Raw genomic sequence first — 63,597 nt, forward strand, 5'->3', positions numbered from 1 at the left:
AGTTTGGAGAGTTTTGTACTCACTTTATGACTTGCTCTGGTCCAGTATAACATCCCGGGCAGACCAAAACAACATTTGGGCCGACTATGCAGGACCTGGTGGATGGAATGGTAACGACCTTTCTTGCTACTAAAATTTACTGTGCGATGTCTTTGAAATTTAGGTCTTTGTTTTTCTTTTTTATTTTGGGCTTTTGTTTATATTGGGTAAGATATGCTCCAATCAAATGTTTACCATCGTTTGGTCATGACTTTAGTTGCTGTTATTTCATCATGAATCAAGATAAATGCATATCAAGAAGACGCAATCACACAAATTCCCTCTCCCTACAGAGACCTAGCATGTTATGCTTTTGCCATATAGGCTCAACAACATCTAGATCAGAGAATTATTAGTAGCTTTATCTTTTTATCATACACTTCTTACTTCAACAACCGCTATAAATACCATCAACCGATTCCAGATCATTACAAGCATTATTTGAAACGTTGTATCTGAATAAAGGAAATGAAACGATTTATAAATGTTGTCCTCTGTTAATTTCTTTGGACACCTTGTATGTTTTCCCATATCTTCAGATCCGGACATGTTAGAGGTTGGGAATGGCAACATGACTGCAGATGAGGACCGCTCACATTTCAGCATTTGGGCTCTTATGAAGGTATTCAACATGCCAATGTCTTAGGTGATCATTACTGATAATTAGGAAGGCATGAACATATATTATCATCGCTTGTTTTCAAGCAGGGCTGCAAATCGACATTCAAGGGAAGCTGAAAGAGCTTATTTGCGAGGCGATCACAGCACTGCTAGGAATATTTCTCTAAAATCAAAAGAGGAACATTTGGCTGCAGATAAACTAAATGCTAAGGCAGCTGCAGAAATTCTTCAACTTAGAAATGAAAAACATAAGGACATTTGGAATTTAGATCTACATGGGCTTCATGCAGCAGAAGCTTGGAAATGATTGAATACCATACTTCTGTCCCAGTTTAAGCTTTTCACAGATGACAAGCTGGAACTAGAGAATCGACATCTCACTTTTCATATACGTTGTTCAGGTATGTTCAATCGTACTTGCCAAAACTATTATACAATTTGGAATACGGTTTTAAATTGGTTCTTCAGATTAGGTTTCAATTTAGTCTCTGAAGAATTGTTGTGGTGCTGTATTTAAAATTGCAGAGGAAGAGGCTTTCATGAATGTATTGAGGTTTATGCATCAGGGAACACTTCAACTGCCTTGTACTGCTGAGGTGTTGGATGTGTTGATTCTTGCGCTCAAGATGGATGTCACAAGATGTGTTGATTATTGCCTCAGGGAGTTGCAGTCATCAATGACAACAGACTCTGCATTGCATTATTTACAGCTCCCACAAAATATGCTTACAAATCACAGAGTGCAGTCACTAAAAGAGTCTGCAGAGAAGTTTCTTGTCGAACATTTAGGTTATATTGAAAAGTAAGTTTCTTATTACAATGTTTTTTAATTTTTTTTTTTCTAAGAAGTATCATCAGGATTAGGTTATATGAAAATTAAGTTGCCTTTGACTTTCTAATTTCTCCTAACTTCTAGATTTTGCATTTTTTATTTTATATGATTTTTAAAAACTGGGACTCTTTTCTGTTTGTAATTTTATACCTACTGTCATTTGAAGAATTAACTATTTTGTTTTTCTTATTACATAACACAATTTGTTAATAGAATTAGAGAGAAGCTATAAAATTTTTGATATAGTTTATTTATAAATTTTTTGATACAGTTTATTAATATTGTTTTATAGAATAGAATAGATGATTTAATTGGTTATTTAAGTTTTTCAGAAAATATCAATTTAACTTTTGTTAAAAAGAAAGTATTTTTTGTCACTAGATTTTTTCTAGAAAAAACTTTTATGCACAAATTCCGTGCAAATAATAGTGAATTTATTATATAACTTTTAAAAAATAAATACTATAAAATAAGATTAATTTCAAATTATTTATCCAAATTTGACAGAATTCTGAAAATTCTGAAGAGAATATATATATATATATATATATATATATATATATATGAAACAAAATTTGCATTGCTGATATGACTCTCTCGTGGAAGATTTCTCATTCATCCCTGATGTACTTCAAACTAATCAATCTGTTATGTCCTGATCATGATTTTCAGGCATTCTGAAGAGCTTTTGGATCTTCCTTTGGCCGGCATCGAGGTTGTGCTGTCAAGTGATGAATTGAGAGTTCAATCAGAAGATGCACTGTATGATTTTGTCATAAGTTGGGCCAGAAAACATTATCCAAGTCCTGAACAAAGGAGAGAAATCTTGGGCAGTAACCTTTGCAAACTGATACGTTTTCCAAACATGACCACTCCCAAACTGAAAGATGTTCTTTCTTGCGATGACTTGGATAATGTGTGTGCATCAAAGGTAGTGTCAGAAGCACTTCTTTTGAAGGCAGATGCACCCCACAAAATATTGAATGAAAGGGTGTACCAGCATTTCCCTGTTACAGTGGTGGAGTTTGATGACCCTATCAAGGAATGCATGGTGTTTTGGTACATAACCAAAGATTCCTGTTCTCGGTTCTCTCCTGATGATGAGCGGCTGTATTCTCTACCTTTCTTGTTCTGTGGCGCAAATACAATCTGCAAAACTGTAGGAGGTAGCGTTCTGATAATGTCTCAGAATCTCAATTGTATCTGAGACCAATGCATTACAAGAAATACTTAAAACGTTTAATTGAAATCATTCCATAATTTACTGAAAATTTATGTGCTGTCCTTCAGACTAGTGCATGGTTACTTGCAGTTTGTACAAGTTGTCATTTTTTCAACAACACAAGATAAATTTCATTCATTTATGGGTTTCTGTTGGTGATATGCCATGCCGGAGTTCGCAGCTGGATGATGTATGTGATGGTTAACCCATTTGGGAATTAGGTTTCTGCATATCTTTATGGGTAAACTATCTTTTTAATTTATTCTTTTCATCATATATATGACTCACATGAAAATTAAATGGCATCTACTTGGCTTGGCAGTTACAAGTGAGAGCCTTCCAGTCCTCTTGTAATTCTGCATGCATGAGGTCTCATTGTATTACTATTTACCATGTTTGTTCTGTTGTATCAGTTTATTTAGTGGGACGTATCTCCTTTTTTTCATGTTGAGCTTCACGCTGTAACTAATTTCAATGAAACTGGCATGACACTGATCATGCGAATCAAGCAAAAAGCTACAACTATGAAAAATGATCCCATTTAAATTAGCTGGTGGTTGGAAATTCTTTGAACTCGAGGAGTGATGTACAAGAATCCACAGTAAGTCAGAAGAAAATGCTCTCTAAGAAAGTGCAAACGCAACTCTTAGAAAATGCCAAAGTTCAATCTAAGATAACATGAAATGAAGTAAAAAATGATACATAATAGGATAGCCACAGTGAAGTTTAGTATTGTTATCCACATGGACATTAACTAAGGGAAAAAAGGCTGACCATACTTATTGAAAAACAGAATAATACATAATATCAAGTCTTTCTCATCATCTCTTCTCTATTTCAGTGAAAGTAATATGTGAAAACCCATCAATCTCTGATGTAATTTTCATGTCTGTTAAGCAAGTCACATGATGGTTGTTTTGTAGTTTTTCTCTATGTTAGGACAGCTTGATCATTTTCATGAGAAATGCAAGGGTGTCACTCTTCTTAGACACTGGTACCACTATCCAATTAGGAGAACTTTAGAGGTTGTAGACAATTATACGAGAGACTGTGTACAATTGGATGATCTTTGGGCGCTCAATTACTTCTTAACCAAAATTGGCACTAAAGGTCAAGTGAACTCATAAGTTATTTTGTTTTCTCTATTCTGAAATTTGAAACTGAATTCAAAACCTTCACTATTTTCCTGACACATTTGTTCTTCTGGGTACTGTTTTGTATGGAGGGTTCTTGCTTGAATCCCCTTTGTTATTTTATTTTTGGATGAACCTAAATAAAATCTTTCCCCATTTCTACTTTACTTTTGAGTGTGTAGAAAAAGGTGAATTGATATCCTTCAGTATCTTTCCACACACCCTAGATTCCTCAGCAGCTGCTAAAAGGTCCCTACTAATAATGTGCCACAGTTTTTGGTAGAAATCAATAGGGAAACCAACAGGCCCTATTTCCTTTGAGTACACAACTGATCTTAGTTCTTCCTGGACGAAGACCCATGTTTAGTCTGCTATCGGGATTTGAGATATCAAAAGGCTCTGTTACCAGGTTTTGGTAGTAAGATTTTGCCGCTGTCTTAATACACAGAGCTGATCTGAGTTCTTCTTTCCAGCCTTATTCTAGATGTTTTGTTTGCTTCTCTTCTCCCTTCGGTAGTTGTGTGAAAGAAAGCAGTTGTCACGGACCAGAGCTTTCCCCCTTCACGGTTCATTCATCAGACAGCACCAGTAGGCTATGATATCCTCATGGTTGTGGCTTTATGGTCCTCAGATCTTTCTATTCTTTTTCCTCATGGCTAAGATCTTGTTTTTAGATATAGAGGTCCATTTTTATAGGAGATTGCTTTTGCACTCCCGCACGGCAGAACTGCATTGGGCTTGAACTTTTCTAAAAAATTAAGTTGTATTTAAAGGAATATGGTGTCCAAAAAGCATAGAACTCCAAACATCAAATCTCTTTGCTCCTTGTAGACTTGAACCAACATCTCTTCTAGAGAAATTCAACAATTCTAATTTAATAATCCTATCGGCCTCTCTTTGTACCTTTTGGGACAATTGCTAGTTATAATAGGCCAAAGATGTGCCCATGCGGGATTTCAAACCAAATAGAAAGGGTAACATCCCATTGTGCCAACTAATCCATCTTAAGAGGAGATGAATGGAGTAAAATTAATAGTGAAGTTGTTATTTGTTTTGGGGAATGCTGAAATTGTTATTTGTTTTGGGGTCACTAAAATCAATTATTGTTTGATCCATGAGGTGTTGACAAATTATTTTGTGTTAGATTTAAAGATCATAGATTCAAATCTATCAATACATAAATACAATTTATATTAATAATATCCAATATAAAACCAAAACAATCAATGTCTTTCTTTTCTAGATCAAAATTATAATAAACACGATACATTTATGGCATAAACATAACCACAAATATATATGCATATGATATTATAATAAACACATAATACACCTCTTGCATAGACATAACCACAAGCATATATGCATGTGATAGGGCAATGTAGTATGCCCTCAAACTTTTAACTTGGCAGAGTATTTACTATTAACATTAAGAAATAGATTCTTACTATCTTAGTTGTGAAAGAGTCATTATACATTTTATGTTATTATAATAAAAATATATATATAAATTAATTAAATTATAATTTTATAAAATATTATTAATTATAAAAATAATTAATATATAAGTTAAACATATATACATTTTAAAAGCATAGAACAAGTTACTCATATTTTATTATAGAGATTATTAATTTGTAAATAAATTTTGTTACAATACCATGGGCCAATACCATACTTTATCGATACCCCATGCCCAATTCTCTTATATCATATGACCTTGTTCATATGACAATTTTTTTAATTAATCAATTTAACTAAAAGAGTAAAAAGGGCATCTTTCAGAATTCTACAAAAGATTTCTATATGGTATTTGAAAGAACTTTAACAAATCTTTCCATGCTCATTTCTCATGACTCATGCTCCAAAAACTCTCAAATCCAGCAGATGGGAATACTGATGGAATATCCAATGGGTTTTTTTTATGGTGTTGCACAAAGGAATACCTGTCGCTGTGGATTTTGGATTGCCATTTCATACGAATTGGCATACATGATTCACTGGAATGGGGGAAGTGGCACTAATACCAGGGTAGAAGCAATGGCCTTATGGGGCCTTTTATGGTTCACCAATTTCCTTGGTATCGCTGATATTCATATCTATGGGGATTCCAAGATTATCATAGATTAGGTTAAGGGCAGTGTTAACATCAGCAATCCTTTGCTACTTGGATGGCTGGGGAGAATTGGTTTTCTATGGAATCAACTCAACAATTCTACAATTATGCACATTGGCAAAGAAAAGAACAAGGAAGCTGATGAACTTTCAAAGAGGGGACTACTAGGTAATTTTGGTAATAAGCACTTGGAAATAACTTTGGGTCACAATGTTTTTGATGTTGGAGAATTCCCTTTCCCTGGGTAATTTCTATATCCCCTCTTTCTTTTGTATATTTTTGTATCTCTACTAGTATAATATTTGTCAGCTCTCTCACGAGGATGGATGGACAAGTTGCTTGATCACTTGCTTGGATAGATGGAATGGAGGAGTATCTGATAATCCATGTACATACCTTTTTTTGTCAAATGTTTTGTTGTAATCATCTATGTCTATTTTTTAATTCTGGAACAACACAGGGCATATGAATTGTTCTTTCTGTATTATGTATGTTGTGATATATTTGGATGGGAAGCATGATATGCTCACCCAGATGGACTTTATGATGTAATGGATTTGGTAGATGATGTTTATATCTTGCATACTGATCATATAATATAATATATTGTGCTTTTTTCATACTTAAAAAAATGTCAATTTAACATTTAATCAAAAAGACAAATGCAGATGTAATTATGTGTCATCTAAGCGACTATAAAATATCACAACCAATTGTTCGATAAATATTTTAATGTCTTTTCACTATGATCCCATCTATAAGAACACGTGTAAACTTGAAAACCATGGACTAGGTATATCATGAAGTCACACTAAATAGGTGCAGTCTTTGATGTTATTGTTGTTGTTGTTGTTTTTTTTTTTTTTTTATAGATATAATTGTAATTTTTAATTATTTGAAAATAAATTTTAAAAATCATTACATAATAAATGTTATAGATATGTTATAGCCCATAGGGCTTTGGATTAAGGGTGAATGGGCGCACTGTTAAGGCACTCCTTGCGATACGTCACTAGTTCAAATCCCCCGTGGGTGCTTGTAGGTTTTAACCCTGTACAGAAATTACCTGCATACGAATTCTTAAACAAAGAAAATAAACAATGCAAGAGCATAACCCATAAAACACATATGCACAGAGATTTTTCCCTGGATCCCAAAACCGGGACTACCAGCTTGATTTTTCATTATGTTCCTTTCAATGTTACAATACATATTTATACATGCTGAAGCATCCAATACCATGGACCGAAAACCATCGCGTCCAATACCATGGTCCGAAAACCATCGCGTCCAATACCATGGTCTGAAAACCATCGCGTCCAAAAAACATGTGCGAAAATCATGAACAAAACCATAGGTGGGTCCGCCCAACCTAACATATGGTCCAAAACCAAAATTTTCCGGGGCGCTGCCCCGGACCCCATAAAGTGGGGTTACGGGTGCCCTTCAAACCCCCTATTAACTACATGGAAAGAATATAACACAACCCAACAATCTCCCACTTGTTGTTTTCTTTCCACAGGGGGCCACAGGAGAGCTTAGTCATTTTTTCAGCCCTGAGATTCCCATTGCTTCTCTACACTAAGAGAACTTCTCAGAGCTCACAGATTTTGTCAATGCATCTGCAGTATTCTTCAAAGTGTCCACCTTTACCAGCAACACCTTTCTGTCTTCTATCATATCCCTCACAAAGTGATACTGAACATCAATGTGCTTTGTCTTTGAATGATAAGCAGGGTTCTTTGCCAAGAAAATTGAACTTTGGCTGTCACAGTCTATTCTTATAGCTCCCTATACTAACCCCATACTTGAACACAATCTCTACAACCAAAATGCTTCCTTGCTTGCATGAGTGGCTGCCATGTATTCTGCCTCTGTAGTTGATAGTGCCACTACAGATTGTTTCTTACTCATCCAACTGACTGCACCTCCAAATAGGTTAAACACATACCCACTTGTAGATCTTCTCTGATCCAGATCTCCAGCCCAGTTTGCATCAACAAAGCCATGAATATCCAACACTCTGTCCAATCCTGGTCTTCCTTGGTAGCACAAACCATAATCACTAGTGCCACGCAAATACCTGAAAACCCGCTTCACTGTTGTCCAGTGCTCCTTCCCAGGTTTTGACATAAACCTGCTCAATACTCCCACTGCATGTGCAATGTCTGGTCTAGTACAGACCATTGCATACATCAGGCTACCCACTGCACTTGCATATGGAACACGAGACATGTCCTCTTCCTCTTCTTGTGTCTTGGGACACTGTTCAGCAGATAACCTCACACCTACAGGAATAGGAACCTTCACCGATTTACTATCCTGCATATTAAACCTCTGCAGTATTGTCTTGACATACTTCCTCTGGTTTAACCAAAGCTTCCTCTTTGACCGATCTCTTTTAATTTCCATGCCCAAAATATAGTTTGCAGCACCAAGATCTTTCATGTCGAATTTGGAGGACAATTGGGTCTTCAAATCCTGGATAATTTCTTTGTCATTTCCAACCAGCAACATATCATCCACATACAAGACCAGATAAATAACACGGTCACCAATTAATTTAAAATACACACAATGATCTGCTTTGCTTCTGGTGAAGCCAAGTCCCCGTATAAATGTATCAAATTTCTGATACCACATTCTTGGTGACTGTTTTAACCCATACAGAGACTTCTTTAACTTGCATACCAGTTCTTTCTTACCCTTCACCGCAAAGCCTTTAGGTTGCTTCATGTAGATTTCCTCTTCCAAATCCCCGTGAAGAAATGTTGTCTTCACATCCATCTGTTCTACCTCAAAATCAAAAGCAGCAGCAACAGATAAAAGTAATCTAATAGAAGTTACCTTAGCAACAGGAGAAAAAATATCACCAAAATCAATTCCCGGCACCTGGGAATAACCTTTTGCTACCAACCGAGCTTTGTATTTCTCCACCTTTCCTTCTGCATTTGTCTTCTTCTTGAACACCCATTTGCTGCCAATGGGTTTCCTTCCAGCCGGAAACTCCACCAGATCCCAAGCCTCACTTTTATGCAAAGATGCCATTTCATCGACCATGGCCTCTTTCCAGAGTTTTGTTGGAAATAATACTGAGAGGGGGGGTGAATCAGTATTATCAAGCAATTTACCAAATCTTCCTTATTTGATCTTTTGAATTATTCTTGCATATCAGTACCATAAAACAATGAGCATGAATAAAGAAAATAGACAGTCACACCAAAGAACACAAGATGTAAGGTGGAAACCCAATGCGGGAGAAAACCACCTGCTGCAATATGTCTCTATCTTCTTTCAAGAAATTCTTTTTACAATGATTTTGTACTGGTGCAGTCCTTTACCAGCACGCAGGCTGCAACCTGCAGAGAGCTACAACTCTCTCTCGTTTTCCAGTTTCTCCTGGAAGGGAGCTACAACCCCCTACTTCTTTTCATGAAGAATCAAATGATCAACAAGTATATAACAGATACAGTCCACTACAGATATCAGATCAGTAATTACAGAAATAACCCAGAACACCTTATGAACAGAAATATACAGTCAACAGATCATCTTAAAACAGGGACGCATATTTTCTTTCTGTGACCTGCGACTGGACGCAGTCTATCTTCCACTGTTCTGCGTGCCGACGCACTGTTCCTCTATGCTTTGCTGCGACCGGCGCACTCAGAAACACTATCGCGCCGCGGCTTTTGCTTCAGAGACGCACCCAATAACACAGTCGCACCGCGTCCTTTGCCTCAGAGACGCACCCAATAACACAGTCGCGCCGCGTCCTTTGCCTCAGAGACGCACCTGAGCCTTTACTGTACTGCGTCCCGGCGCACTTTCCCTTCACTGAACCTGCGTCCCTTCAGATATAAAAGATATGAGGACTTCAGAACCAACCCAAACACTCAGATCCACAGATCTGATCATGCGCCATAGAGATCACAGTCCATTAGAAGATTCGCCTTCATAGATCTGGACTAGGTCTCACCAAAAGATATTCAACCAAGATGATGCCTAATCCAAATGAACTCCTTTGCTTTATATAGGCAAGCTTCTCCCCAAAACATGGAACAAAACCACGAGCCGACACCATAGAAACACAAAACCGTCGGCTAGATACCACACAAGAAACCCCCACGTGCTTTTCTCTGCCTTGAAATGTGTGCACTGGGCGGACGCACCTCCTGAACGGTTGGCCTGCGTCCCTGGACGCGGGTTCTGTATGGTATACCTGCGGGGACGCACTTGCTGAACATATTTCCTGCGTCCTTCTTGATTTATCACCTCAATGGGTTTGCCATCAAGGACAACACCTGAATCATAATGCCAACAATCTCCCCCTTTGGACTTGATGGCAACCACACAACAATCTCCCCCTTTGGACTTGATGGCAACCACATAATCTTCAGCTTCATTCTCCCCCTTTGACATCAAGGGCAAAGGGTATGCTCCCCCTATGCTCATGCATCTCCAGATCTGTAACCAGAAATCCATCATGAAGGAGATAGAGACATATTGCAGCTATTTCCAAGATCTCCTTTTCCATAATGCCAACAATGCATTATGTGCTCCCCCTGAGCCTATACCACCAATAGGAAGATGATCAACAGTAAGATGATGCATCAACAACCCCCAGCTTTTGCCTGAGGTATTCAAAAGTGTCCCTGGGCAACGGTTTGGTGAAAATATCAGCAACTTGTTCCTTAGAAGGAACATACTCCAACTTGACCTTCTGTTCAAGTACTTGTTCCCGGAGAAAATGGTACTTGATTGGTATGTGCTTGGTTTTTGAATGCATAACTGGATTCTTTGAGATGCTGATTGCACTTGTGTTGTCACATAAGATAGGAATAGGAGGTGTACAAGTGATTTGATAATCCTGCAAAGTCTGCATCATCCAAAGAAGTTGGGTGCAACAAGATGCAGCAGCAACATATTCCGCTTCAGCTGTAGACAAGGCAATTGAACTCTGTTTCTTGCTGAACCAAGAGACCAGTCTGGGACCCATAAAGAACGCACCACCACTTGTGCTTTTCCTGTCATCCACGCTTCCGGCCCAATCTGCATCTGTATAGGCATGAAGAGTAAGATCTGTATCTCTAGGATACCATAAGCCATAATTTTGAGTCCCTTGAAGATATTTGAAAATTCTCTTTACTGCTTGAAGATGAGTCTCCTTCGGATTTGCCTGAAATCTTCCAACTATTCCAACTGCATGCATGATGTCTGGTCGGGTACCTGTCAAATATAGTAAACTTCCAATCATAGATCTGTAGGTTGGTTGATGTACTGCTGCAGATTCATCATTTGCACTGAGACTACATCCTGTGACCATGGGTGTACATACTGGTTTTGCATCTTCCATGCCATATTTCTTCAAAATCTGCTTGAGATACTTGGTTTGAGATAAAAAGATTCCTCCTTCCTTCTGTTGGATTTGCAAACCAAGGAAATATGTCAGTTCTCCTAGCAAGGACATTTCAAATTCTTTCTGCATGACTGAGGCAAAGCTTTGACTCATAGCTTCTTCATTGCTGCCAAAAATAATGTCATCTACATACACAACAAGTATTAGCAATTTGTCATTTTCAACTTTTATATACAGATTGCTATCTGCTGAACCTTTTAAGAAACCTTGTTGATGAAGATATTTGTCCAACCGGTAGTACCAAGCCCTTGGAGCTTGTTTGAGACCATAGAGAGCCTTTTTCAATCGGCATACAAGATTTGGATCATTTCCAAGAATGAACCCATCTGGCTGTTCAATGTATACTTCTTCTTCCAGGTCTCCATTCAAAAAGGCTGATTTCACATCCATTTGAAATACTTTGAAGTTCTGAAAACTTGAGAGAGCAAGGAACATTCGGATGGCCTCAAGTCTTGCAACAGGAGCAAAAGTTTCTTCAAAGTCTATTCCTTCTTGCTGCGCATACCCTTTACAGACGAGTCTGGCTTTGTTTCTAATTACTTCTCCATTTTCATTCAATTTATTTTTGAAGACCCATTTTGTTCCAATAACATTCTTATCTTTTGGTCTAGGAACCAGCTCCCAAGTGTTGTTCTTTTCGATTTGCTCAAGTTCTTCATCCATTGCTTTCACCCAACATTCATCTTTGCATGCCTCTTTCACATTTTGTGGTTCGGTGGAGGAAAGTAATGCCAAATAGCTTGAAGCTTCTGCAACTGTTCTTCTAGTTTGTATACCTGCTTCTTTTTGTCCCATGATCTGAGATTCTGGATGGTTCTTCTGAACATATCTGGATGGAGTCTTTTCTTCTATTCTTGTCCGTTCTTCTGCTTCTTCGTGAGGTTCTTCTTGAGATTCTTCTTGAGGTTCTTCTTCTTCATCATTCTGTCTTTGAGGGTAGCTCTCATCTTCTTCGATGTCTTCACGATGTATTTGCCTAGGAATATATCCCTTTTCATCAACCACTACATCAATGCTGTCAACAATTCTGCCAAGTCTTTTATTGTAGCATTTGTATGCTTTGCTATGTGGAGAATAGCCAAGAAGAATGCCTTCATCTGCTCTAGGATCAAGTTTGCCAAGCTGCTCCTCAGTATTCTTGATATAGCATTTGCTCCCAAATATTTTGAAGTGCTTTACCGAAGGAGTTTTACCACTCCAGAGCTCATGAGGGGTTTGAGTGCTGTTCACCCGGACATTTGTCTTGTTGAGAATAATAACTGCAGTATGTGCAGCCTCACCCCAGAAGGTTGCGGGGGTTCCTGATTCATCAAGCATAGCACGAGCCATTTGTTGGATTGTTCTGTTCATTCTTTCAACAACTCCATTTTGCTGAGGCGTTCTAGCTGTAGAGAATTCTCTCCTTATCCCATGTTCATCACAGAAATCGAAAAATTCATTTGAAGTAAATTCCCCACCTCTGTCAGATCTGAGGCACTTAATTTTGTGACCTGATTCATTTTCAGCCAAGGCTTTGAAGGTTTTGAATTTTTCGAATGCTTCATCTTTGTGCTTCATAAGACCTAACCAAACAAACCTGGAGAAATCGTCAATAAATAATATCAAGTATTCCTCTCCTCTAGGTGTTCTTTTTCTGAATGGTCCACATACATCTGTATGTACTAGCTCAAGAGGCATGCTGGCTGATCCTTCTTTCTCTGGAAAGTTAGTTCTGGTTTGTTTTCCAAACTGACATGATCTGCATATGGTGTTGTCAGGAATTTTGATATCTGGAAGATCGCGAACTGCCTGATATTTGCAAGCTTTCCTTATTTGTGAGAAGCTTAGATGTCCCAACCTTCGATGCCATAACCAGTGCTCTTCATTCTTGCTTAGATAGCATTGTTGTTGTCCTTCATCAAATATGTATAGATTATTTGGAGTTCTCTTTCCTTTGAGAACTGTTTTCCCTGTATCAAGATCACGAACAAGGCATCCATTTGATCTGAATATAACCTCGGTTCTTTGATCACACATCTGGCTGACACTTAGTAGATTATGCTTCAATCCATCAACAAACAAAACATTTCCAGCCTTAACATCTTCTTTTAAAGGAGCAATACCTTTTCCTTTTATAGTTGCAGGAGTATCATTTCCAAAAGAGACTTTCTTTCCCTTTTCTAAATTAGAATAAGACTCAAGTTTTTCTTTATCACCTGTCATATGCTTCGAACATCCACTGTCAATGTACCATAGATTTTCTTGTCCTTCTGCATAAAATGCTATCCCACATCTTTCTGTTTGAGGTTCCTTTATTCTCCATGTTTTGGCGCCTGAGGCTTGTTCCTTTTTCTGCTCCTGTACCTTTCTTTCCGGAAACCTGCTTCTGCATTCAAAGTCTTTATGTCCAAAATTATTGCAAATAGAACATTCAACTTCATTTTCAAGAGCTGAAAAGTTGTTATAGGTCCTTTTTGTAATCCCTGTCATACTTCTTTGTTTTTGAGCTTCCCTAGTCATGATTGTTTTATACGCAACACATTGAGCTGCTTTGTGACCAAAGTTATGGCAAGAAAAGCATTGTCCATTGAAGAAGCTTCTGCGATTATTGGATCTACCAGCCAACTGATTGTAATTTCTATTTTCATCTATTCTTGAACCAAATTGAGAAGATTTTACATGTGGCTGGTTGTGGCTTTTGTTCACCCTTAAGCTGGATTGCCCCTGATAGTTTCTGCTTGACATTTGTCCCTGCTTTACCTGATGATCTTCCTTATGCTCTTGCTCATTTCTTCTTGCTGCATCAAGATAACTTTTTGAAGTGGATGCTTGAGAAGTTTCTCCATTATAGCCCAAACCTGTCTTATTTAGAGGAGACCGCTGCACACTGATAATCTCATCCAAAGTTTCAGATCCTTTGACAAACTTGAGATTAATAGTTTTTGTTTTCTCAATTTCTTTTCTAAGACCAACAATTTCACCTTCTAATTTTTCAAGATGTTTTTCCTTTTCATCAATTTGGAATTGTAGAGTATCAATAATCATGTTCTTTTCTTCTATGCATCTCTTGAGTCTAGTAATTTCATCATAAAGGTTATCCACATCTACAGCATCCTCATAATCATCATCTTCAAATGCCATTAACAACCTATATTTATTACCTTGTTCATCTTCATCACTGTTTGATAAGCCATCACTATCTTCATGGGTGTAGTAGCTTTTCTTGCTTTGTTTCTTGTTCCATCTAACTGGTTCCTTTCCTTTATCTTTATAGGAGCATTTTGCAGCATAATGACCTACTCTTCCACAAGCAAAGCATTTGAAAGGTAGCTTACCTCTGAACCTTCCAGAACCTCTTTGAAGATTTCTGACAAAATTTGATTCTTCTTCCTCTTCTTCTGGATCATGGCTTGCTTCATAGTAATCTTCTTTGCCTGATGCTTTAAAAACAGCCTCCCTTCTGTCTGATGGTCCTCCCTTTCTCATTTCATAAGCAGTTAGAATTCCATGTAGCTGAGACATAGTAAGAACACGGAGATTTTCTTTTTCTTCTATTGCAGATACTTTGGATTCAAACTTGGGGGATAATGATCTTAGAATCTTTTGAACTACTAGAGACTCCTTTACTTCTTCACCCAAATTTTTCATACAATTTACAATCTCATCTACCCGAAGAAAATAATTAGCCACACTTTCATCATTATACATCTTGAGAGTCTCATATTGAATTCTGAGAGTTTGAAGTTTGGCTTGTTTTACCTGTTCATCTCCTTCATAGCTTGTGATCATTTTGTCCCATATTTCTTTTGCTGATTTGAAGTGCATTACCTTCATGAATTCTGTTTGGGATATACTTCCTAATAGAGTACTGACTGCTTTTGCATTTGTTTCATACTTCTTTTTCTCAGCTGGATCTGTAGGAGTAGCTGAAGGAAAAGCATAGCCTGTTTCTACAATGTCCCAAACTTCAGTACCAAGAGATTGAAGATATGCAGTAACTCTTACCTTCCAATAATTGAAGTTTGTCCCATCAAAAACTGGTGGCCTGATTGATGCTTCTCTCTCGTAGTTGCTCATGATGAACGATCTACCTTCAAGCGATCAAGCTTTTCTGAAGGACCTGCTCTGATACCAATTGTTGGAAATAATACTGAGAGGGGGGGTGAATCAGTATTATCAAGCAATTTACCAAATCTTCCTTATTTGATCTTTTGAATTATTCTTGCATATCAGTACCATAAAACAATGAGCATGAATAAAGAAAATAGACAGTCACACCAAAGAACACAAGATGTAAGGTGGAAACCCAATGCGGGAGAAAACCACCTGCTGCAATATGTCTCTATCTTCTTTCAAGAAATTCTTTTTACAATGATTTTGTACTGGTGCAGTCCTTTACCAGCACGCAGGCTGCAACCTGCAGAGAGCTACAACTCTCTCTCGTTTTCCAGTTTCTCCTGGAAGGGAGCTACAACCCCCTACTTCTTTTCATGAAGAATCAAATGATCAACAAGTATATAACAGATACAGTCCACTACAGATATCAGATCAGTAATTACAGAAATAACCCAGAACACCTTATGAACAGAAATATACAGTCAACAGATCATCTTAAAACAGGGACGCATATTTTCTTTCTGTGACCTGCGACTGGACGCAGTCTATCTTCCACTGTTCTGCGTGCCGACGCACTGTTCCTCTATGCTTTGCTGCGACCGGCGCACTCAGAAACACTATCGCGCCGCAGCTTTTGCTTCAGAGACGCACCCAATAACACAGTCGCACCGCGTCCTTTGCCTCAGAGACGCACCCAATAACACAGTCGCGCCGCGTCCTTTGCCTCAGAGACGCACCTGAGCCTTTACTGTACTGCGTCCCGGCGCACTTTCCCTTCACTGAACCTGCGTCCCTTCAGATATAAAAGATATGAGGACTTCAGAACCAACCCAAACACTCAGATCCACAGATCTGATCATGCGCCATAGAGATCACAGTCCATTAGAAGATTCGCCTTCATAGATCTGGAATAGGTCTCACCAAAAGATATTCAACCAAGATGATGCCTAATCCAAATGAACTCCTTTGCTTTATATAGGCAAGCTTCTCCCCAAAACATGGAACAAAACCACGAGCCGACACCATAGAAACACAAAACCGTCGGCTAGATACCACACAAGAAACCCCCACGTGCTTTTCTCTGCCTTGAAATGTGAGCACTGGGCGGACGCACCTCCTGAACGGTTGGCCTGCGTCCCTGGACGCGGGTTCTGTATGGTATACCTGCGGGGACGCACTTGCTGAACATATTTCCTGCGTCCTTCTTGATTTATCACCTCAATGGGTTTGCCATCAAGGACAACACCTGAATCATAATGCCAACAAGTTTTCCATCCTCTGAATCCACTGCTTCCTTCACAGTTCTGGGATCATCATCAGTAACAGACAAAGAAAAATTTGAACTGAAAGCAGATGGACTATACCTTTCTGGCTGCCTTCTTTCTCGAACTGACCTTCTCACAGCTGGAGTTTGTGGCTCTTCATCTTCTGATTCCTCCTCTGCTGCAGAGTTTGATTCTTCCTCCTTTGGCTCAAACTCTATCTTCTCAGGTTCCTTTGGTTGGACTTCATGTTGAATAACATCTTTTACCTCTCTGAACAACACATCTCGGCTGTACACAACCTTCCGTGTGACTGGGTTCCAAAGCTTATAACCCTTTAAACCATCCTTATACCCAATAAAGATGCACTTTTCAGATTTACTATCCAACTTGGTTCGTTTCTCCTTTGGAACATGTACATATGCATCATATCCAAATACCCTTAGATGTGAAAGTGAGGGTTTCTTACCAGTCCATACTTCTTGTGGAGTCTTATCCTCCAACGCTGATGAAGGTGATCTGTTGATCAGGTAACATGCAGTATCCACCGCCTCTGCCCAGAATTCTTGTCCTAACCCGGCACCACTGAGCATGCTTCTTGCCCTTTCCATCAACGTCTTGTTCATTCTTTCTGCAACTCCATTTTTCTGAGGTGTATATGGAGTAGTCTTCTGTCGTGCTATACCACACTTCTTACAAAATTCTTCAAATTCCTTGCTGCAAAATTCTCCACCATTATCTGTCCTCAGCACCTTTATCTTCTTCTCTGTCTGATTTTCCACCAGAGCCTTAAATTCTTTAAACCTGTCAAAGACTTCAGATTTCTTCTTAAGGAAATATATCCATGTATTCCTTGAGAAGTCATCTATGAATAATACATAGTACACAAAATTACCCAGTGATGGAACCTTCACAGGTCCAAACACATCACTGTGCACAAGCTCTAATATTTGTTTCGTCCTCTTACCACCAGAGGGGAAACTCACCCAATTCTGCTTCCCATACACACAATTTTCACAGAAATCAAAATCCAGAGAGCTATCATTCATACCTTCTACCATACCTTTACCATGAAGTATTCGAAGGCCCTTCTCTCCAATATGTCCAAGCCTTTGATGCCACAACATGGTCTTCTCTCCAGAGACCACTAGATTTTCTACTCCATTTTCAGGAACCATAGAACTATTGCACCCATCAACAACAGTGCTACCTTGCAGCTTGTACAGAGTTCCAATCCGAACTCCCCGCATCAATATTAGTGCTCCTCGAACCATCTTGCAGGTATCTTTATCGAACACCGTCTTTACACCTGCATCATCCAACTTGCTTACAGAAATCAGATTTCTGGCCAATGCAGGAATATGTAGAACACCCGGAAGTGTTCTAACCCTTCCACCTTGCAACTTCAACTTTACTTTTCCCCGACCAATGATTCTAGCCTTCCTATCATCTCCTAAGAAGACATCACCACCATCATATTTCTCATACTCGCAGAACCATTCTCTATGGGGAGTGAAGTGAAAGGATGCACCTGAGTCAATCAACCATGCCTCATGATCTACAGGTGTACTTGAAGAAGCCAAGTACACATCCCCACCTTCATCTGAGGTGGTTTTCGCCTCTGCAGAAGGAGCATTATCAGATCCCTTTCCTTTATCAGGAGCTTTAGATTTACAATCCCTTCTGAAGTGCCCTTCCTTTCCGCATTTCCAGCACACCACCTTTGTAGGTTTTCCTGGAGATTTAGATCTCCCTCTAGATTTAGATCTCCCACTCGATGACTTATTTTTGTTTCTGTTCTGGGACCGTCCTCGTACAGACAAGGCATCACCATTCTGGTTGTCCATATTTTTCCGTCTCATCTCCTCCGTCAGCAAGGCTGAGACTATTTCATCAAACTGCAAAGCAGTTGCATTGCTACCTATTGCAATAACCAGACTATCCCACGAATCTGGTAGAGAACACAACAGACTGATGCACTTATCTTCATCTGAAATTTTAATATCAACAGATAATAACTGACTTACCACAATATTAAACGCATTCAGATGCTCTGTCACTGAGTCTCCATCTTTCATCCTCAGGTTATACAACTTTTTCCGCAGGAACAGTTTATTCACCAGAGACTTAGATTGGTACAAAGTCCCTAACTTGACCCACAAAGCCTTTGCCGTAGCTTCCCCTGATACATTCAGCAATACTGAATCTGAGACACACAATCGTATTGTGCTCTTTGCCTTTCGATCCAACTTCTTCCATTCTTCATCGGTCACTCTCGATGGTTTAGTACCCAGATCTACCGTGATCCACTGATCTTTATCCACCAACAGATCCTCCATCTTGAGTTTCTACAACTCAAAATTCTGACCATTGAACTTCTCAATCTCTATCTTTCCACTGCTCGCCATCTTCTTTCACCACCAGAATCGATCTCGCAGATCTCCCACTGAACAGGGTCTACCACAGGCCCGAGCGAAACCCCTCAGCAACAAAGGCGTCCCCTTGAAGCCAAAACAGCTCTGATACCAAATGTAGGTTTTAACCCTGTACAGAAATTACCTGCATACGAATTCTTAAACAAAGAAAATAAACAATGCGAGAGCAAAACCCATAAAACACATATGCACAGAGATTTTTCCCTGGATCCCAAAACCGGGACTATCAGCTTGATTTTTCATTATGTTCCTTTCAATGTTACAATACATATTTATACATGCCGAAGCATCCAATACCATGGACCGAAAACCATCGCGTCCAATACCATGGTTCGAAAACCATCGCGTCCAAAAAACATGTGCGAAAATCATGCACAAAACTATAGGTGGGTCTGCCCAACCTAACATATGGTCCAAAACCAAAATTTTCCGGGGCGCTGCCCCATACCCCATAAAGTGGGGTTACGGGTGCCCTTCAAACCCCCTATTAACTACGTGGAAAGAATATAACACAACCCAACAGTGCTTACCTAACGAAAAAATGTTATAGATACGTTCAAGTGTTATAGAGTCTTTAATACTAGTTTAAATATACCAATGAGAAAAACAATTGTTAATTTATAGTTAATTTCCATAAGATTTTGGTTTAAAATATTAATATTATTGATCATCTATTAAACTTATGACAAATTTTTTGAAAATATCAACCAACTAATGTGGTTCATCTTCAAGGCCAACTAATTCCAGATGCATTATTAATGCATTGCACGACAATATATGCATCTTTAGTGGACAATTTAAATGCATTGCACAATAATATTCTATCAAATTGCAATATTTAAACTAAGTGGAAAGTACTAACTACAATGTAACACTTGTTTGTTTTGGGTTAGTGACAATTGTAGACTAAAAAATTATTGATATTTGTTTAGGTTTGGTGAAATTAATATAATTTTAAATTGTTTAATTTTTTAAATTATTATTATGATTATAAAATAATTTTTATTATTAAAAAAATAATTTTATATTTTATATTTTCTAATAAATAAGTGTTTTGTAATGGTATATAATTTTATATTTTATATTTTCTAATAAATAAGTGTTTTGTAATAGTATATAATTTCTAAGTGGTTGATTTTGGATATTAACAGAAGTATAGATAAAAATATGGATATTTTTCCATATTCGTTATAATTTGTAATTTTATATTTTCTAATAAATAAGTGTTGTGTAATAGTATATAATTTCTAACTGGTTGATTTTGGATATTAACAAAAGTAAAAAATAAAAATGGATATTTTTCTATATTCCTTTTATTTATATTTTTTGGGGTTTTTTATATATAGAATTTTTAATTAGTTTTTAAAGAGTTTGCTCAAATTTTAAATTGTTTCATTTAAGATTTATATGATAGTTTTTTTTTCTTAGTTGAAGATTATTTTATTGCATTAATTAATGGTATGTTTGTAAAATTTATTTATTTAAAAAAAGTTCGAAAATAAATATATTATATAGAAGTGTATATTATTAGTTTAAAATTATAATTGAAGAATTTTTTAAAAGGAATAACATAATATAACATTTTTTTTAGAATGGGAAAATGTATCATAATTAAGTTGTCAAATTAATAATGAGGATAATTATCACTGGCTGTAATTTGCCAATGCAGATTGATTTACTCAAAGAAAATCATGTGACCTGGAATTACCACTTTGGCCAAATACCTCTAAATCTTCCACTGTTAACCAGTTTTCTTGACAGCCTTTCAAAATCATTGGTAGACTTTCATTTCAATCAAATACTATCTTGAAACCTTAACTAATTTCTTAAATCTGAATAAAACAAACTCTTAACTAAATAAAATAATTTTAAAATATTTTATAAAATAAAATAACTATTATTATCAATTTCTTTTTTCCTAATAAAAAACATAATATAATTTAAATTCTTAACTTATAAATATAATAATAATAATAACTTATTACAATGAAATATAACCTCGCCCTTGAAATTTGATATATCAACCTCTAATACTCAAGATAACTGTTCATGCCTTAATTTGATAACTGTTCATGCCTTAATTTTAATGTAAGCATGGAATTTAGCCGCCACATACTTTTTTATTTTTCAATTAGTTTTGAAGCGAGCACATGACTTTTTGTTTGTTGTTGTGGTATAGCGTTGAGTATTTCCACCTGTCACGCGGATGACCCTTGTTCGATCTTAAGCAGGTTGATTTGGATTCCATCCTTGCGGTGGGTTTAATTATTTTAAGATCGATGGGTGTTAATTATTTTAAGATCCATGGGCGAGGTTTTAGATGGGTTTAATTATTTTAAGATCGACATGTGAGCTGCGAGGTGTTACTGCTGCTGCATTTATGTTGGAGGAGTAATTTTTTATTTTATTTTATTTTTAAATTTATGGTGAATTTATAATAGGTTGGAGTAATTTAAAGGACACTTATGATTAATATAGAAGTTGTTACTTTAATAATACGAGTATATCTAATAACCCAAGATGTCTTATAATGGTTAAAGATGTTTTCATGTGGGAATTCAAACTATATGGAGGATTAACATTTTATTGTGCCAACTAATCTATCTTAAAAGGAGATGATTTGAGTAAAATTAGTAGTAAAGTTGTTATTTGTTTTGGAGCCACTAAAATCGATTATTGTTTGATCCATGACGTGCAGATCAATTATTTCCTGTGGAATTTAATTCCCACTAAATTAGAGATTCAAATCTCTCAATATACGAATACAATTTATATTAATAATATCCAGTGTAAAATCAAGGTAGTTAATGTCTTTCCTCTTTATATCAAAATTATAAAAAACACAAAACATTTCTTGCATAAACATAACCACAAACATATATGCATATGATATAACAATGTAGTATGGCCTCGACTTTTACTTTCAACTTAGCCATATATTTAATTAACATTAAGAACTAGATTCTTAGTATCTTAGTTGTGAAAGAGTCATTAATTAATATAGTCATATAAATTAAATCATTGTCCATAGATATCAATTTATAATAAACATCAAAAGGTGTACATATTTTATGATACATTTTATGTTATTATTAAAAAAAAATTTATAAAAACTAATTAAATTATTAATTATAAAAATAATATATATATATATATATTAAAAGCATCGAACAAGTTACTCATATTTTATTATAGAGATTTTTAATTTGTAAATAAGCTTTGTTACAATATCATGGGCCAGTGCCATACTTTATCAATATTATATGACACTTGTTTATATGACAATTTTTTTTAATTAATGAGTTTAACTAAAAGAGTAAAAAGAGCACAACTACTCTGGAAATAAATTTCAACCAATGATTTGTTTATCTTCCAATGCATTTTCTAAAATATTCTATGGAGATTAAATCCCTACCATTCATCTAATTATTACTAATAGATAGATTAAAATTTTGAAAAACCTACTAAAAAAACATGTTATTAACGTAATGAAATAGATACAATTCATCATCTATATGAATAAAAAAATTAACATAATTAGCTCCACATAAATAACATGTCAGAAATTAGTTGTTAATAGTTAAATTGATTAAATATTAATGAGTATAAAACATTGATTTAAAAATGTTAATACAATATAATATGATAATACTCACTATTAATATTATTTATAATATAATAATGCTCACTATTAATATTATTCTTTATTTTCTTATATATTTTAGATTGTTAATATGGATTACATTGATAATAACTCATCAAAATAAAATATGGGAACTGTATCCTAATATGTAAAAGTACAAGGATTGATACTCTCTCCATTTGATACTGATTCAAAATGCTTATTTTAATTCACAAGAAGTCATATTCTTTTAATTTATAAATTATTTTAATTTATATTGTAAAATTATATTAATAAAGGTAAAATTATTTTTAATACTAATGGAATTATTGTGCAATATTTAGTTGAACTTATATGCTTCTTGGAATATAGTTTAATTCTTCCAAAACAGTTTCTATTTTCAATTTTACCCATAATATTTGTACTTAAAACTTGATAGAGATTAAATCTCACTCAAACCTTCTAATCTACACCTAATGGTCACCATATAAATTAAAATAATAATTCATATTAATAACCATTATATTTAAATTTAATTAATAAACAAATAAAAAATAATATTATATATAAATCACATTTAAAAAAAATAAATTATAAATTATAAATTCATAAAAACAAATACCTAACCCATACACATATTCTAAAATCTAAAAAATGCACGCCTGTCACGCTGGTGATCCGGCTTTGATCCCGGAAACGACGATGTCTGAAAACTTGGTCATAATTTGTCAAAGAATTGCAACGTAGAGGATGGAGTAAAAACTAATAGTGAAGTTGCTATTTGCTTTTGGGTCAGTGACCAGTGTGACTAAAAATTTATTGATTTTTTTGACCAGTGTGAGTAAAAATTTATGAATATTTGCCACAGGTGTTCGGTGAAATTATAATTTTTAAGATATTATTATGATTATAATATATTTTGTTACCATTAAAAAAATAATTTTATATTTTTAATATATATAATTTTTTAATTTTATATTTTTTAATAAATAAATGTTACACTATTGTATAATAGTATATAATTTTTATGTGATTGATTTTGGATATTAATAAAAGTATAAATAAAAATAAAAATATATATTTTTTCATATTTATTTTAGTTATAATTTTTAGTATATAGAATTGTTTATTGGTTTTTAATTATTTTTTTTTTATTTTTTATTTTTTAATAAGTTTGGGCAGGATTTTTTTCATTATTTTTTTAAAGGCAGGCTACATACAAGTATCATATCGCTAGGTGGCCTCAACTTGCCCAATGGAAAACTAGATCTGTTGGCCACTTCACTGCATTATATGCCAACTAAAATTGAAAGAGTTTAATATTGTTAAATAAAGCTATATAAGTTTGAATGTCATGATTCCTACTATAAGTTAAATAGCTAAAGTCTGAAACTATAAACTCTAAACAATGCATAAAGCAAAATGTAAATCAAAATTGAAACCTTTAAACCACTATTCTTCTAAAGAATCCACTGGGGTTGGATCCTTCACACTGCAACTTGGAAGTTATGACTGGGGGATGCAAGGAATGTGACTCTCAATACAGCTGAGTTTATCATTTTGTTGCTGCAGTTGGAATTGGATCTGCTACAAGTATTTTTTAATTTCCGCATGACCATATTCAGATTGAAAACATTCACCTGGAGTGACAGTCAAGACTTTAGCTATTAGGTTCTTCATTATCCAATAGAGATAAATAATTTATTTATATTGGGTGGATCTGCCGCGTGAATGGCTCGGGTTTGGACCCAAATCATGCCAATCACCCAAATCTACATCTATTTCTGCCGCCTATTGGTTCGGTTTTTCACCCCACCCCAATATTAGTTGACGAACCTACTCAATGGTGCCTATTTCAAAAACCTAGGTTGCATTGTGAATAGGGTGGGAGGTGGCATTGTGAATAAGGCTGGAGGTGTTGCGACGACCACATTTTCTTAAGGGTCGATACTAGGTCTGACTAGCCCTGCGGGGCTTCCCATTTCTCCTATCGTGACCACGACCTCCTTTGGTCGATGATCCAATGGCAGACAAAGGGAAAGCCATAGCTATAACAATAACACAAATAAACAATTGATTGTTGTGGAAGTTAAACCCACAACAGGGTGTACCAAAGGCCGACGCACAGGTGGTGCCCAGGTTAACTATCCACAGTGAATTCCACACTACACTAAATGTATAAATGTTTAGGAAAACAAACAGAGAGCTATGAGATAAAGTAACACCAACCCACCCATTGACAGGATTATAGCAAGGGAGTAGTAGTGAGAGTAGACATAAATCATCCCAACCGCTTTAGGGTCGCAATAACCGAAATAATTAAACACTGAGAGGAGGCTTGTGTTCGAATTCCATAACATATACAATAAAAACCTCAAACTTATAACATGAGCATGGCTATAACACCCTCCTCCCACATCTACCCAAACAACCGGCCAACCAGGGTAAACATGTGACAAGAGGCCACTATGATATGATTTGACCTCCTAAGTTACATACAGAAGCCTCAAAAGAAAATTCAGCCACTCAGACAACCTGTCCTTGGGTCCCACTGTTGTTTTAGGTCTCTTGGGCCATAGTCGCTCTCATGCTATGGGCAAGGGAGCGACCAGCAACCTGAAGTCGCTCTCATAGGTCTGCCTACCAGCAAATGTGGACAAAAATTTTTAGTGTTGTGCTAGCGGCTCCCAGATTTGAGCCACTTTTTTCAGGCCCAGAGCCCAGGTCACTACCCAAAACTGATCCATCTCTTTAAATCATTAAAGTAACATGGAAATGAGAGTATTAAAAAAAATACTTGTTCAAGACCTTGACTAGACCCCTAATAGTCATGATAGGGATTTCGTCAAACATATCACCGACATGTAATCTACAGATGTAAATAACATAGTTAAGTGTGAGGATCTCATACTTATCTAAGAATCACTATGAACCATTGTTCCCTTATTCCATTTGTTGCATTATCATCTATTAGGTCATAGACACATTATCCATTCACATACAAGTAAAAACATGCTGAGAGACATACATAGTTGTTGTCATAAAATGTACATATAACCAGTATAACAAACAAAAATATTAATAAAATCTCAGCCATATGCACCGCATATAATCCATCGAAATACTCATAGAAATACTAGGAGATATCACCTTTCATTAACGATACAAAATCCTCACCCGGGATGGGACTTCCATGTTCCACCCAACCGTAGAATGGCTGAGCCAAATCTATCTTTAGTGATGCACCCATGTGCCATATTCCAAGCATGAATGTGGGATCTCATAGAACACATCAATCAAAACTCGTAAAGGGCCTCCATAGGCCATCCACCTCAACCCATCAAATAGTGATTCCACCTCACAATCGGACATCACAACACCAACATCATATTGGTCTCTATCCCAGCCTTCCAGGGCTCTAGAGTGTTTGTTCCAACACAACTTCCAAGATTAGTAACTCAACTCGTGGCTATTTTCGAGCTTCAGAGTGTTTGTCCAACCAAGGCTCCAGGACTTGTAACTCAACCCACATCTTTTAGCGGGCTCTAGAGCGTTTGTCCAACCAAGGCTCTAGGACTTGTAACTCAACCCACATCTTTTAGCGGGCTCTAGAGCGTTTGTCCAGCCAAGGCTCCAAGACTTGTAACTCAACCCACATCTATTAGCAGGCTCTAGAGCGTTTGTCCAACCAAGGCTCCAGGACTAGTAACTCAACCCACCAAGGGCTCTAGAGTGTTTGTCCAACCAAGGCTCCAGGACTAGTAACTCAACCCAAGTTGTTTCAGAGCTTTAGAGTGTTTGTCCAACCAGGGCTCCAGGACTAATAACTCAACCCAAACCGTTATAGGGTTCCAGAGTGTTTGTCCAACCGAGCCTCTATGAACTAATAACTCAACCCAAGCTAAGGAATCATGAGAACCAACCAAAAACGCAACAATGAAAATAAACCCACAATCACCCTGACTATCCAGGAAATGGCAAGACAAGACAATCCATTGTCAATCTAGGCAATCCTCCATGCCAATGATAGATCATAACCAAGAAACCACATGCATGTGTGATGCATGTCGAAACTAGTGAGGAAAACATACATGCAACCTGGTACCTGCAAGAAAATCTAATGTAGTTGTTGATCCCAATGCCTTCTCTTGTGATTTCCTGCTCTTCCTTTGCCTTCTTTCTCCAAGAATCCAAGTATGCCACGCCCTCGAAGAAGGCTTCGAGAAAACTCCGTCTCGAAGAATATGAAAGAGGGAGAGAATGATGAGAGAGCTCCAAAACTAAAGTGATCAAGTTTTGCTCACTGATCCCCGGAAGCCTTTTTATTAATGAGGCCTCTATTTTCTTCATTTTCCTCCTCACATGCAACTTGTGACCTTTCACCTTCCTTTTCTCATAATTTCCATTATTTTCATAAATAAAATGTCAATTAATGTTTCATGCATTTCCAAAGCCTTATCCATTGTCTTTGCCAATTTCCTTATCCATAATAACCGAATCAACACTCATTAGGATGTTTCCCCCACCATTCCGCTTGAAATATGTGTCCCATCATCGTGACCTTATATATTTTTACATGGAATTTTCACCAGGGCTGTTACAACGGCCCCTCATAGACCTATAAAGAAATCTGTAGTTATTCCATCCCAATGTCTCTATATACATTCCCATACAGAGAAGTAGGATTCCAAAATAAATAGAAACAACACATGGGTCCACAGACAATTCACGACTTTTAATTAGTTTTTAAACAATTTGTGTTTGCTCGAATTTTAAATTGTTTCATTTAATATTTATATGATAAAAAAAATTCTTAGTTGAAGATGATTTTATTTTATTAACCAATAGTATGTTTGTAATCTTTATTTATTTTTTACAAAATGATAGAAAATAAATATATGATATAGAAGTTTAAAATATTAGTTAAAAATTATAATTAATTTTTTTAAAGGAATAACAAAAATAACATTCTTTAACAAAATGGAAAAATCTATCATAACTCAGTTGTCAAATAAAAAATGAGGACAGTCATCAGTGGGTGCAATCTCTCAATGCAAGTTACCTTATTCAAGGAAAACTATGCGACCTAGAATCACCTTGTTGGCAGTTCGTAAGCAGACCAAATACCTCTGAATCTTAAGTTGTGAACCAGTTTCCTTAACAAACTTTCACTTCAACAAAATACTATCTTAGACAGTTAACTGTGTCTTAAATCCAAGTAAAACAAACCCTTAAGAAATAAAAACAATTATAAAACATTTATACAATAAAATAATTATTATTAATAGTTTTTTTTTAAATAAAAAACATAATATAGTTTAAATTCTTAACCTATAAATATAATAATACTAACTTATTGCAATGAAATATAACCTTAACCTATAAATATAATAATACTGACTTATTGCAATGAAATATAACCTTACTAACTTATTGCAATGAAATATAACCTTGCCCTTAAAATTTGATCATTCAACCTTTAATACTCAAGAAGTAACGGCATTACTTCTCCCTCCCCATTTTCTATGAGATTTAATAATTACACTTATTTTATCCCTCTCCACTTGTTTGGTCTTTACTTACATTGTAAACCTTTGGTAAAAAGAATTATAATAACAAAGATAATCTAAGATTTCGGGAGGCAGGAAGAGTATTGTACCTTATCCCACACGGGAACCGTGACAACAATTCAGCTATAATAATAGACAGAGATGAGCAGATATATCATAAGCTGGGCAGTGATGAGATATAGCACCAAAAGGAGGTTACAAGTTCCTTCTAATAATCAGTTCGATGTCTACGCTGATATTCGTTCATCTGAGTCCATAGTGGAAGTGAGGTATATTAATTATTATTACTGTCGTTGTAGTGTAGTGGTGAGTATTCTCGCCTGTCACGCGGGTGACCCGTGTTCGATCCCCGGCAACGGCGGTCTAATTTTGATGTAATTTGCTTTTTAAGGTCTCCACAAGGAGTTTAGTAGTAAACCCCAGATTTGGATTCCTAATATTTGTTAACTTCGAAGCGAGCAGATGACTTTTCGGTCACCATAGTTCAATCGGCGCAACAGCCATGACTTTAAAATTTGTCACAATTTGCATTTTAAAGCCTACACAGGAAATGGGTTTTAATTAATTTAAATTTGCATTTTAAGGCCTACACTGGGAGGTTGATGTTGATTCCTAGGTGTTTTTATTCCTGCAACATGTAAATTCTTTATTTCTTTATTTTAATGGTGAATTGGCAATACATTACAGTAATTTAAAAGAAACTTACCATCACATTTATAGATTGTTCCTTTAACATTAAGATCAGATAGTTGGTAAGCTAAATATATTAAGAATTTATGATTTAGCAAGAGTCCAAAATTTAACATGGGGAGCTTATTTTTGAGCTTTATTATAATGGGCCAAAGATGTTCCCATGCTAGATTTCAAACCAAATAGAAGGGGTAACATCCCATTGTGCCAACTAATCCATCTTAAGAGGAGATGAATGGAGTAAAATTAATAGTGAAGTTGTTATTTGTTTTGGGGAATGCTGAAATTGTTATTTGTTTTAGGGTCGCTAAAATCAATTATTGTTTGATCCATGAGGTGTAGACAAATTATTTTGTGTTAGATTTAAAGATCATAGATTCAAATCTATTAATACGTAAATACAATTTATATTAATAATATCCAATATAAAACCAAATCAATCAATGTCTTTCTTTTTTATATCAAAATTATAATAAACATGATACATTTCTGGCATAAACATAACCACAAATATATATGCATATGATATTATAATAAACACATAATACACCTCTTGCATAGACACAACCACAAGCATATATGCATATGATAGGGCAATGTAGTATGCCCTCAAACTTTTAAGTTGGCAGTATATTTACTATTAACATTAAGAAATAGATTCTTACTATCTTAGTTGTAAAAGAGTCATTATACATTTTATGTTATTATAATAAAAATATATATATAAATTAATTAAATTATAATTTTATAAAATATTATTAATTATAAAAACAATTATTATATAAGTTAAACATATATACATTTTAAAAACATAGAACAAGTTACTCATATTTTATTATAGAGATTATTAATTTGTAAATAAACTTTGTTACAATACCATGGGCCAGTACCATACTTTATCGATACCACATGCCCAATTCTCTTATATCATATGACCTTGTTCATATGACAATTTTTTTAATTAATCAATTTAACTAAAGGAGTAAAAAGGGCATCTTTCAAAATTATATGAAAGATTTCTATATGGTATTTGAAAGAACTTTAACAAATCTTTCCATGCTCATTTCTCATGGCTCATGCTCCAAAAACTCTCAAATCAAGCGGACAGGAATACTAATGGAATATCCAATGGGTTTTTTTTATGGTGCTGCACAAAGGAATACATGTGGCTGTGGATTTTGGATTGCCATTTCATACGAATTGGCATACATAATTCACTAGAATGGGGGAAGTGGCACTAATACCAGGGTAAAAGCAATGGCCTTATGGGGCCTTTTATGGTTCACCAATTTCCTTGGTATCCCTGATATTCATATCTATGGGGATTCCAAGATTATCATAGACTAGGTTAAGGGCAATGTTAACATCAACAATCCTTTGCTACTTAGATGGCTGGGGAGAATTGGTTTTCTATGGAATCAACTCAACAATTCTACAATTATGCACATTGGCAGAGAAAAGAACAAGGAAGCTGATGAACTTTCAAAGAGGGGACTACTAGGTAATTTTGGTAATATGCACTTGGAAATAACTTTGGGTCATAATGTTTTTGATGTTGGAGAATTCCCTTTCCCTGGGTAATTTCTATATCCCCTCTTTCTTTTGTATATTTTTGTATCTCTACTAGTATAATATTTGTCAGCTCTCTCACGAGGATGGATGGACAAGTTGCTTGATCACTTGCTTGGATAGATGGAATGGAGGAGTATCTGATAATCCATGTACATACCTTTTTTGGTCAAATGTTTTGTTGTAATCATCTATGTCTATTTTTTAATTCTGGAACAACACAGGGCCTATGCATTGTTCTTTCTGTATTATGTATGTTGTGATATATTTGGATGGGAAGCATGATATGCTCACCCAGATGGACTTTATGATGTAATGGATTTGGCAGATGATGTTTATATCTTGTATATTGATCATATAATATAATATATTGTGCTTTTTTCGTACTTAAAAATATGTCAATTTAACATTTAATCAAAAAGACAAATGCATATGTAATTATGTGTCATCTAAGCGACTATAAAATATCACAACCAATTGTTCGATAAATATTTTAATGTCTTTTCACTATGATCCCATCTATAAGAACATGTGTAAACTTGAAAACCATGGACTAGGCATATCATGAAGTCACACTAAATAGGTGCAGTCTTTGATGTTGTTGTTGTTGTTTTTTTTTTGTTTTTTTGTTCTTTTTTTTGTGTTTTAGATATAGTTGTAATTTTTAATTATTTCAAAATAAATTTTAAAAATCATTACATAATCAATGTTATAGATATGTTATAGCTCATAGGGCTTTGGATTGAGGGTGAATGGGTGCACTCTTAAGGCACTCCTTGCGATAGGTCACCAGTTCAAATCCCTCGTGGGTGCTTACCAGTTCAAATCCCCTCGTGGGTGCTTACCTAACGAAAAAAATGTTATAGATACGTTCAAGTGTATTGATCATCTATTAAACTTATGACAAATTTTTTGAAAATATCAACCAACTAATGTGGTTCATCTTGAGAGCCAACTAATTCCAGATGCATTATTAATGCATTGCACAACAATATATGCATCTTTAGTGGACAATTTAAATGCATTGCACAATAATATTCTATCAAATTGCAATATTTAAACTAAGTGGAAAGTACTAACTATAATGTAACACTTGTTTGTTTTGGGTTAGTGACAATTGTACACTAAAAAATTATTGATATTTGTTTAAGTTTGGTGAAATTAATATAATTTTAAGTTGTTTAATTTTTTAAAATATTATTATGATTATAAAATAATTTTTATTATTAAAAAAATAATTTGTAATTTTATATTTTCTAATAAATAAGTGTTTTGTAATAGTATATAATTTCTTAAGTGATTGATTTTGGATATTAACAAAAGTATAGATAAAAATATGGATATTTTTCCATATTGGTTATAATTTGTAATTTTATATTTTCTAATAAATAAGTGTTGTGTAATAGTATATAATTTCTAACTGGTTGATTTTGGATATTAACAAAAGTATAGGTAAAAATAAAAATGGATATTTTTCCATATTCCTATTATTTATATTTTTTGGGGTTTTTTTATATGTAGAATTGTTAATTAGTTTTTAAAGAGTTTGCTCAAATTTTAAATGGTTTCATTTAAGATTTATATGATAATTTTTTTTCTTAGTTGAAGATTATTTTATTGCATTAATTAATGGTATGTTTGTAAATTTTATTTATTTAAAAAAATTTCGAAAATAAATATATTATATAGAAGTGTAAATTGTTAGTTTAAAATTATAATTGGAGAATTTTTTAAAATAATAACATAATATAACATTTTTTTAGAATGAGAAAATGTATCATAATTAAGTTGTCAAATTAAGAATGAGGACAATTATCATTGGTTGCAATCTGTCAATGTAGATTGATTTATTCAAAAAAAAACCATGTGACTTGGAATTACCACTTTGGCCAAATACCGATAAATCTTCCATTATTAACGAGTTTCCTTGACAGCGTTTCAAAGTCACTAGTAAACTTTCATTTCGGTCAAATACTATCTTGAAACCTTAACTAATTTCTTAAATCCGAATAAAACAGGCTCTTAACTAAACAAAAATAATTTTAAAATATTTTATAAAATAAAATAAAATAACTATTATTATCACTTTCTTGTTTTTCAAATAAAAAACATAATATAATTTAAATTCTTGACTTATAAATATAATAATAACTTATTACAATGAAATATAACCTCGCCCTTAAGATTTGATATATCAACCTCTAATACTCAAGAGGTACCGCCACATTAATTCTCCCTCTCCAATCTCTATAAGATTTAATAATTACACTTATTTTATCCCTCTCCACTTGTTTTGTCGACTTACAATGTAAACCTGGGTAAAAAGAATTATAATTGCTCGGTTGCACGTATCATCTCATTCTTTAATTGAGTATACTCTTAAATGACATCCATACAATTTTATTTTTATTTTTTACATGCAATTTTATTAGAACTTACTCCTCTCCCTTCTCAATAATGCTAAATTTTGCAGCTATATTCAATGATATGTTAATCAATTACAAAAATTGGAAAAGCCCAAGCATTTCATGTTTGTTACGTCAAGATTTTGCTAAATCAGGAGCATTTCATGTTTGTTACGTCAAGAGATAGCTAGATTGGGCTCTATATCGTGTTGGACTTGCAGCTGTTGACTTAAAAAGAATTTGAAGTCCAGGATTCTATCTACGATCCAAGAAGATTTGTGGTGGAGTAATGTTTTTGGGATTTTTTCCATTCTAAGTTGTAAATTTTTTGGATCAATAGGCACTCTAACTTTTTATGTTATTGGATTATGGCTATGAGAGAGAACTTTGCTACACTATTGAGATATTCAATCTCTCTAAACTTAGAGAGCTTGGTCTTAAGAAGCGGAAGGGCATCCATGAAGAACCATAGCCTGCACCTATATGCAACTGTTTACCATCTATCACACACTGCCATGTATGTTTTGCCTTATTTATGGGGTGAAACTTTCTACAGGATGCTTTCACTGGTTGTCATTTCTGGAAGTTTTTGTATATGGGGGGCTTGGTAAGGTGAATCACATCATATTTTTCGCCTATTGTCTCAGTTTTACTCTATATTTTCTCTACCAAGGACATATAGGGTAGTCATAGCATGCTCATTTATAGTTTCTTGTTGTCGGAACTCTGTCATATATTGTTGATATTTGCCCTCACCATTTATATCCTCCACTCCATTTTCGTTATTCACTTTCATCCACTGATTTATCGTCCATATGTCATCTGAGTCTGAATCAATTTAGGATGATTGGTCTTTTTTCTCTACTGGGGAGGGTTCGTGTCTGAATTCAAACGTTCTCACTTTGCTTTGGAACCAGTGGACCAGTTCTTTCTATATTACCAGAACCTGCAAATAATTTGGGTTTCGTATTTGCAACTACTGGATGACCTGCATGGCATGTTATTGTTGGTGGTGTTGTGAGGAGTTGTAGTTTTCCCTTTCTACCTGTCTTACTTGTTTCCCTTTCTGCTTGCCACTAGCTTACTGGCCTTCGGCTCAGGGTTTTTTCTTGGTCATTTCCCAGTGCCGGAATCCTGTATTTTTTGGCAGATTTCAAATCTCCAGGGTTGGTGGGTGGCATTTACTCCCTAAATCACTCGCCATTTATGCCTAGATGTCATCGGACACTTTCCCATGTGATCTAGGGCAAGGGCTAACCAGCCATATATTGCTCCATTAATGCCCTTGCCAGCTATGTATGGGCAGCGGATGGCATAAGATGGATACATGACTCCGGCCGGCGACATTGTATTCTCCGGCGACATACCTGGGACCCACCACACGATTGCCCGCCCGCCTCCCGCTTTCCACGTCAGCGCACGGATTCATTTTCAAATGAAACTCGCCTTCCCTCGCGCCCATTTCATTAAAATTAATTTGCAACCTGCTCTGCGCATCCTGCATCCTGCTTCGCGAACCCTCTGCATCCGAGTTCAGACTGCTCTGCGCATCCGCTGCATCCGAGTTCAGACTGCTCTGCGCATCCGCTGCAACCATCCGCTGCATCCGAGTTCAGGTTTCTGTGTTCAGGTTTGGATGACCCCAAAATGGGCTATAGCTTGTTGGTTTCTGTGTTTTTGTGCAGGTTTGAAGGTTCAGAACAGAAAGCCTTATCTTCATTTTCAGCCACATACCAAGGGTAATATCACGGTATTTCATCCTAAAATTGGTAAGGGTTCTTCAAACAAAATCCCTGTGCTTTTCCAAGGCTTTTTCTTTTATTTATTGTGTGTTTTCTTTGTTGTTTTATGTTTTCTACAGTAAGAAATCATTCTCAGAATAGCAAATTTCCTAAACTAACTCCTGGACTCCATCAACCAATAAGAATTATAATAAGGCACTGGTATACTAATCTTGTGGTGTAGGATTTTGTGATTGTAGGGAAGCCTCCCATGACTTTATAGGAATTGACCTAAATAGTGGGAACTCATGCTGAGACGACAATGGGCACTTTTTTTCTATGGTGTGCCTCCCTAGCATCTTGTCGGACCTTAACAAGACTACTAATTGAATTGTAATAGTCCCTCAGAAAGAGTAATGACATCTTCATTCTCATCCTTATTAGAAAGTCTACCAGCCATATCCTAGAAGATCATAGGATTATAACAATGACTACTGTTGGAAAAATTCTTCCTCTCCTCTTGACAAGAAGAGGTGCATCTAAAGTCCCTTCTTTTAACTAATAACTGCACTTGTTAACTTTTTGTATTTAATTTGTGGATTTGATTAAAAATTGAAACCGTATGAAGCAACACAGACATGAGCCTTCTGAGATAGTTCTAAATGCTAAATCTTCTCTTGCAGATATTATCGGTGGCTTGTGACTTTTATAAAAGAAGTTTTTCTTGATAACCTTTTTTACTTCTACGATGAAATATGTTTTGTCAACTTCATCTAGTGCCCTAAGCTCATATGGAGTTTTATCATTTAAATATTTTATCATTTATTTTGTTGTTAGGACTTTGTTTTCCAACTCATTATTAATTATTTTGATGACTGTATATGACTTTGAGATATATGACTGTATATGACTGTATTTTGATGACTGTATATGACTGTATATGACTGTATTTTGATGACTGTATATGACTTTTGATGACTGTATATGACTGTATTTTGATGACTGTATATGACTTTTGATGACTGTATATGACTGTATTTTGATGACTGTATATGACTTTGTTTTCCAACTCATTATTAATTAGTTTTGTTTCTTTCATTTTATGAATTGAGATGCCTTTCTTTGATATTAAATTGTACTTTTGCCTCTACTAGAGTGCCCATGTTTCCTCAATTCTATTTCAAATAATCTAAGATCTGATAATGCTTTGGACATTTGTTCTACAAGATCCTAAGTATATATGGCATTTGAAGTGGAAGCAACACAGACATGAGCCTTCTGAGATAGTTCTAAATGCTAATTCTTCTCTTGCAGATATTCAATTTCATTGTTTCTTCATATAAACTCTTATAGCAGTTGCGCCTTTTCTTTTTCTACTTGTAAAAGTTATGTTGTTTGTACATGTTCAATTCCTAGGATTTTCAACTTTTTCCTCAAGGACTGCATTTTTGTTTATGTGTTTTGAAGGAGAATATTGATAGCCTTTATGTTAATTGGATTCACTCCCATATTCATTGTTAACTTCTTATATTCTTGTTTTTTTCTTTTTTGTTACAGCTGAAGCTCCTCCTGGTGCTTTGTTATTGCGTGAGGAGATCAAGGATCAACAGACCTTGGCTCAATCTACAGTTGCAACAGTTGCTCAATCTACAGGACTAGTATCTCTGTCTCAATCTACTGGGTTACATGTTCCTCTATCTATGAGTTCACAGTCAGCCAACAATATAAATTTTCAAACGCCTTTGCAAGGAGTCAAACAGAGTGAGTTGAAATCAGCTTCATCAATTGCTAAATCCAGTGAAGTCAATCTGGCAGGTGCAAAATTTACCTCAAATGTATCCCAGTCAAAATTGCTTGAGATTGTCTCCAGAAGTAACCGACTTATGCAATGGGCATCTGCCAAACCAGCTGAACATGTGCAACCTGTTTCAAGTGTCCAGACGACAACTTCTGGCAGCACTGGTTTTGATAGAAGGTTGGATGGTAATTCCAATTGTGTGGCCAGGGAACCATATGGTGATACAAAACTATCAGGCATTTCTAGTAGTGTTCCTCAATTTATTCAACAGCAGGCACCCATGGACATGCCTCTGTATATGCGTTCACAGCTGAGCTGGATGCATCCTCAGAATCTGTCATCTCATGCCACTTCTCAGGGAGGTGTAAACTCGATGTTAGAATTGCCGAATTCAACCACACAGAGTCCTTTTAATTGCAGGCAGATACCAATGGGAGCTGATACATCCCAATCTCAAAAACAACTATGGAAGTCTTTACCTTCAAAACAGCCTTCTCAACAGACATCTGAATTTTCAAATTCGATTCCACCAGATTTGAATGTAGAAAAACAGTCTCCAAGGTCTCCAGTTAGGCAGTCTTCTGGAATGCTGGTTGATTCACAGCCTGATTTGGCCCTCCAGCTTTGATTTATTGAGCATTTAAAAGGTTGACAGGGAACATAATTATGTGTGAATCTCTTGGGACAGTTTTGAATAACTTGAACTTCTTAGTGGTTGGTGAAATTTGTTGGCTAGTTAGGGCATTGAAACTGGTTTCCTTCTATTTGTATGTTTAGCTATGCTTGTGGTTCCTTTGCAGGCAAACCAACTTGGTCTTTGTAATATCAAAAGCTCTGCATTTTTGCGACCATTGAAACAGTTCTGTTAATATTATTAAGGGAAAAATTCATGAACTCTTAATTATTTCAAATTCTGAGTTTTTCTTGTTTTCATTAATTATACACAATTCCCACTTGGTCCTGAACTTTGGCTACTGATGACCTGTGATTCTCCAAGCAAGTTTCTAGGAGTACTGCACTGTTTCTAGACTATTCTGTCAGCATTGTCGTCAAATCTATATCAAACCTCTTTTTCCATCCATATTTTCAGGCCTTAAAAGAAGTGTGGATTGATAGCACAGCATAATTCAGGTGGAGATTGAGAGGCACAGAAATGTCTAAAATATAGCATTTGAAGCTGTCAAGGCAGACAATATATTACAAAACCTAATAAACTCTGGAATTGTTGATAAGGAAGTAATTTTGTAATTATTGAGGAAGATAATGCTTCCTTGACAGTACCCTCATGCTATGAAACTCTCGGTAGGCACAACCATCAGCAATATAAACTACAATCCAGCACTGTAAAATGATTGGCATCATTAATCTCTTGGTTGACTAGAAAGTCTATGCATCTCTGCATATGATGTTGCAGGAAACAACTTAACGATACCAGTGTCATATTGGTGTGATAAGAACTAGTGTATTATGGCAACTCTGACATTCTATTGGAAGTCTGAATCACTGTAACAGAATTTTTGCAAGGTTCCAGAATGACCAAAGAAATTGTGCTTCCCAATGCTATATGAAATGAGGACAGTGGGATCTTTGAAACATTCAGAGGCATACAAAGTGAACGGGCTTCCCATTGTTGTGCATCAATGGACATGATTATCACAGCTCGTTTAACCATTTATGTCATATTGGTTCTTCCAGAGACCCTGAAAACCCTTGGGACATGGTCGAATATAAAATTGTCATAGATCCAAACAGAACCATGATTAAAGTTCTGAATTTCAGTTGAACTGACACACAGTAAATGGCTGATTCACGTTGATGAAAAACTCACCTGTTCTTGAATCATTTCAATTTTCACTATATGTGACATTTGGTTATTCCCTGGGTACTAATATTTCTCGTTGTATGGAGGGAATAGAAATCCCATCTAATTAAAATAACTGAATGGAACGCAAAAGGAAGAAGCATCAGTCAGTTTCTCAAAACAAATTGTTGGAAGCACATTGGAGGAGATTTCAAGAGGGTGTGCTCCATTAAGGAAAACTGTTGAATGGAACATCAGTTTGAGATGACGGTATACACATTAAATCAGAGATCAGTTTCAATGGTAGACATGAACAGCACCAATCTGTTGTCAATTTTCGGTAACACTGGTTTTCCTATCAATTGAGTGGCCAGTTTCTGCAAATTAATAATCACTTAATTTACAGATTTAATTGAAATGATGATTTTTCAAAAGTGAGTACAATTTCTAGGTGAGGCCTAAGATCAAATCTAGGGATTGCCATTATAATTGCAAGGGTATATTCAATAGCCAAATATACCAGGAATTTTTGATTTAGCAAGATTTGAGACTCCACGACAGTGGGGGAGCCTACTCTTTGAGCCTTATCACAAGGAGCTAAAGATACCCCTGTGTGATTTGAAACCGGGTGGAGAGGATAACATCCCATTGTGCCAACCACTGAAAAGAGGATTTGAAATTTTGAAACTGGATAAAGGGGACAATATATCCCATTGTGTCAACCACTAGATCGTCCCATCAAGAAAAAACAAGCTCGTCCCATGAAGAGAAAACAAATCCAAATTTTTAAGCATGTTTTGAAGACATAAATTTTTAAGCATGTTTTGAAGACATAAAAGGTTCATGGTAACTGATTTGGTTTGGCAGGATATGATAAAAGAGGCATGCAATTGAAGAGATTAAAAACTCAACAGCAGGCATTAAGTTTTATTTTGTGAAACAATACTTTATCTTTTAGTTAACGAGAGAGCAAAAGAATAAGAAAGGTCATTTGGGTTGTTATCCTGCCCCTGAAGATAAGTGAGAGATCAGAATGTGAGGGCAGGTGACTGAGACTCCTGGTTAAGATATTCTAGCCAAAAGCAAAAGGAAAAATTCTCGAGAGAATTCACACTAACAGTAATGTAAGTTATTATCACCAATCAGAATCATAATGTTCATATTGTTGCAGGATAAACTTAATTGGAATTAATTTTGAATAAAAACCACCAAAAGCACAGACAACCCAGATAATGTATAATTGCCCCTTTACTATACTTGTATGGTAAAATTGTGCAGTGCATATATTACTACAACAGGGGCAGTAAACTGTCCCTTCCCGAGTGGTAGAGGTCCACTTATCATCAAAGATATGAAATGTAAATGTTTCTCCAAGTACTGATCTGTTATAGATGCCAGGATCACCACCAGCAATGCTCTGATTATATTGCTGTGTATGCTCGGATTAGTTTCTCCAAGTACTGATCTGTTATAGATGCCAGGATCACCACCAGCAATGCTCTGATTATATTGCTGTGTATGCTCGGATGCTGTGTATTGCTGTGTATGCTCGGATTAAGCATAATCAATCTCCCCCCCAATGACATCCATTTATGTTTCCAACTATCTAATTTATATTTAAACTTGCCAATTAACCATTCCCATTTCTTAATTTTGAATCCACACAGTTTTAAAATGAATCCCAAGTAGTTGAAACCATCATCTATATGGTTGGAAGATATCCCAAAAAGCTACCTTATTTCCTCCAATACTGATTCATCTTTTCCATTATGTATTAATTTTGACTTTGTTTCATTGAATAACAGTTCAGAGGTATCCCCAAATATCTTAATTCTTTTATGAAAGATGGACCATTCAGCAATAGAAATCTATCCCCCAAATAAAATATCATCTACGAACATAAGATGTGTTACCTATAGGTAATTGGAAACTCTGACCCCTTTGATGTGGCCTGTGTCCCATGAATCCTTCAATTTCCTGCTTAATGTGTCTATTAGCAGAAGGAATAGTAAGGGTGACAATGCATATGCCTGTCTCAACCCCTTATAGGCTGAGAAGAACTTAGAAGGTAAACCATTGATAACCACAACAAAATGTGTAGATTTAATACATCCCATGATCCATTTTGAGTTATGTCTACTCATACCCATTTTGATCAACATTAATAACAAAAATTATCAATCAATGAAGTCATAGGCTTTAACCAAATCCAAAGTAGACATGATTTATGATCTCTATATTTAATTGAATGGATCATCTCCTGTGCTATTCCAATGGTGTCTTGTATCTTCCTTCCTTCCATAAATTAAAATTGTTCTTGAGTAATAAAATTCGATAAAATCAATTTAACTCTTCTGGAAATCAATTTATATATCACTTTATAAACCCATTTACAAAGGGATATGGGCCTAAAATCAACAAAATTCTACAGATTCTTCTTCTTAGGAATCAATACAATAAACTTGCCATTTATGGCCCCCGAGATATATCCCATGTCATTATCTCTATATATGTAATTATCAGGAACAACCTCAATTCAGTGGAGCCGGTGGAATAATTTTCTTTAAGAGGTGCTTATTTTTTCAGTCTAAAGCTGGTCTAGAGAAAGAACTAACCATTAACAAATTTCAGAGTTCAATTAACAAATTTTCAAAGCTCGTGACCTTAAAGTTGACTCTCTTTCTTGCTGATGGAAAAATGTGTAAACAACATCCAAATTTATGTGATTCATAAATGGTAATAAACTAGATGAAGAGTGCATGCACTATGGAAAGACAAATGTTAAGATCGATTTTGAGGAAGTCTAGTTCATCACAAAACAATTTTACCATATTTTTTCAACATGTGTAACAGGAAAAGGATTGAGATGACAGATGGTCTTTCCAAAACTGTTAAAGATCCATTTTAAGTCGAGTTCATCACAACCAATCTCTTTTCAACATGAGTACAGGGAAAGGATTGAGATGGCAGATGGTCTTTCCATAACTACTTTCTGGTTGATTCATGGTCGTTGGCACATTATTCAAGAGAATTAATACTTACATGTTCCAAGTCATCAGCATTCTAAGTTTATATGTAGGTGTTAAGGATTCCAACTTCGTGTCAAGCAACAAGTTGAAGGAAATAAATATGTGGTGAGTGCATATAGTATGGAAAGCAAGGAAAAGAAAGGAAACATTACCTAGAATTGCTTGTGTGTTGCAAACCCTACTCAACAAAAATGCTTCAAATGAAGGAAATCAGATTGCTTGTGCAGATAGTTGTGTTGTTTTATGGAGCAGCTGCAAGTATGTGGATGGAATTAACAGGTGTAGATAACAAGGTAACTATGAGCCTTTGGTACCCTCCAAGTATTAATAGGCAATCATGAATGATGCTTGAAGAAGATTGTGCATACATATTATTAAGCTGAGGAGTTATAATTCCATGTCCAATAGTAGTCTAGTCAAGTTTGAAAAATATTAAATGGACATAATTAAAACCAATCAAACATTCACATATTCATATGCACTGAAAGCAATGATCCACACATTTGCCAACTTGTGGATGGCCTTCAGAATCACCAGTAGGTTAAGAATAATTAGTTCACCTCAAATATAATGTACATAATTGGACACATGAATTCAGTTATAACATGATTGGACATCCAAGGTGAATGATATTACAAAACCAAAAAAAAGTACATTAACGAGTACTTTACTGAAAGAACCACGGTATCAGAATCCCAATAAAAATGACAACCATGGTGTATACACATAGTCGAGACCTATATTGATGCTGATCAATGTTTGCCAATGGAATGAACGATGATCCTGAATCATCTCTGGCACCTGCATCTACACTTGAGATTGCTCCAACCATTAGATCAGAAGAGATTTTATGGATCTTCGCAACGTGCTTTATCGAAAAAGAATTAAATCGAGCACTCCAGATTTTTGCCTCTGTAGAGGGGCCTCAAATTGTCTGCGCGAACATTGTAGATGCCTTCCATGTGATTACAGATTAATTCTGAGTTTGTCAGCACTGTTATGTTATTCACCCCATTGTGTTTTGCCTCTTTTAAACCTGCAACGAGTGTAATGTAGTATGCTTCGTTATTGGTTGTCTTTCCCTGCACTTCCCATATTCTATAAATCACATGATTTTTTGCCCCATTGTGAAGGACAATTTTTAAAGATGCTGGACCCGGATTAGGGCGGCATGATACTTCAATGCATAGTGTCCACTTTTCCACCATTCCATGGGCTTAGAAGCACTGCATAGTGACAACAACAAAATAGATTCATGTTAGAATACTTTAACATGACAAAATATCCTGATTGAAATTGATTATTTTTATGCTGCCTCAAGTCTGAATGCACATCCTTGAAAAATAACAGAAAATACCATATCAGTGATAAGACTTAGAGGATGCACATCCTCAGCATCAGCAAGTGTCAGAGGATGAGTCCTCTACCACAATTTGGCTTGACAGCTCTTCAGGTTAATTTTGTTTGGTTTATCCTTCGGTAGATTAACTAAAAATTAGTTAATGGTTTGTTTGTGTTGTTGTAAAACTTTGAGAAAACCCATACGAAACAGAGAAGTAGAGCAACAGATCTCCCGCCCGAGAAAAACAAAGATCAAACAAAGATCTCACCCTTCAAAACTTCTAACAGAGATATCACCATTCAAGACTTCTGCAGTGGAGAGCCCTACTCATACCCACCTTTCAGACACCCTACTGGTTTGAAGTTTGAGGAGGTAGGAAGATGAGCAGCAGCAGCATTAGCAATGAGCAATGTGAAGGCATAGTAATACCCATGTAACAAGATTTTAAAAATCTATCAACATGGCATGTTGCATTTGCACATCAGTGGAAACTTTCATAACTAATTATGAGCAGCATTTCAGAGTAACAACCTCCATATGAGAGGTCAAAGAATATGGCAAGCTGTGATGGAAGATCTTTTGGCACAGGGGATGAACAAAGCCAATCAGGTAAGCTCTACTAGTTTTCTCTGATGCATATTCATATATCAGAAAAGTGTTGAAACTTGGAAGCCATGAAAATGGAATGTGATCTATGAATTGATTTTTTGCAGGCCATTCTTACTGGTTGCTCAGCAGGTGGCCTGGCTACATTTATTCATTGCGATGATTTTCATGATCTTCTGCCCAAGGGTGCCATAGTCAAGTGCATGCCAGACGCTGGATTTTTACTGGATTCGTATGTCCTCAATAACATCCTATTTGATATCATGCACACCCATGCTTTATTTCTATTCTAAATTTTATGCACATTTTGATAGATGTCATAAATTTCATGATGCAGGAAGGACGTGTCACAACAAAAACAATTTAGATTTTACAGTAATCAGATCATCACATTTCATGTATATATCTGACTCTGATATTTCCTTAAGTTCATTAAAGGATTTATTTTGCTTTCTTCATATCTATTTTTCATTCTCATTGTATTGTTAAATTTGATATTTTATTGTAGGGATCTTTAAAACATTTTCCAGGGGCTTGCACTTCAAAAATGAATCCTCCAACTCTGGTACTATGATGTTCATATAAAGTTACCGTCACTTGAAATTATGTTATAATTGCACTTCCCTCTAAGAGTTGTTACTAACATTGGATGATACAAAATGGCAGTGCTTCTTTCCACAATACCTCTTACAGATCATCAAAACACCACTTTTGGTTGTTAATTCTGCATATGATCCATTACAGGTTAGATACAATTTGTTCTGTCACTCATACTTATTTTCTCTGTAGAATATAACATATTGAATAATACTGGATATGTTTTCAAGGCTGGTATTTTGTTTCTACAGATTGGAAATATTTTGGTACCTGTTTCAGCAGATCCAACTAATAGTTGGCAGAACTGCAAGAGGAGTATTTCGAACTGCGGTCCATCGCAATTGAAAATAATGGAAGGTTGAATTTTAAGCAATATACAAGTCCCTTGTTTCTAGATTGGGTCATAGCTCTCCACGGATATCCATCGATGAAGATTGGGTTAAGTCAGAGAAATACCTGAACTCGGATGCAGCGGATGGTTGCAGCGGATGCGCAGAGCAGTCTGAACTCGGATGCAGCGGATGCGCAGAGCAGTCTGAACTCGGATGCAGAGGGTTCGCGAAGCAGGATGCAGGATGCGCAGAGCAGGTTGCAAATTAATTTTAATGAAATGGGCGCGAGGGAAGGCGAGTTTCATTTGAAAATGGATCCGTGCGCTGACGTGGAAAGCGGGAGGCGGGCGGGCAATCGTGTGGTGGGTCCCAGGTATGTCGCCGGAGAATACAATGTCGCCGGCCGGAGTCATGTATCCATCTTATGCCATCCGCTGCCCCTACATAGCTGGCAAGGGCATTAATGGAGCAATATATGGCTGGTTAGCCCTTGCCGTGATCTAGGGACCTCATACACTGCTCCACATCAGGTTGTTTATTCCTTGTGTTAGTATACCATCGTTTTGCCTGTTTTGGACGTCCTTCTGGCGGCGATCTCTCCCTTGGTGGGATGTGGGCTTTATTCCCCGCATGCTCCTCTTCCTCGTGAACGTTGCCTATCCTGATCCTGAGGTCTGGGGTGGCATTGCTCTGACATTATTATTTTTTTACTTTCTCAACTACCTTCTGTACTTTTCATTAATTCTGTCAGGGTGGCCCTTACGGGTTTTACTCTTTGTGTTTTTCTTTCCAAATTGGGGGTATGGAGGTTCTTAACTCCGACACGTCTACCAACGAGGCTCTCATTCGGGCCACCATCGATGTTGAGTCACACCTTATGCATTCATCTAGGGTTGATCGTCAAGGTGGCCCACGATCCCTCGATGCTTGGCACACTATCCTAGGTGACGCTCAGGTGCCAGATGGTGGTCATGCATCCCTTAATCTGCAGGGTGGCGAGCATGCAGTTTATGGTCGTCGATCCAAGCATCGACAACGCTCCATCAAGACCACCACCCCGCCGCTTGCTCTGGCTTTGGACAATGTTGTTTTGATTGATCGTATCTCCAGTTTACAGAAGTGTGCTCTCATCGATCGATGATATTTTCATGGAATTAAGTGATTCTGAGATGAGAATTTGGGTGGAGAAGAAATGGAAAACTATGCTGGGATATATGCCGACTATTGTGCATCTGTTGAGGGGTTGGTATAGCTTTCACTTTCTCAGTCAGGAGGATTTGGCAAAAATCAAAGTTGTTCCATGGATTAATGGCAAGAGTTTCCTGGCGCTCCATTCCTGGTACATTGGGTACAATCCACTCAACAACACGCCACAAAACAAGCTTATCTGGGTGAAATTGCCTAGATTACCAATTAATCTTTGGACAAAGCAGGTTCTTATGGATATTGGTAATGCCATCGGCAAGTTCATTTATGTTGATCCACGTTGTTTGGGGGCACCTGACAAACGCGTCGCTTGGATCCTGATTGAGAAGGAGTATCAAGGGGGGTTTTTCGGACCATATTGAACTTCACTGGGGGGAGACTCAATTATCTCAGAGACTGGATTTCTGGGGTGTTCCCTTCAGATGCTCATATTGTCATCATATTAGGCATCTGTTGGCCCAATGCCCACATCGGTCGGGTGGCCGTATGCAAGGATGGAATTGTTTTGGTGCGTCGTCGAAGTCACAATCTGGCAGAGGTCGTCCTAGGATGAGCAATCAACATGGTTTTACATCTCGGCATCATTCAAGTATTCTTCAAGGCTCTCATTCTTTCCGTCCTCATGCATTTGGCTCCTCGATAAATGGTTCCTCGCCCATCATGGTACCATCATCTCCTATATCCTCTACAAATTCTGATATCCCAGCCTCTATAAGTCCTGCTAAACATTTCCGAAAACCCTCACCGAGATCTATCCACCACTGTCAGGGAATATCAACTCCTTTTTCGGCACCATTTCTATCACACGATGTTCCCTCCACTTCCCATATTATGTATGTTCCATCTCTGTCACCCTATCATATTCCTAATCGAGCTAAGGGACCTAGAAATAGCATCACTCCGCCTAATTAACCACTGGACTCTCCCACTAACTTTGTTGGCACTGACCTGGACTTTCTATTACAAAGGAAAACACTGGACTTGCGTACGCTTACTATCCATAAGCCATCTAGCTCTCATATCCCCTCAATAATCCAACCTCTGTTGGGAACATTATTGTCCGGTAGAAACAGAATCATGGAAACCATCATTTTCGGGGACAACCCAGGCCTATCCCACTGACCTCTCCTATGGATCTCTTTCTGGTTGATGTACCTATTGCTGACATCCCCCCCTCACGGGCCCTTGGAGCACGACTGCCCGAGCAGGAGTTTTCATGACTTTTATTATCTCCCTCAATATCCAGGGTCTGGGGGCTGCCCCGAAATATCTGGCTCTCAAGTGTATTATCTCGACTCTTCATCCTTATATCATTCTCCTTTAAGAAACCATGCATTTTGTTCCTCATGTTGTACAATAATTTCAGAAAATGTTTCCTGGAATGGCATATTGCTACTATTGCCGCTGCGGGTCTCTCTGGTGGTCTCGTGGCCTTATGGGACCCTCGATGGGTCAAGATTAAAGCTTTCAAATGTTTTGCGGGCATTCTACTTGAAGGGAATATCCACGGACTCGGTGGTCGTGTCCATATCCTGAATATATATGCTCCATATAGGGATAGGATTGTATTCTGGGACAGGTTGATATCATCTAGGATTATTGAATTGGCCTCCCTCATCATTGCTAGGGATTTAAACTGCACTATTGTACTAGATGAAGGATGGGGATGGTCCAGGAAGATTGATCCCCTGACCGAGATGATTCGTGACGCGATTCTAGAGCATAACTTTGTGGATATATGCCCTCCTAAAATGGCTCCCACATGGGACAATGGTCGTGCTGGTGTGGCGTATTTTGCAAAGCGACTAGATCGGTTTTTAATGCATGAGCAGTTGGTGGCTCGTCTTGGTGATGTCCATGCGGAAATTATCAATAACTTTTTATCTGATCATAGACCTACTGCATTACATTGGAGGAGGGTGAATATACGACTAGGCACGCCTTTTAAATTTAATAGGACCTAGTTAGATGATCCAGACTTTAAGTTATTGGTGAAGAATACATGGAGTCGTGAACGTGTTGAGGGACCTTCCCCTATGGTTCACATACTTGACAAGCTAGATATCCTCCGTGGGGAGGTTAAATCTTGGAAGAAGTTGAAGTTTAAGACTTTGAAAAAAGGAAATAAATGATATCCAATGTGAACTGGATACTTTACACCCTTTGATGGCCACCAATAGTCTACCAGAATCTACCCGGTCATGCATTTAGGCCCTTGAGTTAAAGAGGAAACAACTCCTTTCTATGGAGGAAGCCACTTGGCACTTGAAGAGTTGGGCTATTTGGATCAAGGAAGTGTAGAAATTTTGAATAATATGACACTTATTCACAGAGATTATCCCGATTATACACTATTGCGGAATACATGCATAATACATAACCTCCTCTACGTTGATCATCAATTTAGCAGCATTAAAAACAATGAAACATCAATCACATGTGCACATTGAAGCATCAATCACACATATCAACACAGTATGTAACCCAGGGAAAGCATACAGCTGAAAACCCCACACTATCTGTATATTATAATTATTGAGAACATGTAACAATATATAGTACAATACTCCTCCCAAGTACTCAGTACTATCTCCACCTGTTACCCACAAAACTAGCTCAGATCCGAACAAGTCACAGGTTCAAATCTCCTCCGCTGCTTTGCCTGCCTCCACTGCACAATCCTGCAAGAGAATCACGTGAGCACAAGCTACAATTGCCTAGATATTGGCCCACACTGCGCAATCCTCATTGGCATTACTCAATCCATGCATGTGCAAATCTCATGCACAACTGATAGTCACAACTCACCCTTTCACTTACCTCTAACACCTGTCTCTGTTGAATTGTCCATGCACTGAGTTAACTAATGTATTCTTTAGTTGCTTTATGAGTTAATAATTAGTGAATTAATTAATATTTAATTCACACAACTCATCACTAGTGTATTCTTTAGTTAGACTAAATACAACTAGTTCAACTAAGTCAAATTGAACACAACTCCATCAACTCCACATCCAACTCCACAAAACTCACATGCATGAGTTCTAACTGAAGTCCTCCATGCAATAGCTCAACTAACACATAAGAAACCACGTGATTCCTTTTGTCAGCTGCATGTGCCACATCCGTAGCTCGAACTGAAGTGCTCCAAGAGAATAAGATAATGTTTAGAGTCCAAATATTACTAAGGGCTAATAATATTTGACTGTTTCTATTTTTAGCCTGGTAGTCTAAAAATAGACTCTAATCACTCCACTGTGAACCAAAAATAGAAGTCCATCTATTTTTCCCAACATGACCAATCATCCATAAACAACATCCTGCAACTCATAGACCATGATCCATATGTCTAAAAATAGACATAGTCTAAAAATAGACTTTGCGCCAAAAATAGTCTGCGGGCCCACTTAGTGAAGGCGACTCCTTTCCACTAAACTCCATCATCTTGTTGCATTTTCAACAGGAAGGGGACCGAAACACAAAATTCTTCCATCGATTTGCTATGATCCATATGTCTAAAAATAGACATAGTCTAAAAATAGACTTTGCGCCAAAAATAGCCTGCTGGCCCACTTAGTGAAGGCGACTCCTTTCCACTAAACTCCATCATCTTGTTGCATTTTCAACAGGAAGGGGACCGAAACACAAAATTCTTCCATCGATTTGCTATTCACAGACGCAACATAAATTCTATATGGGAGATAAAATACGTTGATGGACAATATATTCAGTGGTGGGAGGAGATTAGTAAAGCTGATGTCTCCCATTTCTAGCTAGCTTATGGTCGTAACGAGGGTATTGTAGTAGAAGATCTCATATGGGGGATTGATCCATATCCAACTATGTATGATGAGGATTCAAATGTTGCATTATACAAGAAAGTCATTGAAGAGGAATTACATGAGGTTCTTAAATCCTTAAAAGGTCATAAAAGTTCGGGGTCGAACGAGTGGACGGTAGAACTATTCACACACTTTTTCGATATGTTCAAAAATGACCTGTTGGACATGGTGGAGGAGTCAAGGATCACGGGAAATATTCACCATCTCATTAACTCCACATATATTGCTATTATCCCAAAGCGTTGCCCATCAACCTACTTCGCGAATTTCAAGCCCATATCATTGTGTAACCTCATTTACAAAGTCATTTCTAAAACCATTGTTGGTCGTATGTGGAGGACATTATCATGCCATATATCTCTAGAACAATATGGGTTCCTTCAGGATAGACAAATACATGATGCTATCGCTAACGCTCAAGAATGTATGCATTCGATACATACAAAACAACTCAATGCTGCCATTATGCAAGTGGATTTATAGAAGGCATACGATTGTCTCGATTAGGGATATCTCAGACTGGTACTTTTCAAAATTGATTTACAACCCAGATCTGTTGACTAGATAATGGGGTGTGTAATAAATGTCAATTATGATGTGATTTAAAATGGATACCCAACTCAATTATTCTGGGTTGGCCAGGGACTTTGTCAGGGATGTTCCCTTTCTCCACTTTTATTCATTTTGGCGATGGATGGGCTGAGCTTGCATATAAAAAATATGGTGGCACATGAACAATTCCAGGCTCTGCAGATGGGGAACAACATCAAAATATCACATGGCTTCTTTGTCGATGATGTACTCATCATGGGTATGTTAAATCGATTTGCATGGTTATGTCTTTTTCATATTTTTAGGAAATTTGCTAATGCCACTGGCCTGCATATGAATGTTCAAAAATCTATTATTTTTCATGGATGTTGTGACATGGATATAATTGCATATATTAAAAACTTGTTTGGTATAGAGGCAGAGATGATGAAAAATGGTATGAAGTACCTTGGGTACCATATCAAACCATGCAGTTATAGGATTGTTGATTGGCAATGGCTTGTGGATCGATTTTTTAAAAGGATATATGGGTGGGAATTTAGATGTTTGTCACTGGGGTTCGGGTCATCCTTACCCAAGTTGTCCTCACTCAATTGGGGGTTTACTGGGCACATCCTTTTCATATACCGGTCACCATCATTAATAGTCTTAATCGAACCATTGCTAATTTCATATGGGGGCAGAGTCATGGGCAAAAGAAATTTCATTTGGTTAAGTTGTCCAACATTACTTTTCCGAAGGTCATGGGTGGTTGGGGGGTTATGGATCTACGTCGTTTTGGATGGTTGCTACTGATCAAATCTCTATGGAGGAGTATTTTTGGGTCGAGTACTTGGAGTAGGTTTATCAAACATAAATATTTTAAGGATCATGATTTTTTGTTTTGGTACCATAAAGGCACTATTGGATCCCTCCATGGATCAAAAATCTAGCTTAGCTTTCATAAGGTTGCTAAAATCTTTCTTCAACATCTTGCGTGGACCATGGGATCGGGCCACAAGATCCTTATCAGTGTTGATCAGATTTTGGGTGCTGGCATCGACTATAATATCTATGTGGGGCTCATATGCTTCTTAAATGGACGTGGCATATACTTCCAAAATCAAGCCATTGCATATTGGTGAGGTCCCTGCCCTGTTTGGAAACATGCACAGGACATGGGTCTATTTGAGCAGATGGACCAAGAGTGGAACCGGATTGTCACTGGCATGAAACATCTTGGTATTTGAAATGTAGGTATTCATGACAACCTTATTTGGACAGGGAAGATGAAGTCTGGAAACATCATTGTTGTTGATACATATAATAATTTCTTTTTGTATCGAGGATGCTCAGCAGGGGGAGCATCACGTCTTATACGCATATTGGAAGACCAAAATTTCAAACAAAATTATTCTTTTCTCATGGTTGGTATTCCACAAAAAAAATCTCTCATGGGAGAATTTGCAGAAGAGGCAGTGGCATGGTCCTAGCATTTTTTTTATATGCAGAATGGACGTGGAAAGAAACAATCACATGTTTCTCAAATGTCACCATACGGTTCAAGTATGGAAAAAATTGTCATCTCATATCGGTTTTCCTTATATTCAACATGACTGCATTGTGGATTGTATGAAGTGGTGGAGCACTCAGAAAATTGTATGGAGATCCATTCCACTTTTACTTTTATGGGCTTTATGGAAATGGAGAAATAAGTGCATCTTTAAGAATTCTACGGAAGATTTCTATATGGTATTTGAAAGAACTTTAACAAATCTTTCCATGCTCATTTCTCATGACTCATGCTCCAAAAACTCTCAAATCAAGCGGACAGGAATACTGATGGAATATCCAATGGGTTTCTTTGATGGTGCTGCACAAAGGAATACCTGTGGCTGTGGATTTTGGATTGCCATTTCATACGAATTGGCATACATGATTCACTAGAATGTGGGAAGTGGCACTAATACCAGGGTAGAAGCAATGGCCTTATGCGGCCTTTTATGGTTCACCAATTTCCTTGGTATCCCTGATATTCATATCTATGGGGATTCCAAGATTATCATAGATTAGGTTAAGGGCAGTGCTAACATCAACAATCCTTTGCTACTTGGATGGCTGGGGAGAATTGGTCTTCTATGGAATCAACTCAACAATTCTACAATTATGCACATTGGTAGAGAAAAGAACAAGGAAGCCGATGAACTTTCAAAGAGGGGACTACTAGGTAATTGGTAATATGCACTTGGAAATAACTTTGGGTCACAATGTTTTTGATGTTGGAGAATTCCCTTTCCCTGGGTAATTTCTATATCCCCTCTTTTTTTTGTATATTTTTGTATCTCTACTAGTATAATATTTGTTAGCTCTCTCACGAGGATGGATGGACAAGTTGCTTGCTCACTTGCTTGGATAGATGGAATGGAGGAGTATCTGATAATCCATGTACATACCTTTTTTGGTCAAATGTCTTGTTGTAATCATCTATGTCTATTTTTTAATTCTGGAACAGCACAGGGCCTATGAAATGTTCTTTCTGTATTATGTATGTTGTGATATCTTTGGATGGGAAGCATGATATGCTCACCCAGATGGACTTTATGATGTAATGGATTTGGCAGATGATGTTTATATCTTGTATATTGATCATATAATATAATACATTGTGCTTTTTTCGTACTTAAAAAAATGTCAATTTGACATTTAATCGAAAAGACAAATGCAGATGTAATTATGTGTCATCTAAGTGACTATAAAATATCACAACCAATTGTTCGATAAATATTTTAATGTCTTTTCACTATGATCCCATCTATAAGAACACGTGTAAACTCGAAAACCATGGACTAGGCATATCATGAAGTCACACTAAATAGGTGCAGTGTTTGATGTTTTTTTTTTTGGATATAATTGTAATTTTTAATTATTTCAAAATAAATTTAAAAAATCATTACATAATAAATGTTATAGATATGTTATAGCCCATAGGGCTTTGGATTGACAGTGAATGGGTGTATTGTTAAGGCACTCCTTGCAATAGGTCACTAGTTCAAATCCCTTGTAGGTGCTTACCTAACGAAAAAATTGTTATAGATACGTTTTATTTTAAAACAATTGTTATAAAGTATCTAATACTAGTTTAAATATACCAATGAGAAAAACATTTGTTAATTTATAGTTAAAATGTGGTTCATCTTCAGGGCCAACTAATTCCAATGCATTATTAATGTATTGCACAACAATATATGCATCTTTAGTGGACAATTTAAATGCATTGCACAATAATATTCTATCAAATTGCAATATTTAAACTAAGTGGAAAGTACTAACTATAATGTAACACTTGTTTGTTTTGGGTTAGTAACAACTGTAGAGTAAAAAATTATTGATATTTGTTTAGGTTTAGTGAAATTAATATAATTTTAAATTGTTTAATTTTTTAAAATATTATTATGAATATAATATAATTTTTACCATTAAAAAAATAATTTGTAATTTTATATTTTCTGATAAATAAGTGTTTTGTAATAGTATATAATTTATAAGTGGTCGATTTTGGATATTAACAAAAGTATAGATAAAAATAAAAATGGATATTTTTCCATATTTGTTATAATTTGTAATTTTATATTTTCTAATAAATAAGTGTTGTGTAAGAGTATATAATTTCTAACTGGTTGATTTTGGATATTAACAAAAGTATAGGTAAAAATAAAAATGGATATTTTTCCATATTCGTTTTATTTATATTTTTTGGGGTTTTTTTATATGTAGAATTGTTAATTAATTTTTAAAGAGTTTGCTCAAATTTTAAATTGTTTCATTTAAGATTTATATGATAGTTTTTTTTCTTAGTTGAAGATCATTTTATTGCATTAATTAATGGTATGTGTGTAATTTTTATTTATTTAAAAAAACTGATCGAAAATAAATATATTATATAGAAGTGTATATAATTAGTTTAAAATTATAATTGGAGAATTTTTTAAAAAGAATAACATAATACAACATTTTTTTAGAATGAGAAAATGTATCATAATTAAGTTGTCAAATTAAGAATGATGACAATTATCATTGGTTGCAATCTGCCAATGTAGATTGATTTATTCAAAGAAAACCATGTGACTTGGAATTACCACTTTGGCCAAATACCTCTAAATCTTCCATTGTTAACCAGTTTCCTTGACAACGTTTCAAAGTCACCAGTAAACTTTCATTTTGGTCAAATACTACCTTCAAACCTTAACTAATTTCTTAAATCCGAATAAAACAAACTCTTAACTACACAAAAATAATTTTAAAATATTTTATAAAATAAAATAAAATAACTATTATTATCACTTTCTTGTTTTTCAAATAAAAAACATAATATAATTTAAATTCTTGACTTATAAATATAATAATAACTTATTACAATGAAATATAACCTCGCCCTTAAGATGTGATATATCAACCTCTAATAGTCAAGAAGTACCGCCACATTAATTCTCCCTCTCCAATCTCTATAAGATTTAATGATTACACTTATTTTATCCCTCTCCACTTGTTTTGTCTTGACTTACAATGTAAACCTGGGTAAAAAGAATTATAAAAAAGAAGATAAGCTCAGATTTGGGGAATCGGGAAGAGTAGCGTACTTTATCCCACATGGGAACCGTGAAAGGAATTCAGCTATAATAATAGAGAAAGATGAGCGAGAGTACTGTAGTCTGGGTAGTGATGAGAAAGAGCACAAAAAGGAGGTTACAAGTTTCCTCCATAGATCAGTTCGATGTTAACTCTGATATTCGTTCTTAATGTAAGCATGGAATTTAGACGCCCCGTATTTTTCTATTTTGTGTGGGATTTAATTCTCACTAAATTAGAGATTCAAATCTATCAATACATTTTCTATTTTGTGTGGGATTTAATTCTCACTAAATTAGAGATTCAAATCTATCAATACATGAATACAAGATTCAAATCTATCAATACATGAATACAATTTATTATTCCTGTAATCTTAATGTAAGCATGGAATTTAGCCGCCCCGTATTTTTCTATTTTGTGTGGGATTTAATTCTCACTAAATTAGAGATTCAAATCTATCAATACATGAATACAATTTATTATTCCCATAATTTTGTATTTTGTATAGGATTTAATTTTTACTAAATTAGAGATTCAAATCTATCAATACATGAATACAATTTATTATTCTCGTAATTTTGTATTTTGTGTGGGATTTAATTTTTACTAAATTAGAGATTCAAATCTATCAATATATGAATACAATTTATACTAATAATATCTAGTGTAAAACCAAGGCAGTTAATGTCTTTTTTTCTTTATATCAAAATTATAAAAAACACAAAACATTTCTTACATAAACATAATCACAAACATATATGGTCCACGTTTCTGCATTTGCTTTATGCATTTTCTCTATGTAATCTTCTTATATGACTGCATATGCTTCTTGCATTTGCTCTATGTAATCTTCTTATATGAATATATTACACTTTTTCTTCTGAAAAAAAAGTAGTATGGCCTCAACTTTTACTTTCAACTTACTCATATATTTAGTTAACATTAAGAAATAGATTCTTAGTATCCTAGTTGCGAAAGAGGCATTAATTAATATAGCCATATAAATTAAATCATTCCCCATAGACATTAATTTATAATAAACATCAAAACACCTAAGTATTTCATGATACATTTTATGTTATTATAATTTTTTTTTATAAAAAACTAATTAAATTATTATTAATTATAAAAATAATTAATATATAAGCTCTATATATATATATATATATTTTAAAAGCATCGAACAAGTTACTCATATTTTATTATAGAGATTTTTAATTTGTAAATAAGCTTTGTTACAATATCATGGGTCAGTGTCATACTTTATCAATATCATATGACAATTTTTTTTAATTAATCAATTTAACTAAAAGAGTAAAAAGAGCACAACTACTTTGGAGATAAATTTCAACCAATGATTTGTTTATCTTACAATGCATATTCTAAAATATTCTATGGAGATTAAATCCCTACCATTCATCTAATTATTACTAATAGATAATTAAAATTTTGAAAACTCTATGAAAAAAACATGTTATTAACATAATGAAGTAGATTCAATTCAATTCATTTATATGAATAAAAAAAGTAACATAATTAGTTCCAGATAAATAACATGTAAGAAATCAGTTGTTAATAGTTAAACTAATTAAGTATTAATGCGTATAAAACATTGATTTAAAAATGCTAATACAATATAATATAATAATGCCCACTATTAATATTATTCTTTATTTTCTTATGTATTTTAGATTGCTAATGTAGATTACATTAATAATAACTCACCAAAATAAAATATGAGAACTCTATCCTAATATGCAAAAGTACAAGGATTGATACTCTCTCCATTTTACACTGATTCAAAATACTTATTTTAATTTACATTACTCTCTCCATTTTATTTCGACTCAAAATACTTATTTTAATTCACAAGAAGTCACATTCTTTTAATTTATATTGTAAAATTATATCAATAAAAGTAAAATCACTATCACATTTTTAATACTAATGTAATTATTGTGCAAAAATTAGTTGAATTTATATGTTTCTTGGAATATAATTTAATTTAATTTTTTCAAAACAATTTCTATCTTCAACTTTTCTTAACAGGCCTAACCCCGAGGGCGTCGAGGAGATTTGACCCCCTGACCTCCCAGATGGAAAAGTGCTTAGCAACGGGAACTCGACCATTTGAACTATCCCTTGGGACTCTATTTAAATTTAATCAATAAACATATAAAAAATCAATATTATATCTAAATCACACTACAAAATAAATTATAAATTATAAATTTTATAAAACAAGTCAAAACAATAACCTAACCCCTACACAGATTCTAAAATCTAAAAAATGCCCGCCTGTCACGCTTGTGATCCGCGTTTGATCCCCGGAAACGACGATGTCTGAAAACTTGGTCGTAATTTGTTTTTTAACGCCTCCACAAGCAAGCTTACTGCAAACCAAGATTCGGATTCTTTCCTTGACATGGTTTTAATTAGTTAAAGAATTGCAACGTAGAGAATAGAGTAAAAACTAGCATTTGCACCACATGTTGCAAAGAAAACGCCGTAAGGCAATGGTATAAGAAATAATAATATAGAAGAAATAGGTCAGCGTTTTATGTAATTTTGTTTCTTTACTAGTGTTTCTTTTTTATCATAAACTGGGTAGCGAATTCCATATTTGAACACAAAGCCACAGTCACAACCTACACATGTACATCTTAACATGAACAACAGTAACAAAATGCAGAAATTCCATCTAAAAAGAATAAGTAGAAACTTGAAATTCTAGCTAGAATAAAGAGTAAACCTTGTTGGGCTACGTTTTTGGGCTGACTCTCCAATTGTGATACAACCCTAGCATTCACAAGCTGTTATAGAAAATGTTTGTGGCTCTCATAAGGACAAACAAGCCAAATATTGGTGAATATTGAAAAGAACCAAATGACGATATGGCCATTCTTGACTACATTTAAAATATAAGACAATAATAAATTAGAATAGAATCTGATAAAAAAGAATGACCAAAGTAAATGAATGAACTCAAAAATAGAACACCACTTGAGAAACATCAAAAGGCTCAATTCCTGTCCAAAGACAATACCACTAGAGAAGGATCCATAATCACTGCGTGAGCTACTACATTCGATGCTAACTGTTGTTGTCTCTTTCTCAATATCAACACTAGCGAAGTTTGTTGCAGGCATCTCATCCCCACCAACATCAACAGATTCATCACCAGGGTCACAACCTACACATGTACATATGCTTACATGAACAACAGTAACGAAATGCATAAATTCCATCTAAAAAGAATAAATAGAAACTTAAAATCCTCGCTAGAATAAAGAGTAAACCTTGTTGAACTATGTTTGTGGGCTGACTCTCCAATTGTGATACAACCCTAGCATTCACAGGCTGCTACAGAAAATGTCAGTGGCTCTGGTAAGGAAAAACAAACCAAATATTGGTGAACATTGAAAAGAACCAAATGATGATATGACCATTCTTGACCACATTTAAAATATAAGACAATCATAACAATAGGACAGCATATGGCACGATCAAGGCCAACAAAATTATCTTCAACTCTATACATCCCCAAAGAAACTATGGTTGCACTCAACTTATATACCAACTTCCATAAAAACATTATTTTGAGGTAAATTCCAGCAACACTACAACGTGATGAACCCTCAATTACCCCAAGAAAACTTGGGCATTACAACAAGAAATATTAAAATGACGGCAAAGGTCCTTTATGTACTCCTGATTAAAGAACCTCATCAAATAATTATTTCTCTAGAATTTACCTCAGCTTCATAAAGATATCCATTAGGTAAAAAAAAACCGTCACTATCATCATCTTCTTCAGATTTAAAATTCTTTGTCTCAACCTCAATCTTTTCTTCCTCATTATCCTTGTCGCAGTCAGAAAGGCTTTCCCGGGGATCTAACTAAAGATATTTAACAGATTAAGAAAAGCTTACAAAAATATTGATAAATAATCTTTACCAAAAATGTCGCTATCAATCTCATAGTCCAAAGGACAATCCTTCCTGAAATGATTTCGAGGCCTAATGCTATCACTGCATTAAAGCCAGACAGTCAAAACCAGAAAATTTCCCTCTCGTGTAATGTAGGATTAGGAATCCAGAGCTTCAAGGTGATTCATATGTTTTTCATTGTGCTATCAACGTTAACAACACTATATCTTTCTTTAATAATTAACAGCCTTCAGACTATGCAAAGTATCTTCTCCTTTCTTGGAGAAGGTTCCATAATAATCAAGTTTGTAGCTATGATCAAATTGCAAAAGCTTCTTCTCTTATTATGGAGCCTAGTTTCTCTTTGTGTAGTGGTATTTCCATTATTGCCGGGCAAACTATCACTTAAAAATTCTTCCCAGTCATTCGCAAGGTTCTTTGCCATGAACTGATGATCTTCAACATCACCGTAAGTCCGTTTTTTGCTTGTAGAGGATTGCACTTTTTCCAATGCAACAGCTTCAGCAGATGCCCCCATCAAACGAAATTCATTGAACAATGCAACTTTGGGTTTATGTCGCATACCCCAACTTAGATGTCTTTGTGGAGAAAATCTCCAATTAATATTGTGCCAAGCTTCCAGGTGGGACCTGTGTGCACCAAGAAATCAAAGTTATTCAATTGAGTGCCGCCTGTTTTTGTATTGCAAGTTGTTTTTCATCTCAGCTTCTTCCTTTTTCACGTTCTGTAGCGAATTCCATATTTGAACACAGAGCCACGGTGACAACCTACACATGTACATCTTAACATGAACAACAGTAACAAAATGCAGAAATTCCATCTAAAAAGAATAAGTAGAAACTTGAAATTCTAGCTAGAATAAAGAGTAAACCTTGTTGGGCTACGTTTTTGGGCTGACTCTCCAATTGTGATACAACCCTAGCATTCACAAGCTGTTATAGAAAATGTTTGTGGCTCTCATAAGGACAAACAAGCCAAATATTGGTGAATATTGAAAAGAACCAAATGACGATATGGCCATTCTTGACTACTTTTAAAATATAAGACAGTCATAAAATTAGAATAGAATCTGATAAAAAAGAATGACCAAAGTAAATGAATGAACTCAAAAACAGAATACCACTTGAGAAACATCAAAAGGCTCAATTCTTGTCCAAAGACAATACCACTAGAGAAAGATCCATAATCACTGCGTGAGCTACTACATTCGATGCTAACTACTGTCGTCTCTTTCTCAATATCAACACTAGCGAAGTTTGTTGCAGGCATCTCATCCCCACCAACATCAACAGATTCATCACCAGGGTCACAACCTACACATGTACATATGCTTACATGAACAACAGTAACGAAATGCATAAATTCCATCTAAAAAGAATAAATAGAAACTTAAAATTCTGGCTAGAATAAAGAGTAAACCTTGTTGAACTATGTTTGTGGGCTGACTCTCCAATTGTGATACAACCCTAGCATTCATAGGCTACTACAGAAAATTTCAGTGGCTCTGGTAAGGAAAAACAAACCAAATATTGGTGAACATTGAAAAGAACCAAATGATGATATGACCATTCTTGACTACATTTAAAATATAAGACAGTCATAACACTAGGACAGCATATGGCACGATCAAGGCCAACAAAATTATCTTCAACTCCATACATCCCCAAAGAAACTATGGTTGCACTCAACTTATATACCAACTTCCATAAAAACATTATTTTGAGGTAAATTCCAGCAACACTACAACGTGATGAACCCTCTTAATTACCCCAAGAAAACTTGGGCATTACAACAAGAAATATTAAAATGAGGGCAAAGGTCTTTTATGTACTCCTGATTAAAGAACCTCATCAAATAATTATTTCTCTAGAATTTACCTCAGCTTCATAAAGATATCCATTAGGTAAAAAAAAAAACCGTCACTATCATCATCTTCTTCAGATTTAAATTCTTTGTCTCAACCTCAATCTTTTCTTCCTCATTATCCCTTGTCGCAGTCAGAAAGGCTTTCCGGGGATCTAACTAAGTGATTTAACAGATTAAGAAAAGCTTACAAAAATATTGAAATAATACTCTTTACCAAAAATGTCGCTATCAATCTCATAGTCCAAAGGACAATCCTTCCTGAAATGATTTCGAGGCTAATGCTATCAATGCATTAAAGCCAGACAGTCAAAAACAGAAACTTTCCCTCTCGCTGTTAGTGCAAGATTAGGAATCCATGAGCTTCAAGGTGATTGATATGTTTTTCATTGTGTATCAACGTTAACAAACTATATCTTTCTTTAATAATTAACAGCCTTCAGACTATGCAAAGTATCTTCTCCTTTTCTTGAGAAGGTTCCATAATAATCAAGTTTGTAGCTATGATAAAACTGCAAAAGCTTTTTCTCTTATTATGAGCTAGTTTCTCTTGTGTAGTGGTATTTTCCATTATTGCCGGGCAAACTATCACTTAAAAATTCTTCCCAGTCATTCGCAAGGTTCTTTGCCATGAACTCATGATCTTCAACATCACCATAAGTTCATTTTTTGCTTGTAGAGGATTGCACTTTTTCCAATGCAATAGCTTCAGCAGATGCCCCCATCAAACGAAATTCATTGAACAATGCAACTTTGGGTTTATGTCGGATACCCCAACTTAGATGTCTTTGTGGAGAAAATCTCCAATTAATATTGTGCCAAGCTTCCAGGTGGGACCTGTGTGCACCAAGAAATCAAAGTTATTCAATTGAGTGCCGCCTGTTTTTGTATTGCAAGTTGTTTTTCATCTCAGCTTCTTCCTTTTTCGCGTTGTTTCTGTTTTTTTTTCTACCTCTTCTTGTTGCCGTTTCTTTTCTTTCTCCTGGTTCAAGACAACCAACGATGTTATCAACTATATATGGTGCCCTCATGGAACGCAGAGTAGATGTGTTTCCTATCGGACTTGTATAAATCTTAGCTTTTCTCCCTCTCACGTAGTGCAGGATTAGGAATCCTGAGCTTCAAGGTGATACATATATTTTTCATCGTAGTCTATCAACGTTAACAACACTATATCTTTCTTTAATAATTAACAGCCTTCAGACTATGCAAAGTATCTTCTCCTTTTCTTTGAGAAGGTTCCATAATAATCAGGTTTGTAGCTGTGATCAAACTGCAAAAGCTTTCTTCTCTTATTATGGAGCCTAGTAGAGGATTGCACTTTTGCCAATGCAATAGCTTCAGCAGATGCCCCCATCAAACGAAGTTCATTGAACAATGCAACTTTGGGTTTATGTCGGATACCCCAACTTAGATGTCCTTGTGGAGAAAATCTCCAATTAATATTGTGCCAAGCTTCCAGGTGGGACCTGTGTGCACCAAAAAATCAAAGTTATTCAATTGAGTGCCGCCTATTTTGTATTGCAAGTTGTTTTTTCATCTCAGCTTCTTCCCTTTTCACGTTGTTTCTGTTTTTTTCCTACCTCTTCTTGTTGCCGTTTCTTTTCTTTCTCCTAATTCAAGACAACCAACGATGTTATCAACTATATATGGTGCCCTCATGGAATGCAGAGTAGATGTGTTTCCTATCAGACTTGTATAATGGTTGGGAAAAAGAGGTTTCCTGATTGAATTTGAGTTTGACTGTAATAATGTAAGACAATATTCCACATATACTACAGAAATAGAAGACTGAAAAATTGGGAAACATGTTGGTGAAATCAAATAAATAAACAACATGATAAATTCAATATAGGGGTAACATGTCCTCATAATTTTGATAATCTCACAGAGCAAATCAACATTGCCAATTTCCCACTTTCATATTTGCATGAGAATTTGGATTAAAAATGATGCAAATCTATTTTGACAAGCAATCAAAGAAAGCAGTGTGGCCTGAAAATCTTACTTGAATAATAGCTTCCTTCTGAGCACGAGCTTGTTCCTTTTCTTAAAATTGCAATAAGAAATGTTAGTAAAAGCTCCAAACATTATCTTTTAAAGCTTGCATTCTTTTATAAGAATTCAACTAACCTGTTTCATCTTCTCCCTTTTCAGTTCCTGTTCCAGCCATTTCTGTTCCATCTCTTCTGTTCATTTCTTTCTTTCTTCTTAATTGCCTCTTTCTCCTTCAGCTTTGCTTGCTTGACCATTCTACATCAATAAACAGAGACATGTTGGCAACATTGCATATCTTCAACTAATCGTACATATCTAGATTGCTAAATCTAACAACATCAATTTAAATTGGCTCACAAATTGGTTCAATTCATACATTTTGATTGAGAATGTTTATCTTCTGAATATGATTGAGAATGTTATAGCATAGTTTCTCGTCTTTGCTCTGTCGCATAATTGCCGGCACTGGTTGCTTGACCTTTTCCATCTGTTGTTTCAACGATTTGCCGCAAAACATTTGCCCAGGGAACTACAAGAAAATACACCCCAAAGTGAATTTGTCCAGGCCATTTTTGCAGGACCGAAAGGCATCGGTGTAATTTCAACATTGCCATTCTCAATTGAATGATCTTCATCTTAACGCCTCCACAAGCAAGCTTACTGCAAACCAAGATTCGGATTCTTTCCTTGACATGGTTTTAATTAGTTAAAGAATTGCAACGTAGAGAATAGAGTAAAAATTAATAGTGAAGTTGTTATTTGTTTTGGCTCAGTGACAAGTGTGAGTAAAAATTTATTGATATTTGTTTTGGTTTCCGTGAAATTATAATTTTTAATTATTATGATTTATTTTTGTAAAGATATTATTATGATTATAATATATTTTTTTACTATTAAAAAAATAATTTTATATTTTTACATTTTTGAATATATAGAGTTTTTTAATTTATATTTTTTAATAATATATTATTTTATAATAGTATATAATTTTTAAATGGTTGATTTTGGATATTAATAAAAATATAGATAAAATAAAAATAGATATTTTTCCATATTTATTTTAGTTATATTTTTTAGTTTTTTTTTTTAATATACAAAAGTGTTTATTGGCTTTTAATTAGTTTTTTTTGGTAAGTTTGGCAGGATTTTTTCTACCATTTTTTTAAGGCAGGTTACATACAAGTATCATATTGTTAGTGCTTCAACTTGCCCAATGGAAAACCAGATCTGTTGGTCACTTAACTGCATTATATGCCAACTAAAATTGAAAGAGTTTAATATTGTCAAACAAAGCTATATAAGTTTGAATGCCATGATTCCTA

At 35.5% G+C, this 63,597-nt stretch overlaps 3 protein-coding genes and 1 pseudogene across 4 annotated transcripts in view; 3 read left to right on the top strand and 1 right to left on the bottom strand.

The window, feature by feature from the left end:
• The window catches only part of LOC149240493 (alpha-galactosidase-like), a 4,919-nt gene extending 1,701 nt beyond the window's left edge, over positions 1–3,218 (top strand). Inside the window, exons 6-10 of the mRNA XM_089370194.1 lie at positions 46–110; positions 579–661; positions 748–1,061; positions 1,186–1,462; positions 2,165–3,218. Coding sequence (XP_089226320.1) covers positions 46–110; positions 579–661; positions 748–777 — 178 coding nt within the window. The 3' untranslated portion in view covers positions 778–1,061; positions 1,186–1,462; positions 2,165–3,218. The remainder of the gene's footprint in view (positions 1–45; positions 111–578; positions 662–747; positions 1,062–1,185; positions 1,463–2,164) is intronic.
• On the top strand, positions 2,154–2,699 carry LOC149240494 (BTB/POZ domain-containing protein POB1 pseudogene; annotated as a pseudogene).
• A 31,062-nt stretch (positions 3,219–34,280) lies between the features above and the next one.
• On the top strand, positions 34,281–37,451 carry LOC149240495 (uncharacterized). Of its 2 annotated transcripts, none has more exons than XM_089373730.1 (2): positions 34,281–34,799; positions 36,309–37,451. In XM_089373730.1, the coding sequence occupies exons 1-2, from the start codon at positions 34,358–34,360 to the stop codon at positions 37,175–37,177; spliced, it is 1,311 nt and encodes a 436-aa protein (XP_089229856.1). In that variant the 5' UTR covers positions 34,281–34,357; the 3' UTR covers positions 37,178–37,451. The 2 variants fall into 2 exon arrangements, with proteins under 2 accessions (XP_089229856.1, XP_089229857.1); XM_089373731.1 differs by having other exon boundaries at positions 34,281–34,646; positions 36,309–37,450.
• A 4,308-nt stretch (positions 37,452–41,759) lies between these two features.
• Positions 41,760–44,752, bottom strand: LOC149240496 (uncharacterized). Its single transcript, XM_089367313.1, has 2 exons — positions 44,381–44,752; positions 41,760–42,605 (listed from the first exon to the last, which is right to left on the bottom strand). Exons 1-2 carry the CDS (start codon positions 44,667–44,669, stop codon positions 42,559–42,561), a joined length of 336 nt encoding a protein of 111 aa, XP_089223439.1. The 5' UTR covers positions 44,670–44,752; the 3' UTR covers positions 41,760–42,558.
• Positions 44,753–63,597: the final 18,845 nt, after the last annotated feature.

This window comes from Pinus tabuliformis, chromosome 8 (assembly GCF_031772625.1).
Source record: "Pinus tabuliformis cultivar Carrire ecotype Pingquan chromosome 8, CPIR1, whole genome shotgun sequence".
NCBI lineage: Eukaryota > Viridiplantae > Streptophyta > Pinopsida > Pinales > Pinaceae > Pinus > Pinus tabuliformis.

What these genes read in the sequence shown, in the direction of transcription:
- LOC149240495 (XM_089373730.1), top strand. Translation starts at nt 34,358, where the DNA reads ATGACTCCGGCCGGCGACATTGTATTCTCCGGCGACATACCTGGGACC. An exon ending in GGTATTTCATCCTAAAATTG is followed by an intron (nt 34,800 to 36,308) that starts GTAAGGGTTCTT and finishes TTTTTGTTACAG; the next exon opens with CTGAAGCTCCTCCTGGTGCT.
- LOC149240496 (XM_089367313.1), bottom strand. Translation starts at nt 44,669, where the DNA reads ATGACTCCGGCCGGCGACATTGTATTCTCCGGCGACATACCTGGGACC. An exon ending in TCCGCTGCATCCGAGTTCAG is followed by an intron (nt 42,606 to 44,380) that starts GTATTTCTCTGA and finishes GTCACTATGCAG; the next exon opens with TGCTTCTAAGCCCATGGAAT.